The 72089-nt window shown below is 35.5% G+C and overlaps 1 pseudogene; it reads left to right on the top strand.

Moving 5' to 3' along the window:
* The first annotated feature begins 51165 nt into the window (after positions 1-51165).
* LOC127227265 (60S ribosomal protein L3-like) lies at positions 51166-52369 on the top strand (annotated as a pseudogene).
* The last annotated feature ends 19720 nt before the right edge of the window (positions 52370-72089 follow it).

Here is a 72089-nt window from a genome sequence, read left to right on the forward strand (position 1 = left end):
CTGGGTTCACTCACCAACACAAAAAAATAAAATAAACAAAACAAACAAAACAGAGATAACTATTTTGACACGATGTAGAAAAATAACAATTATGATTTGCAACTCATATCTCAGACAATTGTGATTAAACTAAGGATCAACACAATACTAGCTATGGAAATTTTTGTTCATCAATTTCTTGATTATTAAGTTTTCTTTAATTCACAAGAATGTAATCTACAACCTAAAGATAACTACTATCTTTGAAAACACAAGAGTGTGGAATATAAAACTGTTTGTTGTTGTTGTTGTTGTTTTATCTTATGATAAACATTGTTTTTCTTGAGTGGCACTTAAATTGAGAAGTTAATGAAAACCAACCATACTTTATGAGTCAGCATATACATGCTTACTGTAATTAAGAAACAAAGAACAAACCATGTGACAGTGAGGCATATTTTCAAGACCAGCACTTGGGGAGGTAGAAGCAGTCAGATCTCTGTGAGTTCTAGGCTAGCATGGTCTACAAAGTGAGTCCCAGGAAGTCAGAGATACACAGAGAAACCCTGTATCAAAAAAATCCAAAACTACTACAACAAAAGAGACAAAGGAAAATCTTAATCTATACAATCATGGGTAATATACATGGTTTGTCTTAATTTTCAATTTTAGAAGCATTTGAATGAAATTTACTCATGGCTAAGAAGAAAGTATGTTCAAAGTATTATTCATTTTCAGATTTTTGAACTAGATTTTTGGAGTCAATTTTATTTTGAATTTATAAACTGTTGTATGGGAATGAATTATATAGTATCAAAGACTTCATGGGTTGTATATGGAAGACAAAATTCAAGGGTTTTATACCTTTAAAATGTTAATTTATATTGAATTTCAAAGGAAATGATTAAATAATCCACATTGCCTGGTTATCACAGTTGTATTATGCTCTGGCCTCAGTTTGCTTTTGTAAAAGATGCAGTGAGTGCCTTCCTAGGGAGCCAAGAACTCTAAGATCTATGATACATATATTTTTAACATCAAATTTAATATTTTGACAATGTATGAACCACATGTGAGTACTTTCTCTACAGGTTTTCTGTTGGGCAGGTGCCATCTGTGGTTTCAAAGCCAAGTGTTCTGCTGGGGCAGAATAATCAAATCAGAGTTAATGGGGTGACCATCTAAGCAGGGCTCTTTGTCATTAAGGTCCACTCTTGTGATAGTAGCACATTATCCTGCTGATTGGATTTGTAGGAAGGCATCCACCTGTGGCCCGTGTTGGCAGAGAAGGTATTAACTGCAGAGGCAGCCCTGATGAAGGAGAAGCAGGAGGTAGCTGTCCTGGGCAGCAGAGCTTTGGCTGGAGAGCCACACTTGTAGGATGGCATAAGCAATACAAGTGTTGGGTGGCTTACATTATTTGGTTGATTTAGGTCCCAAAGTAAAGCAACCAAAAGCAAAGGATTAGGGTCTGTACCATTAGAAAGATGATTTTTCTCAAGCAAGGGAAAAAGCAAGTACATGGGGAGACACGGAGCCAGCTGATCAGACCAGATTTAAGCACATGGAGCCCTTTACCTCTATCTCAGGGATGAATTTGTGTTTGGATGAGAGCTATTGTAAGAATTTCCATGTCTGCTGGGGGCACTGAGGTTCTCACAGACTATGGTAAACACAATTTGGCTCACACGCTCTCATAATCAGGCTGACTTGCAGTGAAACAGAGAGTGCTCTATAGCTGTGCCAGGCCTCTAGCAGTACCAACTGTTAAATAATAAACAGGCCCTGTTTGTTGGCAGCCTCTTCCCCTCCTGCCAACATGGAGTGCCCATTTTCTGGGTTTACCTGGCCGCGTGTGTTCACACACTCAGAACAGTATGTGTGTTGTGAGAGGCAGTGATGGCGTGTACACATCAGTCTACATCTAATCTGCTTAGTTTATTATTCCCTAGGGACATCGGGTAAGCTAGCAAACATGCAGTGCTTGGGCAGCACAAACAATGGCCATGCTGTTGTTCTAGATAATATTACAGGCTTTGTAGAGTGCAGTGGCTAATTGTTTTTCTTATGTTTATTTTCCTTCCTCTGAATTGGCTTGGAGGAAGTATGGATTAGGGAGGACGAGGGTGACTCTGCCAATGAGATAGATGCTTTACTTCAGGAAGTCAGAAAGTATTGGGGGTGCTTACTTAATTTTATCGGCAAGATGTGTTTGGTTTCTGTGCACTGATATGAGTCCACAAGTACTTTCGGAAGGCCCACAAGGTACAAATAACTTCAGAGAAGATTCTCACACTTGGCTCAGTGGGTGTCACACAGTAACTAAAGCAGTGAGGTCAGAGTTCTCACTTGTATTCCATCACCAACTGCCTATGGTAAGACATGGTAATTAAGATCCAAGTTGAAAACAATATATTCACCCATTCTCATTCATTTTCAACCCAGACCCCTTTCTCTGTACGAAAAGGATTCCTACGAGTCCTCCATGTAGTCACTGCCATATTTTTTACCCCCAGGAAAAGTTCCCTTGATAATCTTAGTTTTATCATGTTGTTTTAGCTAAAGGAATTTCATATGTCTCACAGATGCAGTACTCAAAAATAGACTCTTTTAATTCCAACATACCCTCCCCAGCCCTCAGCAAAACCAAGATACTCGTCTCTAGGAAGTGGCTTTGGGTTGTTTGGCCTAAGTGGAACAAATTCAAGTCAGAGTAGCTAAGCTTTGTAGGGTCACTATTGAAGCATAAGACCCTCCCTCCCTCCTTCTCCTCCTCCCTTCCTCCCTCCCTCTTTCCCCCTCCCTCCCAACCTTGCTTCCTTCCTTCTGTCCTTCTTCCCATCTTTCCTTTATTTCTACCCTTCTTTATTCTTTCTAAGAAGTTAAGTGGAAGGCAAGGCCCCAACATTTTTATAATGGTATTATCACTATGAAAAATAGCCCTTGTTAGAGGTTTTTATTATAATTCATTTGTTTAAAATTTTCATTCACATTACTTTGTAATGATGGCTCCCATATGATGAAGCTATTCAATGATTGGGATAGCAAAACCATTTGCTTTCATGAAATGAAATTTCATTCTCAGATCACTAAATAGGGGTGGAACTGGGGTAATCACTCAGTCTTTTTGACTAGGATATTTTTAGATCAAGAGTAAATATTTGAATGAAGAGCTCTGGTAACAGCCCAGCCAGTGGTGGTTCAGAAAGTTGGGGTATGATGCTGAGCCCAGTCTTCTTTGGATTCATGCTACTGCTATGTGTACTGAAAGCTGATTCTATTTTCTTTTCATGAAAACCTCAAGGCCCTTTGCTCACTATCTTTTGAGAAAGACCTTGCTACATCAATGAAAAAAAAAGTATTATTTTTTAGAATTATTTCTTTTAATCTAATCAGTATATTCTTTGAGTGCTGGTACAGAACAGAAAGCGTCTTCTTGCATGCTGGGTAAGTGTTCTTCCCATGAGCTACACCTCTGCCCTCTACTCAGTATATTCTTGGACAAGGCGACTTGTATAGAATTAACCTCGAATGGTTCAGAAATTCTAGCACCAAATTCATGGGGGAAACTATTATTTATCTAAATGAGAGGCAGGGACTCAGATGCCTAGATCCCCTGACAGAGGAACTTATGACATTTGACGGCTTCTGGGAGTGGTGGTGGTGGGGGGAGTCAGGTTTCTTTAAGGCTGTGGCTTCTGGTTTGTTGATCTGTGCATGTACCCACAACCATTACTTATAGGGGCAGCATGAATTGGATGAGGTGGGTTATTATTTCACAGAAAGGAATCAAAGTTGGAAGGGTGTGAGAGGTGTAGGGTAGATCTGGGGGAGTAATCTGATCAAAATGCATTTAGATAAATTCTTAAACAATTTATAACAAACAGTGAATTTGTGTTCACTATTAGTTTCCTATTGCGTCTTCACCCTCCTGGTTATGAACTTCTCAAAAATTTGGCCCTAGCAAATGAGGCCCTGATTAAATTCCCTTCATATAAGCAATTTCTTTTTTTGTTTCTACTAAGCCTTATCCTAATCCACAAGTCTCTTTATGCCATCTAAACCCTCCCTGGAAGTAGTCTCTGGTGGGACACTTTTCCAGACTCATGTTCCCGAGTTTCAGTGTCTAACCTGTTGTTCAAAAAAAGGGGAGATATCTCGAGTTTTTAGGATCACCTCTCAATGAATAAATAAGATCTAGGGAAATTTTTTTTTTCTTCATTAAGGGTATGCATCCAACACTATTTGTTCTACCCTATGATATGTTTGATATAGCACACGTGTCACATGTGTGCTTCTGCAAGTGCCAATCTATAACTTGGTGACAGTGTTCTCAGGGGTTAGATGTTCAAATCCATAAAAATGAGACTGGTTGTGTCTTCTTCCTTTCACTCACTTAGCCATGTGCTCTTTTGCTCACTATTTATTTTCTTGAGCAACTACAAAAGCACCCATGCATCTAAAAATTATGAATTCTTTTTATACATTTTCACTAACCTTTATTTCATAGCGCAGAGGGTATGCAACTGCAGACTAATATGCTACATTCTCTTGTTGCTCAATGGGGGAAGAAACTTTCACAGCCCAATTTAGTCTTTTTTTTTTTTTTAAGAATATTTTTGGTATACTTAATAGAAAATACATACATGGTTACAATTGGCTTTGGATGTTGGGAAAACAGGATTGCTGGAACAGCACTTAAATAAAAGGAATAGTGCTGACCTACTTAGAGAAATTAATTATGAAAGAAAAATAATGGATTATAGTAGCAGATAATGGTTCTGGGGCTGCTGCTGGTTGAAATCCATCCTGAGGCTTATTTATAATTGGCACAATTAGAGTTTTCGAGAATTGAGCAGCCTTGATTTATTTACAAGGGTTCACGCAGGACTTGAGTCGGGGGAATGAAAGGGACAGAGGTAGATAGAGGATTTGCTGCTTCAAACTTCAGTTCTGCCGAATTTCAAATGCACATGGTAGGGCAGGAAATACTGTCTCCAGAGAAATAATGTCAGGTTCTTAGGCCAGCAGGATTTAAAAAAAAAAATGTGGGGCCTTGTATCAACCAGACTTCATATTGGATCTGGTAAAAAGCTGAATTTTACTTTGGTCTTAAGATCATTTTGTTTTTCAGGGTTCTGGTGACTAAGTTTCTATAATATGCATTTCAGTACTTGTGATTGTTCATTTATTTGTCAGAAACTTATTACTAACTGTGGGTTAGGTCTGTTTTATGTGCATGGAATCTGTAGTAAAAATATAAACTATATAGCTTGTTAGGAGATAATCAATGTATGATTCATGTGTAAGTCATAAAAAGAATGAATTAGAAAACTATATTTCATCAAAATTAAATCTTTTCACTGGGCAGTGATGGTACATGCATTTAATTCCAGCACTTCGGAGGCAGAGGCAGTCAGGTCTCTGTGAGTTCAAGGTCAGCCTGGTCTGCAGAATGAGTTCTAAGATAGCCAGGGCTGTTACACAGAGAAACTCTGTCTAGAAAAACAAAAACAAAAAAAAAAAAAAAAAAACAAAAAACAAAAAACAAAACAAAAAAAACCAAAAAACAAAAAAACCCGAAAATCTTTTTCTTATTTGAAATTATTATTAATACAATGAAAAAAAAGAAACATAAAGATATTTGCAAAAAATTGTTAGAGAATTTTTGATACTTGGTACATCAAGAAAACATACACTGTGTTCAATGAACAAAAGATTCAGATCACAAAAGGCATAAACACATTAAAAATATGGTTAACTTTCCAGCTAATAGAGAGGCAGCATGTCAAATTAAAGGTATGAGCTGCTACTCCAAACTTTCTAGATTGAAGTTAAGTATTTGTGGAAAATCAGTCAGAAGCTAAAATGGTATATCTATCATCTTTGAAAATTATGTCTTTCATTTCTTTAAAATTCAAACCAAAATATGTGTGTGATCTAGTGATTTCAATGTTATGCAAGAGCAAGGAAAGCAAATGTTTTTATTAGAATTATACACAGGTTTTCCTAACACTTTTGTTTATATTAGCCAAAAATTTAAACAACCTGTATTACCATTCAGAGATAGGACTAGACAGATTACAGAGTAAGAGATTACCAGAAAATAATGATTCGGAGTGAATTATTGAAAAATTAGATAGAACTAATAAGAAAAGCAAAGTAAACTCATTGTTGTCTGACCATATATACATATATATGTGTGTGTGTGTGTGTGTGTGTGTGTAAATGGAAGCTAATCTGTAATGAGTAGTGTTAAGTCCAAAGACTTAAGCACACTTTAAGAGTGATGAGTAACTCATTTCATAGTGGTAGTGGCTTCATGGGATAATCATTGTGTCCAAGCATCTAAAACTTTATACTTTAAAGTCATATGATTTAAACTTTGTCAGGTGTACCTCAACAAAAGTGTTTTGTGAAGAGAAGAAGAGGGGAAAATAGATGTAAATTCTATAGGAGGAATAAGTATGTAGCATATTCCAGTAGGACATTTAGGTTAGTTTGTTTGGAAACTGTCATAAGCATCCCCTTTAGAACTGAAATAACTTCACCGCCATATAGTTTCCCTGTAGCACTTTCTTATCTGGAGAAAATAGGTTCAATACCTCTCTACTCTTAAACATGAAACCTATACTACTATAATCCTATATATACTATATTTCTCCCTGTACATACAAAATCATAATTAAGTGTCAGAATGAATGAAAGTGGGAGTGTTGAATTACAGTACAAGTAAAATAGTTGAACTGTTTGCTGTCAAGATTCAGATGTCTGTGAAGGTAGCCTTCTAAGAATTCCCTTGTGTCTATCTACTTTGGAATGACCCATAGACCTCCAAGCTCATCAATGTGCCAAATGGAACTTTTTCTCAAATATGTTCTTCCTTTTAGGGTTGTCATTAAGTGTTCATATGGTGTTTACTTCTCAAAATCCCCTTAGGCCCCACATCCAAACATTCCCTACTTGTTGATCTTCTCCATAAGCATGTTTTTAACTTTTTCCTTCTAACCATATCAAAGCTATGACTATATTTCATAGAACCATCTAGTTTTACCTAAATTTTGCAATAGTCATTTTATACCCTTAATATTAATCTTCCAGCCTAGCTACTGTCTCTTGTAGAATGGCTCATGTCTTTCTCTCATAGCAGGCGTCCTCTGATTTTTTTTAAACATTCTTCATTGTCCTTTTTTTCCCTTTTGTGTTCACCTCACTGAAGTAAAACAATTTATTAAATCTGTATTATGACTAATTGTCTCTAGGATGCTTTCCCTGATTCTGTAACTAATTAAAATTTTCTTACATTATACTTCTATAAATGTAAGCTTTGTCTGTCTGTCTGTTTATGGTACAGGGTCTTATAAATCTCAGGGTGACTTCACACTTGCTTTGTAGTTGAAAATAACCTTGACAATCTTATGTTATTCCCTCTATCTTGTGCTGGAGTCTTCTTTTCATAAAATTCTCACCAGCACTTGTTACCTTCAGTCTTTTTTTTTTTTCAAAGCAAGCCTTTGTTTGTGTTCTTTTATCCAGAATTAAAAAAAAAAAAACAACAGAGAAAAGACAAAACAACAACAACAACAACAACAAAACCATTTAATAGTAACTTTTAGAGCTGGGGAAAAAAAGAGTGGTAAATTCTTCCTTTCTTTGTTCTTGTTTTGCATTTTTTTTAATTATCCATTTTTTTTTTTTTTTTAGAATAGCTATTCTTACTGGAGTGATCTCCTATCTCCTTATAAGTTTTAAAGTTGTACTTACTATTGTGGGTTATGTGTGTGTGATGCCAGTGTATGACTGTGGGCACACATGTATCACAGCATGCATGTGCAGGTCAGAGGACAACATTCAGAAGTTGGTTTTGCCTTTTCACCATGGAATGCTAGGATGGAACTGAGGTTGTCGGGTATGTGGCATGTGCTTTTACCCATTAACCCTCATTGTGGCTTTGATTTCCATTTCCACTCCCTGATAATTACTGACATAGAATATTTTTTCTCTATACCTCTTAAATACTTATCCTTTTTTGAGCAATGTAAATTCAGGTCTATTGCCTATTTAAAATTTTTGGTGTTACTTTCTAGTGTTTCTTATGGGGTATGGGTATTAACCCCCTCAGTAGATGTATATTTAGCAACTTATTTTTTTCCAATTCTTTGTTTTTTTCTCTCTATTGTTTCTTTTGCTGTAAAGAAGCTTTCAGCTTGATGTTACCATTTTTATTTGAATTTTCTTTGTTGTAATTTTCTTCTAGTGTGTCTTGTATCTTCCCAAGAAAATTCTGGCTAATTGCAATACCCAGAAGCATTTCCCTATGTTTGCTTCTCATAGTTTCTCCTAATAGTTAGCCTTACATTAAAGTCTGCTATTCAATTCAGTGAAATTTTATAATTGGTAAAAGTTTTGACTCTAATTTCATTGGTCCAAGTGTGTGAATAGTTTTCTCCGCACAGCTAATTTTCCAGCTAGAACATCTTTGCCAAAAATCAACTTATTTTGATGTATGGGTTTTTTCTTTAGTCCTCTATTCTATAACATATACTTATGCCAGTACAGTTCCATGAAGTTCTAGTTAGTGCAGCTTCATTATATATTTTAAATAAGATGGTGTTCTGTTTCCTGCTTTGTTCCCTTGGTAAAAAAATGCCATTAGCTATTGCAATTGCTGTGTGTGTGTGTGTGTGTATGTTTCCATGTAATTTTTAAGGAATTTTAAAGTTCTGTGGATTGTATAGTGAGTATTTTGGTAGGAATTACACTAAACCTCTTGATCATTTTTATAATATGGACATTGTAAAAATATTGATTCTGCCAATCCATGAACATAGTATATTGCATTGTATTTATGTGTCTTCTTTAATATCTTTCTTCAATGTTATGTAATTTTCATTTTTTATATTAATTTCTTTCATTATATTTCATATATTGCTTTTTATATAGATTGCTTTTATGACTCCGATTTCAGTAATTTGCCATTGATGTAGAACACTGAGTTTGATTCTTACATATTGATTTTTTCCTCCTGAAGTTTGCTATAATTTTATTATTCCGATACTTGGGAGGTTTTTGGTGGAGTCTTTTCCAATGTATGAAATCATGTCTTTTGCAAACAGTAACAACTTTAATTTCCATAGTTCCTTCAGTTCCTAACAAAATGAAAAACATCAGGTTTTAGAATTTGTTTTACCTTTGTTATATGTATTTTGAATAGCTCTTAATAGATTCTCAACTTTCTGTAATTATGGGAGATATTCTATAATCTAAAACACCTGAATTGCTTAATTCCTATATTATTCTTCTGGGGAAAATACTGCTATTTCATCCATTTCTGTTTACAATAGGAATGACTGAAGGTACCTTTGTTTTGGATCTCCGTGGAGATTAGTGTACTGTTTTTAATTTTATGATGGTGACTAGGATTAATTCTATTACATTTTGTCCCTATATGTAGCTACTTTATACCCAGGCCAGCAGCAGACATTCTCTAATAATACCCTGATCCATTATTTGTGTACCATAAACTATGTAGGATTCAGGAATAAGACAGGAAAAAATTATGCAAAATATGATTCAACTAACACCTAAGAAATTAATTTTAAAATGTCATTGATATTCAATTTGAACAAAAGGTTCAAACATTTGGTGAATAGCAATGGTGAAACATTTAGCCAATTCCCAAATAAGTCTGTTTCTTAGGACCTAATAAATACCTTTCTAAAATGTTTGCGGAACCTCAGTGTTTGTGTGTGTGTGTGTGTGTGTGTGTGTGTGTGTGTGTGTGTGTTGTTTTGTCTTCATGTATGAATATACACTACATGCATTCCTGGTATCTGGAGAAGTCAGAAGAGTATTTCGAATCCCCTGCAACTAGAGTAACATGTGTTTGTGAGCCATGATGTGGGAGCTGGGAACCAATTCAGACCATTTGTTTGAGCTGAAAGTTCACATCTGCCAATTTCTCCAGCCATAAGCAAAGGCCCTTTTTACAAATTAATGACAGTCACAGATTCTGATGGGTTTATGGTTTGAGTATTGAGAGTGTTACCACTCTATTCCCTGCACTAAATAGTCTAAGACTACTTGGAGAGATTCCTACCCTGTAGACATTCCTTTGGAATGTTGAATAGAAAACACAGGAAAGTAAACTTTTTCCAGAAATAGTGGAAAGTGGGTAGATAGACATCAACTGACAGATCCAAAGGATAGATTAAGGCTATTGCCATTATGGCCACCAGTAGAAATAGGTGCTACCCTGTCATCATTAGGACAGGAATAGTAATATCTTGTTAGGAATGCTAGTATTACTTTTAGAGTGGTTTCACTAAATTTGAGACTCATTTGCTTGTTTGGTTATAAATAGAGACCTCAGTAAGTTGGTTTAATGATACCCCTGTTTTTTTCATGATGCAGTCCCTAAACCTGCCATAGTCTATTGTGATATATCTCTTATGAATTTCCCAAATAACTACTCTTTGTTACCATTGAAACAGGCATCCTTCCATTGTCTGTATTGTTCTTTTGCAGATGTGTAATTTTTCACCTGATGTTAATATTTTAGCATTTTATGAGTAGTTTTCTGATTACCCTGAGTTAGGATCTTTCCAACCTTCTTTAAACTTTCAGAGAACCTAACTACAATTTTACTGTGGGACTTCCAATTACAAAGTCATGCAGTCCCTTTTTATTTAGACCTTTAAGGATTGCAGAGACTACAAATGCATCATTATACTCATTCAGAGCTGTCAAAATTTAATGATAATAGATAAACCTTTCTAGTTTGTTGTCAGTACACTGAATGAATCCAAAACTTTATTTATATTATTTATTTATATTAATATGTTCATATTAAGGTAGTATAATTAGGAAATAGGTGGGGTAATTTATAAGTTCCATTGGATCGGACATGTAAAATAGCATCAGCCTAAAAATGTTATTTACCTATTTTCTCTTTAAAAAAAAAAAAAGTCTCTTTTATATTTCTTAGTCCGCAATAAGAGGTATACTTTCCCCAGCGAGACTCTCTTAGGTAAAAATGAATTTTCCTTCATAAGTTGTTATCATTTGGAGACATCGTCTGGGTTAAGGATGGGAGGCTCTCCCCACTTCTCCTTTCTGCTGTAGGGTTCCATCTGGTGCAGACCCATGCAGGGTTGTGTTACATGCTCTCTCAGCTTCTGTGAGTGAGTTTACCTGAGCTTTGACCATGTTGATTTTTGTTGTTGTCTTGATGTCTCACATCCCCTCTGGCTCTTACACTCTTTCTGCTCGTCTTCTACAGGGTTTTCTGAGCCTTGGGGAAGGGATTTGATGCAGATACCTCTTTTAGGACTTAATGTTCTGAGGTCTTTCACTTCCTGATTATTGTCTGTCTTTGGAAACTGCTTTAAGGGTAGAATGTATTCCCATCAGTAGATGACCACAGAAAACAAACTCAGTAGCTCTTTCTAGGTTCCTTGTGTTTCAAATTTTTGTCAGTTTTTGTCTGGTTTTCTTTTTCTTTTTGTTTTTTGTCTACTTTGTGTGTGTGTGTGTGTGTGTGTGTGTGTGTGTGTGTGTGTGTGTGTGTGTGTGTGTGCGTACCCTACAGGTTTTCCATATGTATTCTGGCCTCTGTGTTTGTGTTTTTATAGTATTTCTAAATGTGAGAATGTGTGTTTCTTTGTGTCTCTATTTCTTGTGCCTTTTTTGTGGGAGAGGTGCTCTTTTTCTTCTGTTTGTTAGTTTTGACCTATTCTGATTTGTTTTTTGTTTTACTTTATTAAATTTTAATATTATCCTCAGAAGCCTGTTTATTTTCTTATGAGAGGTAGAGGGTGATTCCAGGAGGGAGGGGAGAAAGAGAGGAACTGGGAGGAGTAGATGGAGGGAAAACTAATCAGAATATATAGCATGAAAAAAATCTATTTTCAATAAAAGAAACAACAAAATAAGTAAAAAAATAAAATAAGTATAATTGTTAACATTTGTTTGCTGCCTATGTTTTTGAGGCCCTAGGGTAAAAGCTTTCTTGAGAGCTGTTTAATAGTTATTCCCATGGTTCTCTTACTTTATTCTGCTAGTGAGGAGATTGGGACTGTGATGTAGCTCTCTGCTTACACTCTGTGATCAAATTTGTTTATTTGTTATCTTTTTATTTTTATTGGCTTGCATGTCTTTTGTTTTAATGAGATTTTTATTGATTACATGGTGGGGGGGGGTCTTTTAAAAGACCCTAAGTTTTGACAGGTTACTACATAATATGAATAAGTAAAAATTATTTTCTATTAACTTATTTACTGAATGCTAGAAAATATCCTGTTCATAGATGAACAGTTGAGATAGATAGGTATCTTTTAAGGAGTTATATAATGGTCTCTATATTCTGTGTCTAGATCTTCATATATAATTATCTCCCTCTTGTTAATGACTGGCTGGTGTCTCACTTCTGACAATGAAAAAAAACAATAGAATGTCACTAAAAAGAAAACATTTTGAATATTACCTTCCCACTTTGCACCAATGAAATCCCATTTTAGTTTCAGACACCTTGGATCTTTAATAATGCCAAAGTGTGAATTAAAAAAAAAAAACATTTACTAACTTTACCAAAATGAAAAAAAAAAAAAGATAAGTTTTGAAATACCTGTGGGTTTTATCATGGTACCTCTCTTTTCTTGCCTGGATAAAATTACATGGAGAAAGACAATATCAATGTCCTGATCATGAGGCCATCCTGTAAAGAAGAGGTCCAGGCTGCCAACAAGTTAGTGAGTAAATGGCTTCCCCACATGATTAAAGATATCAGGTAATTCCTCATATTTGGCTGACAGTTTGATCATAATTTCATGAGAGATGTAATCTCAGAGGTACCCACTCATATACCCATATTCCTGACTCAAAGAAACTTGGAGCTAATGCCCCTCCATTTTTAAAATCTATGTTTGGGGATAAATTACTACACAGTAATAGAAAATTGACATAGAAATTCATCCAAGTGAAACTCCTCTTGTATTTTACACTCAAATATAAGCAACACACATGGACTTAAATGGACAAGATATAGATAAAGATGCCACTAGTACTTACTTCATAAAGGAAAATGAGTCAGGATAGAATAAATTGAATATACTTTGTATATGACTAGAGAACAAAAGACTTCTATGCAGAGGTCTAGTTGATCTTAGAAAGTGGGAGGAAAAAATAAGCCATGTGAAGACCTAGGAAATGTACATCCTTTACAGGGGCAATACTTAAGTCTAAATAAAGTTAGTAATAGTTTTTAACTTGTTTTAGGAACCAAAAAAAAAAAAAAAGAAAGAAAGAAAGAAAGAAAGAAAGAAAGAGAAAAAGAAAAGAAAAAGGAGGCAAGTGGCCAAAGACATTGTATCAGGAAATCTGACAAGTAATTTTTTATGATTTTGAACTTTAATATCATTCTTTTTTGTTTGTTTGTTTGTTTGTTTTTGGTTGGTTGGTTGGTTTTTCAAGACAGGGTTTGCTGTATTGCTTTGGAACCTGTTCTGGAACTGACTCTGAAGACCTGAAGACCAGGCGTACTCCAGAGATCTGCCTGCCTCTGCCTCCCCAGTGTTGGGATTAAAGGCATGTGCCACCAACATCCAGTTTAAATATCATTCTTATTTTTTTTATTATTGCAACATAAAGTTACTATTGTTTCATACAGTGGAACAACGTAATGCACCCTTTGTTTTAAGGTTACTCCAGCTTCTGCTTTGATACTAAATTACAGAGGTCCACAGTGTAGACAGGAAACTGTCAAGAAGGTAATTGTGATTTGAATTGGTGATGGCTGAGGTGAAGAGAGATGATTAGTTTGGGAATGTGGTTGGGAGTTGGGTTAATAGGGTTTTCGAGAATAATGCAAATGCTGTGAGTAGCTTAGAGGAACCCCTAGACTTTGTTCTGATTGACTAGGAGGATGGTGATGCTTTTCATGAGAGATAGAGGTAGTGAAGCTTGATAGGAAGAGTTGGTGGTGAGATTGTTGCTGTAGAATCCAGAATTTTGTTAGGTATTTGTCATTCTACAAAATGTAGAACTTACCATAAAATGCTCATTAACCTCTATTCTGTGTTTTAAACTAGTCTCTTTCTTTGACAAACCACCTGTGATATCCCATAATATGTAGTTTTTATGAGGTTGTTTTCTTTGTGTGTGTGTGTCTGTGTGTGTGTGTGTGTGTGTGTGGTAAAATTTTTTCAGAGGCTATTTGAATGCTGAAATAATATACACTGACTCTCTCAATGCACTTGAGTTAATCAGACATAATTTCTCTTATATAATGCTGTAAAATACTCTGAAGGGAAAAAAATCAAGGATTTTTTACATTACACTTTATTAAAGCATAAATATCAAATACAAGATAACCCTTGGTCTCCCCCTGATTCAGTATTTGTTATATCTCCTTATCGTACTTTTCCTCATTCATTAGTAGTTCATTCATTCATGCCACCTCACCCACCTTGACAGTTTGTGGCAACTTTGAAACAGGTCCTATAAGCATAATGGAAATTTTGGTTGTTACTATACTTCTGTGAAGTCTATACTAAGAATACCTGTGTAATTATGGTGCATTTCTTTGTTATAAGATATTATAAGATGAATAATCAAAGGATCCATATGAAATGCAATTAATATTGATAATGTTTGATAATGAGAGAAAACAGCTGGCAAACTCAATGCCTTAAAGGATGTAAACACCCTCAGGTGTTTGTGGACTGCCAAATATGAGTGATTCTGTAGACCACTATGTATTTAGATACCAAGATATGAGAAAGTACATAGCTGAGATTTGATCTGCTAAATTTTGATCCAATGCACTGCAACTGCTGTGTATTGTGAGATACTTGTATGAACTCATGTTTTATAAAATTAAATTGTATTGTGTAGTTCATTGTATTGTTCAGTCAGATTTTGATATCCTGATTTTAAATAATTCATGGGAAGAAATGATCACTTCATAATGCCACAAACTCACAGCAGGCAAAACTAATTTTACACAATATGAAAACAGATTTTATTTATTTAAAAGGAATATTAAAAAAACACAACAACAACTTTTTTGACACCAGCTGCTGGGAAATAAATAGAATACTTTATGACAAATATCTAAATCTATAAAAGCTGTTCCTGGGAGAACAAGTTGTAGATTGTAAAGATACATTTACATGCTCTGGTCAGTATTGGAAGCCATATTTTGAGTGAAACAAAGACTCACATTTTGTTTAATTTCTGTGGATTATAGTGCAGGGGAGTTTGTGTGTTTGTGGGGGGGGGGTTCAGTCTCTCCCTTTCCTATTAGTGCCAGAGAAGGGACCAGCTTAGTCAGTCTTTTATGTCAGCCAGGCTCCTGTTAGTACAAATAGTACTTAGAAGAAAATAGCAAAGTGTCCTGAGATATAAGTACCCTCTCCCTCTCTCTTTCCCTCTCAATAGATGGATGGGTGGGTGGGTGGAAACATTGTCCTAAGCAGACTTGGACTAGATCTGAGAGAGTGTTTGAGTTGACCACAGCCACCTTCCTTCCACTCTGACTTTAGAGAAGGATGAGAAAATAAAGTGAAACTATAGAGTGGCCCTTTTCTTTGAGAGAACTTACTAGACTGACATTTTTAGAAAAACATCACACATATTTATACCAGTAGTAAATAATCTATGCTTGTCATTTAATGCGACAGTAAGTCCAGATCAGATTTAATGATACTCTGTTTGCAGACAAATAATGGGACTCAAACCATGGCCACATTTGGGCTTATTCTAAGTAGCATGAGGATCCAGGGCACTAGGTAATGTGTAGCACTTCCAGAAGCAACAGCAAGAGAACAATGAGATAGACACAAGAGGGAAAAGAGAGGACCAAATCTAAAAAAATCTGATAGTTTACTAGTTGTGATGAAAACACACCATGCTAGCAATGTATATATTGTTTATTACATTTTATTTATAACAGAAAGATTATTAATTTAAAAATTCTTGCCAATAGTGGAGGATGTTAATCTGTGGCTAAGAGACTGACTCAACACTGAAGTTTATTATTATATGATTGCTGCTGAATTCTGGGTATCTTTATGGACTGTAATACAGGGCTGGCAATGTCATGGCAGAAGGGCTTACTTTGGGTTGCATGCTTCCTTCTTAACAGGTTGTAAGTTAGTTAAGAGTGAGAATTTCTTACAGATCATGAAAGGTTATAAATTCTGAAGGACCAAAATATGAAGCTATTATCTTTAACTTTTCAATATATAAAATACATTGGATGGAGAATGTTCAGTGGATACGAGCATTTGCTCTACAGGCATGCAGACATGAGTTCTAATGCCTAGCACTCACATACAAAGCAGGTGATGGATGCACATGTGTGTAACCCCAGCATTGGTGGGTAGGAACAAGCTGATATCTGGAGCTTACTGGCTAAGCAGCCTAGCCAAAACTGCATGCTTAATTACAGTTCAGTGTGAAATCCCGTCTCCATCTCCTGTGCCACACTGCTCATGTGTGTTCACCATGCATGTATATCCCATACACATACACTACCTACCCCAGCATATGTATGAACTGTAACGTTATCTTGAGATTTAAAGTCTTCAGTAGCTATTACCAAATTGGTAATGGGCGATGTATTCAGTGGCTTTCTTTCTTTCTTTTTTAAATTGGGTGATGAAATTCAGTGATGAACAGCTTCCTTCATCCTCCCTGTGTTGGTACATTTTTATGTATTCTTTATCAAGGTTGCTCTGAAAATAATTGAAAGAACATTAGGATTTCAATAATGAAGGCCTAAGTTTAAATACTGCTTACTAGGACTGGTGTCTTGTACAGTTCCTTTCAATTCAAATGTTAGAGTCATTCTGGTTTTAATCTGTGAGATGGGACTAACAATATACATCTGTGAGATTCATTTGACGTTCAGTGAACTATAGGAAATTTTTGGAAATGTTAAAATGTGATTAAAACAGTGATTTCATCCTAATGAATGCTTGATAAATTCTGTTTCTCAAAGGCAGCATCCTTGCTTTGAGGGATGACTGTGCATATCTAATGTAATATGTCTAAAGTGACTCCATTTCTGCTGTGCACTCACTGCAACACACCTAGAATTGTAATGTAAACATTAGCAAAACAAAGCTGCCACAGTGTCAGGAGACTTGTTATATTTTACTTGAGCAAATCAATATACATTTTATATATTCTTTATATTCCTATTTTTCTTGAATACAAAACATATGGCACTTTGGGATCTTAGTGAAAATGACATAATACCAGAAATCACATTTCTCTGATTTTTTTATGATTCTTGTTTTTTAGAATATACACTTCACAGTCTGTATAATAATAAAATCCTTCTCATTGAAAATAGATTTTTTTTTCCCAGACAGGGTTTCTCTGTGTAGCTTTGGAACCTGTCCTGGAACTAGCTCTATGGACCAGGCTGGCCTTGAGCTCACAGAGATCTACCTGTCTCTGCCTCCCAAGTGCTGGGATTAAAGGTGTACACCATCACCACCTGCCATTTCTTTCCTTATATAATATATTCTTACTACAGTTTCCCTTCCCTCTATTCCTCCCAGTTCTTCCCCATCTCCATTCCCCATCAAAACAAACATGCAATTTCTGTCTCCTAATGAAAAGAACAGGTTTCAAAGAGGTAACAACAAAACACGATAAAATAAAACATAAGAGGATAAAGCAAAAGCTATTATACTGAAGTTGGTGTGGCAACCCAACAGAAGGAAGAGTTCCAAGAGCAGGCATAAGAGTCAGAAACCTGTTTGCTCTCATAGTCAATAGCCCCATAAAATTATTAAGCTAATAGCTAAAATATATACATAGAGGAACTGCTGAATGAAGGGTATCTGACCTCCTAGTGACTAGGGCAGGTCCTGTGAAGTCAGAAGGTGGGAAACCAAGCCCATGTGTTGAGCCTAACATTGTCTTGTTAGGTCTTTTCTGCAGCCTGTCATGGCTGCTAAAGCAGGGGGCTGGGTGAGGGTCTGGTCTTTTCACCTATATTAAGATTTCTCTATTTAGATCTGTATCTCATTCATTCATTCATTCATTCATTATTTTTCTCTCAAATATTACATCCTGAGTGCAGTTATTATGCTTAGGTATGTTCCTTGTATCCCCAATCTCTCCAGAAATTTTATCATGAAGAGGTTTTGGGTCTTGTCAGAAGCTTTTTCTACCTCTAATGAGATGATCACATGGTGTATTTCTTTCAGTTTGTTTATATGGTGGGTTATAATTATTGTATCTTTGGTATGAAGTCTACTGGATCATGGTGGATGATCTTTTTATGTGTTCTTGGATTCACATTGCAAGTATTAAGTATTTTTCATCTTTGTTCATAAGGGGAATTGGTCTATAATTCTTTTTCTTTGTTAAGTCTATGCTATCTTGATATCAAGATATCTCTGGCCTCATGAATTGAATTGGGCAATGCTCCTTCTGTTTCTGTTGTGTGGAATAACTTGAGGAGTATTGATTTAAGTCTTATTTGAAAGTCTAGTCAAATTCTGCACTGATGCAGTCTGAGCATTGGCCCTTTTTTTGATTGAAAGATTTTTAATGACTGCTTCTATCTCATTAGAGGTTATGAGTCAATTTAAATTGTCTGATCTTTTTTTTTTAAAGATTTATTATTATGTATACAGAGTTTTGACTGCATGTATGCCTGCCAGAAGAGGGAACCAGATCTCATTGCAAATGGCTGTGAGCCACCATGTAGTTGCTGGGAATTGAACTCAGGACCTCTGGAAGAACAGTCACTGCTCTTAACCTCTGAGCCATCTCTCCAGCCCTGTTTATCATATCCTGATTTAACTTTGTTAAGTGATATCTATCAAGAACATTATCCATTTCTTTAGACATTCCAATTTGGTTTTTAAAGTATGTCTTTATGATTCTCCGGATTTTCTCAGTGCTTGTTGTTATACCCTCTCTCTCTCTCTCTCTCTCTCTCTCTCTCTCTCTCTCTCTCTCTCTCTCTGTGTGTGTGTGTGTGTGTGTCATTCTTTCTCTCTCTCTTAGTTTAGATTAAGGTTTGTCTATTTTGTTGATATTCTCAAATAACCAACTTATTTCATTGATTCTTTGTATTCTCTTTGTGTCTATTTTATTGATTTCAGTGCTCTGTTTTATTATTTCTTGTCATCTATTTCTCCTGTGCTTGCTTCTTTTTGTTCTAGAGCTTTCAGCTGTGCTGTTAAGTTGTTACTATGAGATCTCTCTAATTTTTTAAGTATAGGCACTTAGTGCTATGAACTTTCCTCTTAGCAGAGTTTTCATTGCATCTCATAAATTTGAGTTTGTTGTGTATTAATTTTCATTGAATTCTTGAAAGTCTTTGATTTCTTTATATCTTCCTTGACCCATTTTTCATGTGGTAGGGAGTAATTTTGTTTTCATGAGTTTGTAAGCTTTCTTTTCTGTTTTTCAGTTTCCATGATGCTCTAATAGAATGCAGGTAGTTATTTCTATTTCCTTGCATCTGTTGAGACTTGCTTTGTGTTTGAATATGTCATCAATTTTGGAGAAACTTTTGTGAGGTGCAGATAAGAAATATTCTTCTGTGTTTAGATGAAGTGTTCTGTAAGTATATGTTAGGTCCATTTGTTTATACCATCTGTTAAGTCCAGTATTTCTCTACTTAAGTTTGTGTGGATGACTTGACCATTGGTCTCAGTAGGATATTGAAGTTTCCTACTATCAATATGTGGGGGAGGGGGTCATGTGATTTAAGCTGTAGTGGTGTTTCTTTTTACAAGCTTTGGTGCCCTGACATTATGGGCATAGATGTTAAAAACTGAAATGTCTTCTTGGTGGATTTTTCCTTTGCGTATATATTGGTCTTCCCTTTATCTTTGGATTCGTTTTGGTTTCAAGTCTATTTTGTTAGAGATTAAAGTGGCTATACCTGTTTCCTTTTTAGGTATATTTTTCTTAGAATATTTTTTTTCCAGCTCTATAATATGAGCTAATGTCGATCCTTGATGTGGAGGTGTGTTTCTTGGATGCAGCACAAGGACAGATCCCATTCTTTCATCCATTCTGTTAACCTGTGTCTTTTTATTGGCGAATTGAGATCACTGATATTGTGAGACATCAATGACCAATTATTGTTGATTCCTGTCGTTTTGTTGTTAGTGGTAGTTGTGGGATGTGTGTGTTTTTTCTTTTGCTGGTGTGATATTATTTCCTGTGCTTTAATGGGTATAATTAACATCATTAGGTGGTTGGAGTTTTCCTTCTTGCAACTTCTGTAGAGCTGGTTTTGTAAATATTGTTTAAATTAGACTTTTTCATGTAATATCTTATTTTCTCCATCTATGGTGACTACGTTTTGCTGGTTATAGTAATCAGGGCTGGCATCTATGGTCTCTTAGAGACTGCAGCACACCTGTCCAGACCCTACTGGCTTTTAGAGTCTCCATTGAGAATTCAGGTATGATTCTTTTTTTATTATTTTATTTTATTTTATATAACAAAGTCCAATTAAATGAAAACAAACATTTATACACAATATTGGGGAATTTGGGCATTGTTCTTTCCAAACTACTTCCTGCTGGTAAGGGGTACTGTCATGGGGGATTCGAAGAAGATTCAGAAATCCTGGCTGTAGTCTGTAAGCCTGCTTTGTCCAGCTGTTTTGAATGTAGGATCACCTTGTACTCTGTTTCAGGTGGTCTGGCATGATCAAACCACATTAGTCAGGAAGGAATCCACAGCTTTTCATTTTCTGTGGAAACAAAAATAGAAATCCTTTTCCCCAGTAACTTGTCCTTCAACTTAAATTTTGGAGTCAAAGCATTTTTTTTAATTTAATTTATTATTTTACATGTCGATCCCAGTTCCCTTTCCTTCCCTCCCTCTCTCCATCTCTCCCTCCCTCCTTCCCTCCCTTTAACCCTCTCTGCCCTCTCACATGCACTCTAACCACCCTCCCCTCCCATCCCCCTACCCAAATTCCATATGTAGGGGAATGCCATCCAGTTGGGGTCATGTAGATCTGACAGGTCATGTGAAGTAGGGCTTCTCTCCTGTCTCTAGATTAAGGCAGTTATCCCTCCATGGGGGATATGTTTGCAAAGTCCTTTTGTGCACCAGGGATACATCCTGGCTCCACTGTCTGAGGTCTCTTAGACTGCTCAGTCCTTCTGGCTGAGACCCATATTCAGGGGGGCTTGAGTCAGTCCCATGCTGGCTTCCCAGCTATCAGTCTAGTGGCCTTTAGCTCCTCCTTGTTCAGGTAAGCTGTCTGTATGTGTTTCTGCTGCCTGGTCTTGTCCTCTCCATCTGCATCTGGGTTCTAGTTCGACTCAGTGTTTATGTATGGGGGTTTGATCCTGTTTTCAACAGGCATTAGTTGAGGGCTCCATGGAGAAGTTAGTTTTTGATCTCAGTCTCCAGGAAGGGCATTTATGATAGCCTTTCCATGGAAGCTCAAATTGTTAGTTGGGAGCAGTCTTGTAATTCTCTAGACCTTTCTTTGTGTTCAATTTTATCTTCAAACCAATATTGGCTCCTCTTTTATGTTCTCTGTCTCTGTCTCTCTCTCTTTCCTATCTTCTATTCCTAACCAGGCTCAATCTTCCTGGTCGCACATGTTTTCCTTGCCTCCCCCTCATTTTCTCCTACTTCTCTCTCCATTCGCTGCCCCCCCTTAACCTGAGTTCTGGGGGACTTGTCCCTTCCCAGTTCTGTGAGGGAATTTATATGAATCTCTTAGAATACACCTTGTATCCTAGTTCCTCTGGTGATGTGAATTATAGGTTGGTGATCCTTTGCTCTAGGTCTAAAATCCATATATGAGTGAGTACATACTGTGTTCCTCTTTTTGTGACTGGGTTACCTCATTCAGGATGGTTTCTTCAAGTGCCATCCACTTACCTGCGAATTTCAAGATACCATTATTTTTTTCTGCAGAGTAGTATTCCATTGTGTAGATGTGCCACATCTTCATTAACCATTCTTCAATTGAGGGGCATCTAGGTTGCTTCCAGGTTCTTGCTATTACAAATAGTGCTGCTATGAACATAGTTGAACAGATGTCTTTGTTGCATGGATGTGAATCCTTTGGGTATATGCCTAAGAGGGAGATTGCCGGGTCCTATGGTAAACCAATTCCCATTTTCCTGAGGAACCGCCATACTTATCTCCAAAATGGCTGTAGGAGTTTGTACTCCCACCAGCAGTAGAGGAGTGTTCCACTTACTCCACATCCTCTCCAACATAAGTCATCACTGGTGTTTCTAATTTTAGCCATTCTGGCAGGGGTAAGATGGTATCTCAAAGTTGTTTTGATTTGCATTTCCCTGATAGCTAAGGATGTGGAGCATTTTCTTAAGTGTCTTTCAGCCTTTTTGATTTCCTCGATTGAGAATTCTTTATTCAGTTCTGTACCCCATTTTTTAATAGGGTTATTTGGTGTTTTGTTGACTAGTTTCTTGAGTTCTTTGTATATTTTGGAGCTCAGCCCTTTGTCGGATATAGGATTGGTAAAAATCTTTTCGCAGTCTGTGGACTGCCGTTTGGTCTTGTCCACTGTGTCGTTTGCCTTACAGAAGTTTCTAAGTTTGAAGAGGTCCCATTTATTAATTGTTTCTTTCAGTGTCTGTGCCCCTGGAGTTATGTTCAAGAAGCGGTCTCCTATACCAATTTGTTCAAGGGTACCTCCTACTTTCTCTTCTAAGAGGTTCAATGTGGCTGGATTAATGTTGAGGTCTTTGATCCATTTGGACTTGAGTTTTGTGCATGGTGACAGACATGGGTCTATCTGCAGTCTTCTACACACCCTCATCCAATTGTGCCAACACCATTTGTTGAAGATGCTGTCCTCGCCCCATTGTATAATTTTAGCTGTTTTGTCGAAAATCAGGTGTTCATAGGTGCGTGGGTTAATATCAGGATTTTCAATTCGATTCCATTGGTCTACCTGTCTATTTTTATGCCAATACCAGGCTATTTTCAGAACTATAGCTCTGTAGTAGAGCTTAAAGTCAGGAATGGTGATGCCTCCTGAAGTTCTTTTATTGTATAGGGTTGTTTTGGCTATCCTGGGTCTTTTGTTTTTCCATATAAAGTTGATTATTATCCTTTCAAGGTCAGTGAAGAATTGTGGTGGGATTTTAATGGGGATTGCATTGAATCTGTAGATTGCTTTTGGTAAGATTGCCATTTATACTATGTTTATCCTACCTATCCAAGAGCATGGGAGATCTTTCCATTTTCTGGTATCTTCTTTAATTTCTTTCTTTAGAGTCACAAAGTTCTTATTATATAGGTCTTTTACTTGTTTGGTAAGAGTTACACCAAGATAATTTATGTTGCTTGTGGCTATTGTAAAGGGTGATGTTTCTCTTATTTCTTTCTCTGTCTCTTTGTCGTCTGAAAAAAGTAGGGCTACTGATGTTTTTGAGTTTATCTTGTATCCTGCTAGTTTGCTGAAGGTGTTTATCAGCTGTAGGAGTTCCCTGGTAGAGTTTATTGGGTCGCTTATGTAAACTATCATATCCTCTGCAAATAGAGACAGTTTGACTTCTTCCTTTCCAATTTGGATCCCCTTGATCTCCTTTTATTGTCTTATAGCATTAGTTAGAACTTCTAGTACGATATTGAAGAGATATGGAGAGAGAGGACAGCCTTGTCTTGTTCCTGATTTTAGAGGAATTGGCTTAAGTTTCTCTCCATTCAGTTTGATGTTGGCAGTTGGTTTGCTGTATATTGCTCTTATTATGTGTAGGTATGTTCCTGTTATCCCTGACCTCTCCAAGACCTTTATCATGAAAGGGTGTTGAATTTTGTTGAAGGCTTTTTCCGCATCTAGGGAGATAATCATATGGTTTTTCTTTTCCTGTTTGTCTATATGGTGGATCATGTTGATAGATTTTCATATGTTAAACCATCCCTGCATTCCAGGGATGAAGCCTACTTGGTCATGGTGGATGATTTCTCTGATGTATTCTTGAATTCGGTTTGCCAGTATTTTATTGAGTATTTTTGCATCGATGTTCATCATGGATATTGATCTATAGTTTTCTTTCTTAGTTGTGTCTTTGTGAGGTTTGGGTACCAAAGTTATTGTGGCCTCATAAAAAGAGTTTGGCAATGAACCTTCTGTTTCTATCTTCTGGAACAGTTTGAGGAGTAGTGGTATTAGTTCTTCCTTGAATATCTGGTAGAATTCTGCGCTGAATCCATCTGGCGTTGGAAGGCGTTCGATGACTGCTTCTATTTCGTTTTGGGTTATAGTTCTATTTAAGTTGTTTGTCTGTTCTTGATTTAATTTTGGTAAGTGATAGTTATCCAGAAATTTGTCCATTTCCTTTGAATTTTTCAATTTTTGTGGAATACAGATTTTCAAAGACCTGAAAATTGTGTGGATTTCCTCTGTGTCTTTTGTTATGTTCCCCATCAGGTATGATTCTAAGCATTGTAATTTAAGTAAAGCAGCACTCAAGAGAAAGACTCTGTGTGACAAGGTTCAAGCAGAGGGATTGTTTTTATTAAGGAAAAGGATCATAAAAAGAGGAAAGGGGAGAGGGAGTGTAGAAGACTGACCTCTGGGGACAGGAGCAGCAGGAGAGAGAGAAGAGGGAGAGAAAATAGAGGGGGGAATTGGTGGTGGACAGGGCTCTAAGTGGCAGCAGTTGAGGGCATATCCTGTCAGGACCCCAAAGGCAGGCCAGTACAGATGCCTGAGTACTAACACTAAAGGGTCTGTTTTTATGTTTTTATGTTGGTCTTTTTACCCTTGCAGCTTTTAATGTTCTCATTCTCTCTCTCTCTCTCTCTCTCTCTCTCTCTCTCTCTCTCTCTCTCTCCTTCCCTCTCTCTCCTTCCCTTTCTCTCTCCCTCCCTCTCTCTCTCTCTATTGTACTGTACATGTAGTGTTTTATTATGTCAAGGGGACTTTCCTGGTATACTTTATTTAGTATTCTGAATGCTTCTGTACCTTTATAGGTATTTTCTTCTTTAAGTTAGGAAAATTTTCTTCTATGATTTTGTTGAAAACATTTTCTGGGCTTTTAGGCTGGGTTTCTTCTCCTTTCTTATGCCTGTTATTCTTAGATTTGGTCTTTTCATAGTGTCCCAGATTTCCTGGATGTTTTCTGTCAGGGGTTTTTTAGATTTAACATTTTCTTTGACCAATGAAACTATTACCTTCTATCATATCTTGAATGTCTGAGATTCTCTTTTCTGTCTCTTTCTCTCTCTCTCTCCCCCCCCTCTCTCTCTCTCTCTCTCTCTCTCTATATATATATATATATATATATATATATATATATATATATATATGATATTTGCCTCTGTAGTTCCTGTTTGAATTTCCTACAGTTTTCATTTCCAGAATTGCCTCAGTTGGGCATTTCTTTATTGATTCTATTCCCATTTCAGGGAATAGTTTCATTTATTTCTTTATACTATTTGTGTTTTTCTGTATTTCTTTAAGGGATTTATTCATTTCCTCTTTAAGAACCTCTATCATATTCATAAAGACTATTTTAAATTTTTATTTTTCTTGTGCTTCAACTATGTTAGAATATTCAGGGCCTGCTGTGGTAGGCTAACTGTAGTGGAGACATATTGCCCTGGCTGTTATTGTGTTTTAAAGCAGGAATCTTGGTATCTTATCTGGGTTTGGGATGACTATAGGTCTATATGATGATTTCTGATTCTCCGTTTGGTGTATGTTTCAGTGCTTGGTTGTCTGTCCTCTGGCCTCCTCATACATTATCACACACATATGCATCCTCACAGATAGAAACACACACACACACACACACACACACACACATTCACATCAAACACTTAATTTTTTTGAATGTTGTCTTTGCATATACAGAATTTTAGAAATGATACCCATATAGCCCATAGGCTATAATGATGTCATTTTGTCATTGAATATTGTCCAGTGATTGGTTAGAAGATGTATGTCAAAGAATCCTAATTAGTTAGTTTTGAATGGTTTTATAGTCTGTTGCAAATTTACTTTTTAGAAAAACATTGCCACATATTTAGTAATAATAGTCATGGTATTGATATTAGTCACATGACTGTTAGACTTTGTGATAAATATTAAGTCACATGGGAAACACTGGCACATTCAGCCATAATAAAATTAGCTAAAATATATACATGCATACACTCCAAAATATGAAATGAATTTAAAGTAAGGTGAATTTCATAAGAAAAACAGCCCAAACTAGGTACATTTTTTAAATCATTGAGATGTATTTTAAATACACAAATGTTGCATATATGTATTAAAATATATATGTATCAAAATATATGTGCATTTTGCATATATGTATTTGGATAATATCTACCCCCCACCCTCTAATTTCTACCCCCCTCTTGTAATCACACAGCATGGTCCCTTCCATACTTTGTTTTCCTTATTAATGCTTGTCTTTAATAGCCAACTGAATCTGATTATTACTACATGTGTGGGGATCTTCTGCTAATACATGAGCATCCTACCATTAGCCATTCCTCCCAAGAAAATGACTCTACCTTCCCTAACAGCTGTCCATTTCCAATATGTCCTCATCAAGGGGTGAGAACTTGTGAGTTCCTCTCATCCATGCTGGAATTTTGACTGGCTTGATCTTGTGCAGCTACAATAGTTGCTGTATGCTCATGAGTATAATGACTATGTCATTTCATAGCATTGAAAGTATTCTCTCACAACCCCATCTTCTACATTCTTTCTGCCTCCTCGCTAATGTTCCCTCAACCTGGGGGTGGGTGACAGTTAGGTGGCATACATGTCCAATTTGGGATAAGCACTTACAGTCATTTATTAGCACTATTTATAAGTCCCTGCATAAACTGCTGTTCAATGCAAAATAGTGTTTCTCTGATCAAACTTGAAAGCAACACGAATCTATGAACATAACCATAAATATTAAGAAAGGAGTTTGAGAAAATAACCATTCAGCAAAACAACAATATCTTATCCATCAAACTCAGACCTATAACTTCCCCAGCATAAATTTTCCTAGGTTTACAAACTAGGAATAAATTCCCTGCTATGGAATTTATCAGAAGGTAGATAGTTATTCTCATAACAAATATACCAGTAACCACACCTTGCCTGACAGATGAGTATTACAGAATTCAGGGTAGAGTATTAAGTAAGACCTATATCTCTGCTATCAGTATGCACAGTATTTTCTAGGACTATGAACATTAGCCAATAAGGACAAAGTTTATCAGTTATAGATTGCTTTCTGTATGCAGCCAGGGGGTATATGGTACCTTCAGAAATAGAGCAATGACAGTATACTATAATGTTTGTAGGGAGTTCTGGGGAAAACTTCTTGATCAGTACTTGTATTAAGTTTAGCATAGGGACTTAATTAGGCCAGATATAACAGAGGGATGGATTCTGTGCATCAGGTGGAACTTTGGGTTACTATCAGAGAAATAATGATAAATTTCCCTTCATGCAATCACAATGGCTTTTGTTTTTCAGGAGACCCATCTGTAGACTCTCAGAGGCTTATTCTCTTTAATGGAAGTAATGCAGTTAATCTGTGTGAAACCTCAATAGATTTGATATTAAATTTCACATAAAAAGTTGGTAATTAATGGCAGTCTTCACACATAATTAGCAATGAACTTTGAACAGGGCCTGCCTACGGAGAGTAGGATCATAGGAGTCTAGGATTCTAGAATCATTTCATTCTGGCAGGAGGGGCATTCTAGGCCCCTTGCTTTGTTCAACAGATAAGAGAAGATAAAGTTAGTAGCCAGGGATCTTTCTGCCAGGGGCTGTAGAAAAGCCAGGACTAGAAACAAGTGTCTGTTTCCGGTATAAAATGCCTGTCACTATGGAGTTTGCTTCCTTTGTCCTAAAGTTAGAGTCGCTCTCACAGTGACTTGGGTCATTATTTCTTAACTTTCTTAACTAAGTGTTCTGCCACTCTGGTAACATCAATGACAACATTCTTAATAGCACTTTCCCTAATTACTCATTATAGTCTGACTTTTAGATTTTAAGGCCTTTATGAACCCGATACCATGTTTATATCAGACTTGGCCAATAGAACTAAAGCACAGTGAGGCTGAGTAAATCTGGGAAGGAAACAGAATCAGTAAATGGTAAAACCTGTTTTCAAACCCAGGCATAAGGGTTCTAGATCTCATACCCTGTGTTATGCAGCTCTATAAGCACTTAGTTTTATAACCACTTGGAAATGACATGGATAAATTCTCTGGGCTAAAACAAACAAACAAAACAAAAACCAGAAAAGGTGAAATGGTCAAGAATGGAAGGAAAGCCCATTATTTAAAAAACAAAGTTGGGATAACTGGATGTCTACATAGAAGAGAAGCAGCCATGGGAGAGAGGATAACTATGGTGAAATGAAACATTGCGTGTTCTCAGCGACTGAGCAAGGTTAGATATGAAGGGTGTAATTAAAATGAAGGGTGTAATTAAATGGACACAGTCATGGCTGAGTACTACAGCACAGTATATCAGAGTAGACAACTTTGGGAATGCTGCGCCTAGCAGTGTGTCAGGCTGCTTGAGTGACACTAATGCTAGGGACAGGATTGATCCTCTGAGGTAGACCATTGAAACACAACTGTTTTCAGGTAGGCTGGAGTAAAAGAGCATCATTAAATTTATTCTGAAGTCATATTCTAAAGCATTTAAGGACCAGAGCTCCAGATAGTTCTGACTTAGAATCTTCGCACAGCTCTTTATTAGCATCATGCATTTAGTTAAGTTACCTGATGATCCTTCTCTGAGTTCCAGTTTCTTCATCTGTAATTAGTCTAATTGTACTAATCTCCTAGATTCATAGTGATGAGAAGTAAATAATGTCAGTCTGTAAAATGCTTAGCACTGTGCCAGGCACATTATAATATTAAACATTTAGGAATGAAAAGTTCATTAATTTTCAAATATGGACTATCATGCTAATTACTCTCTTATATAGAAAAGAAAGTGTGGCCTAGAAGGTAATAAGTAGGACTTTATACCTATCAATCTCTCACTGCTTTTGGATAAGGGACCTTGAACTTTGAATTGTGAATAGTGCTTACAAAGGAAGCTTTGTAAATCAACTTATTTAAAATGCAGTAGAGCAACTTATGATTTAAAAGCATCCTGTGGTGAATCCTTTTATAATGCGAATAATCACCTCCTAATTTATCTGTTCTGTAAGTTCAGATTTTGGTTTAGTGTGTCTTCTTAAAGCAAAGAGTACACCTTCACTCTTGTTCCTACAAGGTAAGCAGTACACTCATGCTGGGAAGACTTTCAGAGAAATACAGGGTGCCTCTTGGATTCAAGATGGCATAGGGCAGTATCTGCAGAAGCTTGCAAGGCCCCTGTTGTCAGGAAGAACATTAATTGTACTTTGTGAGGCATGCATTTTTAATGAGCACGCATCCTCATGTAGGTCAGTAGACCTAGACTGCCATGAGAGTCACTGAGGCCTAGGAGTGTTGCTTGGATTGAAGAGCTGGTTACTGAAAAACAAATTGCCTCGTGCCTTTTTCTGAAATTGCACTGGAACTTAACATGAAATTATGACATGCCACACAAATCCCTATGAAAAGCCAAGCAGTGTGGGAAGCTGTGCAGTAGAAAGAGCTGTGTGGGCTAAGAACTGACTGCTACATAGTAACTGCATGGGGTACAGATAGTGTGTCACTCCTCCTGTGTGTTTGTTCCTAATTGTATGCTAATCACATTGGATTTACATCTCATATGTAACTTCTGACTAAAAAAAAAAATTACTAATCTCATAAAATAAGGTGAACTGATTTGTTTCTTTCAGTCCAATGAAAAGATTAAAAGAAAAAAAAAAGTCATAGAAAGAGCACTTACAAATAGTTAAGAGGTTTTCATATCCCAATCAACAATGCTTGTCAGTCTGCCTCAGCTTGAGCCCTTTTTTGCAGATGTGAAGATTTATAAAGCATTTTATTTAACTATGATATAGAGATGAATATCAAAGTGGGCAAACTCAAGCCAAATGAGTCTTTTCTACCATTAGCCAGCAAACATTGACCTGTGTTTGGAGAAACTTGGGTGTATTTGAGATAAAAATGACCTTTCCCACAAATTAATTATATCTAGGACTAAAATAATTACATCTTTTCATTGATTCTTTTTATTTCCACAGTATCCATGGGAATTTTGCCAATTCTTCATAGAGCGATTTAAGCTCATTCATACCTAACTTGGATGAAATACACTTTAAATATATGCCTGCAGCTCTGTCCTCTGCATGATGAATGGGACAACATCATGTATCAAATTCAACACTCTAAACTATATAGTTTTTCTCAAAGCTGGGTCCTTAAAAATGCAAATGACTACTTTGTAAGAGCTTGGAGACCCTTCAGACTTTCTGAACTTTTCATACTTGTGCCAGTCTACTCAGGATGTTGAGTGTAATTCACAAATGACAGATGTATCTGGTATCTAATTCACAAATGACAGATGTATCTGGTATCAAATTGAGAATTTGAAACATTTAATACAGATTCAGGAGTTGTAAAGGACAACTATATGAGCCTTGAATTTTTTATTTATCAAAAAAATTCAAGCAGATTTTAAGAAGAACTTAATTCAGCTAAGGGGCAATGAAATTATAAGTTTAGCCAAAATGGAGGTTCTGGCAACACTTAGTATTCCAAATCATCTTCAGACTTCAGACTTAAGGTGCCAAACCTAAAGATGCTAAAGCCATCATACCTGACAATTTGTGTGACAGGTTACCATGGTGCCATAGTGAACAAATGCAGAACAGAAAAACCTTTATATTACAAAGATAAAGAAAGAGTTTTCTCACATATTTATTTTAGCTCTCCAAAAGAAAACTGCTCTTGGGTATGCCATTTCTAAATTTAATGTACAAAGACAAATAACATAGTAAACAACCATTTCTATTTTCTTAATATATGTTTAGAAACTAGTCTATAAAAGCAGCTATCATTAGAGATTGAGGATAATAGAAATATTAAAATTCAAAAAACACAAACCACATTTATAGAGAAATTTAGTGTAAGAAGTATATTTTAAAATGCATTATGACATCATATCAAAACATGATATAAAGAAAGAAACGTCAATAAATACTGCATATATATTAGATCATATTGGAGTGTCAACCTGGAGAACCCCCAAGATCTCATGGCTCTTTCCTTTCTGAAATCTATGTATACAACCGCAGAACAAGAAGATTACAAAAGAAAATTTTCAAAATTATTTACATCTTTATTAAAGTAGAAGGTATAGATTCCATAATGGAGTCCAAGTTATGCTAAGGCAGAGTATATTTTCTAAAAAAAAAAAAAAATACTTGGTTTTATTTGTGGAGAGTGGAGAACTCGTAAAAGCCCAAGAGCACCCTCTAGTGAAACTTCTGTATTAGGCCCAAGGGGGCTTTCCCTTGACCTCCACTGTCCCTACCAATGACCTTTGATTTTTCCATATGTAAACGTTGGATTCCTGTTATCTGGCCTTAGTGATGTGCAGATCACAGAGAAAGAAGGTAGTGTGCTTGAAAAGTAGTGGTAAAAAATTTTTAACTACTATGATCTGGTATTCTTCGTTCTCATGGTTTTGTTTTCACTCATAAAATACCATTCTATGACCAACAACTCTCATACTAGCTAAAATAGTTTTCAAAACTAATTAAGGAAATATAAGCGTAGAAGTCTGTAACTCATTTGTACTTTTGTAGTCTTTATAGTATAGTCAGGAACATTTTTATTTTTCCAATATCAGGAATATGGCCAAGGATATTAAGGTGATTTCTGGGGTTTGACAGGGTAGATAAATTAACTTAAGATTTGACCAGTGTACATTGTATGCATATATTCAATAATTAATTTAATTTTATTAATATATACAATTGATGCACATTGATAAACAATTTAAATTAAGTACTTCTAAAATGTAGAAAAATAAATAAATATTTTATATATGTGCTTCTGTATTTTAGTAATACAAGTCTAAAGAGACTGTATTAACTGTAAATTAGTTTAGGTTGTGAGTGTAACATCCCCATAAATTATAGCTGTTACATAACAACTGCAGCAAAGTTAATCACAACTTGATTTTATAAACAAGTTGACATAAAGTGCTGGAATTGGAAGGGAACTCAGAGATCTAAATCTCTCCACTTCAGACAGAGGAAAAGCCCTGGTGTACCTAAATGTTAAGCAACTTGGCAAGATGGTACAAGTGGATAATGACAGCATTAGGGCTCAACAGAGACTCTTTGTGCTCATTCTAGTGTTCCATGTGCTACAATAGCCCCATTATTAAATGTTTGTGATGTGGTTGCCTAAGTTCATTCCCACTGATTTTGGACAATTCTCCATGCTTAGAGTGAAAATATGAATTTTACGAATCCTTCTCTAATTCTGTCTTCACTCTCTCATATAATGGAGTAAGTTGCTTTCTGAGTTACTTCCAGGCAGAAGATCAGTTCATGGTTATTTATTGAGCCCTGTTTATTCTTGAAACACTGTGGCACACTGTTAATATTGTGACTGACCCTTTAATCAGATTAATATTCAAGCATTACTAGTAAGCATTCCTGTGAGTCTCTGCTCCACCATCCTGTGTTTTCTGATGGTTTGCCTCTTGGTGTTTACAGAAGTATTATATAAACAAATAAAAGTAATGTGGAATATTGTTGACATTCATTCAATTCAGTGTCTGTATTGAATAGTAGCATCTAAATTTTAAAGAAATCAAGGTATCCTGGGATTATCTAACAGAGATTAGAGTAGTAACTCCATTAAAGAAGATTTTTATGTGTTATCCGATTTCATAAAAATAACTTTTTCCTGGAAAATAACTGAATTTTCTGTGCACTTATACTTGAGAATTACTGTGTAAGACTGGTATTTTGGCAAGACATAGTCCATATCAGTTCAGCAGAAGTATATGATTCATTCATGTCTCAATTCAATACCACATTCTTAATCTTGGCTTTAGTTTTAGTCTTAATACCTGTATCTTCCATCACTGTTAATGTTTTGGAGATGAGATGGCTATGGCAAATTAAGCATATTAAGGCACAATGTCTTAATTTCAATTACAATTTAAAAAGTAGCTAATTTAGTGAATTTTATTTCCTTTTTTTCATGCTATATTACTCCTCAAACACATTTGGGTTCTTTTTGTTTGTTTTAAGAATCATAAAGGCAGCAAATTTTGGAGCTAGAGATGATCGTTTTTATCAAGGAGACTGACCTCTCCATTTTTTAGATGAGTAAATCAATACTCCACAAGCGAAGGAAACTGGAGTGTTTGATTTACAAATTGACTTTCAGAAATAGGCACATGTTTCTTTTCCTAAACATAGTTGACTCAGGGGAACAACTGTTCAGTTTTACAGGTACTCTGACCCAAAAGATTGATCAACACTGTGTTATCCATGCATGCACTGTACACACTATATTACAATTGCCCACTTAGCAGCACAGTGGACCATGTCTGCCTAGCCAGCTTTCTAATTCTTGTCAATTTGCTATGATGTTAAAGACCACATTGAAACACATAAGTGAATACTGTTAAGTCTATTTCATCTTTAACTGCAAGTCTAAACAGTCTCAATAATGAGGCAGCATGGTCTCTGCATGGTCTACTAAATATTTTTAGGAAGTGGAAACCCCTTCTGGAGTTCTGAGAGAAACATCACTTCTAAAATGCTTTTAAAAGTACTCCAGCATAAACATTACAGTGGAACATTTCATTAGCTTTTTGAGAACAATAAAGAAATGTGGAGCATAATAGGCTAATATGTTTAAATGGCCTTGGTAGAACCCTACTTAACTCAGTGGGATTTTCTACAGCATGCAGAGGTGGAAAACCATTCCCTACATACGTATTGTGTAGACTGCCTCCTTCCACGTTGCATGCAGTGTATATCAAAAAGAAGTGACTTTCCACCTGTAATTCTAAAATGAAGAAAATCTCAAAATACAAGTTTTGGAAGCATCAATATTTAGATGGGGATGGTCATTAACCAACAGTGCTAGTCTTTGGCATTCTGGATTATTGCAAACTAGAGAAAGGAATAAATTGAATATTAGCATTTCCCAGCCTCTTACAGCTTATATTGCCATCAGGGAATTAAGATCCTAAAATATCTAACGAAAAGACATGATGTAAGCCAAATCTTATTGGTTACAAATTACAAAGTCTAATTCAACTAATGAAAAATTATTTTGCTACTTATGCTACAAATCTTTCCTGCCAAATATTTGAGTGAAGTAAAATGATGATTTAATAAAAAAACAAAGTGGTAATTTTTAAAAAGATTTTATTAGGATTCAAGTAACTATGCTGAGTATACTGCTGGACTTGCAGTGTGATCTTCTGCCAATACGTTTAGCTCTTGGGGCTTCTATTTTCTCTGATATAAATTGGAACTCATTAATCCTAGGGACACTGTGATCCTTGTAATTTGCTTAAGCTTTTAGGGAAAAATGTAAATTAAGTGTACAATTACAATGTTTTAAGCAAGTTCAAATAGACTAAATAGATAACAAATTAAAAGTATTAAGTATTTTCCTTTATGCAAATAAATTGTCATCAAAATTCATTGGAAAGTGTGAATTCATGTTCATGAGACATTGAATTAATGATACAAAGAAAAAGCCTTTTGAGTGACAGACAGCTCGAGTGGCTGAAGTAGCATATTTAAGCCATTATGTTTGTTTGTTTCACTTACTGTCAAACCCTGTCTTCAAAATACTATCAACTAGTTATATTGATAGATGGAATCTGTCTTTCAATTCCAGGATGTGTTTTCTATCAAATTTTCTCTTCATTGGTTTTTGGAGCCTATATGCAAAATAACATACAAACACAAATGTAAAACCCAGCTGTAATTGTTGCTTAGCAGTTGGGAACATCATAAATTCCTTAAGATGTATATTTGTACTGTATCATCAGAGCCATTCAGTAAGACTGTGAAAACCTAAACAAAACTTATTGAAAACAATGTATATGCTTCTTCCTCACCTAAAGGATCGTTTCCTAGCTACACTATTTGCTACAGTGGAATCTCACAAAAATGCTCCTGGCTTTCCAAGTTAGTCCAACAAAGAATCAAGTGGGTTTATTTTAAAATTTACCCTTAAATATGTTTGCTAGTTTTGAAATTCTGATTTTGTGCTTTGCTTGTGTAATTCAGAAACAGCTTTAGTTTAAAAACAAAAATTGGCAAAAATACTAGTGCATTATGTGTTCTAATCACGTATGGTGTTTTGAAAAAGACTCAAAATTGACAAAAGTGTTTCATTGTAATTACAGTTCAAATGCATGGATTTTCTTTCTCCTAAATTGTATTAAATAAAATAAAAACAACAGACTTCTTAAATGAGTACTATATGAATATTAAATTTTGTACTTGTGCTATAATATAAAGTACAACAATGTACAGGTGATGTACATTTTCAAGGTATGTTCTTACAACTCTGATTTGAGGAAATTTTATGCTTTTTAGTTTACAATTCAAAACTATAGTGTGATTTAGTATCAGTTTTTAAAGTTTGTGGAGTTCTCAGAAAATTTTATCCAGTGACATGGTTAATCCTCAAACTCTAGTATCAATGGGCCAAATTTTCTCTCTCATAGAATTCTTTGGTTTTTTCCTATGAGAGCTCTTTTCCCCCCTTGATAATATATAAACATAGAAAGAGAAGTTTCTTTGGTTCATATTATACTCATGAGACAATGATGATGCCGAAGTCCTTTTCATAATCAGGACCTTTGTAGAGATTGTCCAGGTATTCTTAGCCAAAATCTCCATCTCATTGTACACTACTCCAGGGCAACATGTGGTGTGCCAGCTGGATGCCCTCCCTACATGCCTCAGGTGGCCACATTTCAATGGTGCCTATAGAGAACAGGCCAAATTCTCATTCTCCGTGTTAATCAGTGAGCGAATTCCCATAGAAAATGCATATTTCAGGCAGACTCTAAGAGATCAGCCAGGTGATTAGGCCAGGACATTTTAAGTTCAGTTTTTATGTAGAATTTCTATGGCATTATCTTAGTTGACTGAAGAATGCTAGAAAATTTAGAGATACTTGGAATATCTTTTTATTCCATTGTAATTTCTTTAAAGTGAATTCCATAGTATTTTCCTTAGACAGAGTAAGATCTCATGATGATTTATAAACTCAAAGACAACTGATAAACCGAGGAAATCAATCTAATGGAAACATTTTCCCATAATCTTGAAAGGATCTGAATTATATGTACTGAATCTCATTGGAATACTCTTTTTATTTAAATTCCAGTCAGTTCTCCAAACATTTAGTAAGTGTGTACTGAGTGTAAAATGCTATAGTAGATACTTTCAATAACTCAATCTATAATCTTACAGTATTGAAAATATTTTCACATTTATTGTTTATTGTTTATGATGAGGATCTACCCTTTAATTATTTGTTACATAAATTACCTACAGTTTCAGATGTTATACTTTGGATTTGGGTAGGGAATTTGTTTTGTGTTTCTTTATTTTAAGTGTGCCTGGAGACAATTGTAGAAAGACATTTATTTTTCCTTGAAGGAAAAATAAAGGCTTATAATTTTGTCATATTAAATTGACTGGGGTTGGAACTAGTGCATTTCTTAGATTTTTCTCTTGTTTCACTTGACAAGAGGCTCAGTTATGAATGAATTTTAATTCCCTAATTGAAACTCTTCTTAAGTTCAGATAAATGTAATTATTTTATTACTTTTAAGGAAATATGGATTTGATCCACTTTGTATATTTTTCCTAATACAAAAAAATGTGATTTATTTAGAAAGTATTCATTCCTGATGCTTGCCATTAATTAAATATTACTGCTGTATCTGAATACTATAAATGTTATGCAGTTCTGGAAAATAGTTGTAGATGCTGTTACATTACACTCAGCATATATGATGTCTTCTACTATTGTTGCATCTAATTCACAATAACATTTTTCACTTCTGTGTTGTTGTTATGTTTTTAATAATTTCTATCATCTTCCTCTCAGGCCTACATTGGAGAACTTGAAAACAACCTAAGTTTTACATTGATCCATCTATTTTATTTCACTTATACAAAGTGTTGAAGTAGAATTTATCCATACTGTATAATCAGATTTTGTAGAAATTAAAAAAAAATCTTCACTAGGCATTGAACATTTTTCATAAACTCAAAATTTAAGAACTTGGTTGGGATTAATTTTTATAGTATCAATTTGCAAAAAGATGTTCTCCAGGAACCCATCAGTTATATCATTTGGGGCGTTTGGCCCAGGGGGCAGTCATGTTGACCCCATCTGCAAAGGTTGGCTAAACTCAAATCTTGGACTATGTAAATCCCATTCATCAAGGTCCACATAAAGTAAAGTAGGTGGGGAGCAGGGGGACAGATGGTAGGGTCGACAGCAAAAAAGTTGTTGTTGACATTGATATAGACCCTTCTTCTTGCCAGAGTGACTCCATGGACTTCTTTTGGCATGAAAGCCTAAGCCAAAGCTATCATCTTAATGGAAGGTGAGCTGCAGGCACACTGGAGAGATCTAGACACAGTAGGTACCTAGGATTGGCTTAGATTCTGTCTATCAGCTTGAGTGTCATACATATTTGATTGATGTGCAGTGGGGCCTCAAAGTGCTGCTTTGATGTTGAGGATTGTGTCATAAGGTTCTTGATATGGTGCACATGTCTGGATGGAATTGGACATTGACTATCTTTGCCTATGCCAAGCAACACCAGACTTGAGTGCATTATTCTGTGGATGAGTAGCAGATGGTGAGTGCAGACGTTTGGAGGGGGTGTGCCTTCAAACACAATATGGAGCCAAAAAACTTAGAAGGTTATTGCATGTCTTGACTTTGGCAGCTATTTTTAAGGATTCACAAAAATTTCACTTATTATCCATTGTTACTTTGAGAACACTAGACACATTGGTGTTATAGGCAAAAGACGTATACAAAACAAAATATATTCTCTGTGTTGGTCAAGTTAGTTGGAGAGAGCTCTTGGCATTAGCTAAATGGGCCAAGTAAATATTTTGGATTGTATATTCTCAAATTATTTACCAATGCCAATGATCTTACTTCAATGTAAACAAAGGAAGGGCATCAGAGTACTAAAAAGTCCACATACTATATTGTGGTCCAATGTGTCACTTATGAGTGATTTTATTTTCATTGATGTTCAATTTGGGCAGAGTACTACATTCTTCAGAATAAGAAAATCTAAGAAAATAAGGTCAATAAAAGCATCTTACACACACACACACACACACACACACACACACACACACACGAAGGATCACAGAGGAAAGGTCCTTATCATAATTACAAATTAACAGACATACAGGATAAATGATTTTTCCAAACATTTGCTGTTTTGCCATGAGTGAATTCTGAACACATGTAAGTCAATTTTCATATCATAGTTTTTTTCTAAAATATAAGCTGTAAAGGTAACATATGCTTATTAAAAAGTTGGAATCAAACACATTATAAAGCAACTAAATATTAAATGTGTTGTCACCATCAATAAGGTATGATTCTATGATTTTCCATAAATCCTTCCAACATCATGCACAGATCTATAAAGTATATGTGTTTGCAGGTGAGTTTTTAAATAAAAATTGGATCACATGGTATGTATTGTGCTTTCTTACCATCAGTAATTAGTTGATATTTACAAAATGCCTTCAAATTATTTTAGTTGTGTACCAAAAATTTTCAGTCAACTCCTCCATATTTGGCATCAGAGTGATTTTGACCATGATTTCGTCTACTCTGCCTTCAAGTGAGTTTCTTTGGTTACAGAGCATATACTCAACGTTCTGTGGATAACATTCTCCAAGTTGGATGTGAAAAGAGTTTGCTAGATAACTTTCTCACCTGTTTTGAATAATATCATGACTATCGTCAACTTGGCAAGCAAAAACAGGAATTTTTTTGTTTTGTTTCCTAACAATTTAATTAACCCTGAATTACCTTGCTTTTCATATACTTACTTGCCATTGTTTCCTTCTTCTAATGAAGTATTTGCTCGTGTTCTTTACTCCTGTCATCTTGATGATTTTTAAGATTCTTTAAACGTTTTTAATTTTGTCTAACATTATGCAAAAATGTTTTCCTAGTTTTCTTATGCCACATTGTTGTCTTTGCTACTGTTGATGTGAGAAAAACTAAGCATTTGTGTGGGTAATTCTGTTTTATAGTGTCCTTTGTTGCTATATTGCCCAAAAGCTTGAAATTGGGTAACTAATCTAGAGCTATTATAATAGCTCTAGTTTATTTTTATTCCTTTAAAAGCAATTTTACCATGTGAGTTAAATATCTTCCTTAGTTTTGTCTGCATGAATATTTTTCTTACCCAGTACCATCACCACCACTCATACTCCTGTCATAGCATCATTGCATATAGATAACAGCAGCATTAAATTTTCTTGAGAGTCTTTCTTTGGTCCTTTCACTGTTTCTGCATTGACTCTCTTACCCCTTCACAGTTTATATGTTTATTAGGTCAAAGTCTTCATTTTTCTAATTTTCTTCTCTCCCCTGCCCTCCTTTCCCTTCATACTTCTCTGTATTGTTTATTTTTGTGTGTGTGGTATCATATGGTCTCCACTTAAACTTGACATGTCAGTAATGATGGCAATCAAACCCACTGTCTCCGTTGTGCTAGCATTACAAGAAAGCACACACAACCCTATAACTGTTTTTTTCTATTCAAAGATGGTTTTGATATTTTTACCTACATGTTATTCACACTTTCCTCCCTTCACCGAGTTCATAAAATTCTCCAGTAAAATTTTATTAAACCTATAAATTAGTATTAGTGTCTTTACAATATTTAGCATTAATATTCAGACGTATAAAATATTTTCCATTATGAATTGTTTCATTCACAAGTCAGTCTTGTCATCTTATTCATATGCATCCCCAAATTTCTCAGTATAGATGTATCATATTCTTGTTGTGATATGGGATTGTTTGAATTCTATTTTCCAAAATTTTGGTAGAAAATACATGACTTTTCTTTTTAATATTTAAAATAAGTTCTTTTAGTTAGCTGTTAATAGTTCCTTTGAAGTTACTTTGAATTTTCAAGACAATTAGATTATTAGCTAACAATAATAGTTTAGTCCTTTCTCCTTTAACTCTGTTTAATGTCCCATTTTGTTATCTAGAATTTCTCAATCATTTGAGTGATCATTGTGATAGGAAGCATACTTCTTCTTGGTTATATGTATAGTAATGTCTTTATCATTCTCCACAATTAAGATTAAGATAAATATAGTTTGTTATATTGATAAAGTAAATTAGAATTAGAATTCTATTTTGAGTATTAGAAATATTATCACGTTTATATGCCACATAATGATAAATATTGTGAAACACTAATCTAAATACATGGATTTTTTTCTTAAATTGTATTTTTAATTAAAATTAATTCATCACACATTTATTCAACATTTTTACTTTCTACTAGAAAATTTTCACTAGGCATTGTAATTTAAGTACATTGGCCTTTCCCTTAAAATATTATGTGGTAATTTGGAAAATAAAAGTTAAGAAATAACTTAAAGTAATTAATTTCTCATTATTAAATAACTCCTACGTTATTAGAAAACAATTTACATTTGGAATTTATTAAGAAAATTTCTAAATAAGAACATTTATAAAATTTGTTAATACCCCACTAAATTTGTAAGATCAATAACATAGCGTCTCGTGAAGCCAATCACTATCTCATATAAAATGACTGAAATGACATATGCCTTTTGAATAAATCACTTTTACAAAACTGTAATTGGTTTTTTATTGACCCCAGAGACTTTTGAATCACCTATGAAATATCAGGAGTTATTCAGACATGTTTGATACTTAATAATTTTATGGCTTTAATTTACATTATAAAATGTATCCTACTTTTCCCATCTTGTGATATAATTTATCATATTTTTATAATTTGTTATATTTTTAAACTCTTATTTTGCTTATTTAGACAGATTATAAATATTTTATATTTCTAAGTTACTCTCCTGGTTAGATTTTTCTTTATAATTTAAACAAATAAAACTACAAATATTTGTGATGCCAATTATTTATACAACATTATATTAGTTAGTATGAATACAGAAAAACTTAACTAACCTACTTACAAAGAATTTGCTTGTTGCTCAGCAGGTGTGAATAAGGAAAAACATAAAAGGATAGCAATGAAAGATGTATACATAGCATGAACTACTTACTATATCTCATCTTTTTTATCTTTTAGAAAAAGTATGAAATCATGCAAATTATCTGTTGCATATTTACCTTGCTTTGAAATAACCATTTTTTCACATAATCATTTTTACGATTATTGCTTGTAATTTTACAATGTGTTTCCAATATTTTATTTTTTATTTTTGCTTTAGGACTCTACACTGGCTAGACAAGTGTATGAACAATAACCCACACAGTATTAGTAGTGATAATTCCTTACAAAATGACAGTACCTTTGAGTTCAACTGGAGTGTGTATTTCTAATTTATATAATGTCTCTTATTCTTTCAAAACTCTGTATTCTTATTTTTTGTTAACACTGTCTCACGTGCCTAATTAAACCAAATGTAATTGTTTTCTAAACAAAAGTTTATGCTGCATAGCAATAAGATTAATATAGACCAAAATCCTTACTTTCTGAATCTCTTCTTTCCTTAAAGAGCTTCCCCATTGTTGTAGAATACTTTACCAAAGAACTGACTGACAAGGTAGGAGTCATTATGCTGACGCAAAGTTTGTGTGTCTACTAAAAGGGGTGCTAGCAGGAAATGTGGATGTATTAAAGGAGAATCTCTTCATTCTTCAGACTTACATGACTCTTTTTTTATTCTATGGAAGCATCATTTTAAACTTTTACATTCATTATATATTCTCAAAATGTTACCATGTTTTATAAAATTTTATCCCTTCTCAGTTTTAAGTGCTGGCGTCAGATGATATTTGTCACAAACCATAATACTTGTCCCTGTGGAACTGTTATTCTGTTTAATACATAAGTAAAACTATTGATTAAACAATATAGCCTCCAAACTTCAAGGCCTTTCCCAGCCACAAATTCCCCTAACCTCACTAGAGTCTCCTATGTGGTATCATTTGTTTGAGGTCTTGTTAAAATGTAAATAAATTATGCACAGCACACTTCCTCTATTTACCCAACTTACTATATATTGAAGCAACTGTCTTTATGGGGCACAGATTGATATATTGGTGTGTTCCTGTACTAAACCAAAGAAGGTGTTTTATGAATATTTAACAGAACCTATTTCATTACAGTTTTTAAAAGTATTTTATGAATTGTAGATAATCTGAGCCATGGGATATGATGGAATTCTACATAATAGAGTTCATAGAAAGAAGATACCTCCTCCACCAGAATTGGATTAGACTCCTGAGAAATATGCATTGGGACATTTATAGCACTTTAACTTTATAAGCATATCTCACATTTAATTGTGCATATTACTATTATGTAAATATAGCAAGAATGAAAATACAGAAATGAGGATGCTTCCTAAAACAATTTGTCTTTACTGTACTGCACATTTTCCCTCTGACGTTTTAGTTTCAAACATTCCATTTTGTTTCTTTTAAGAAGTAATTGCTAACTTCCATATTATTTCAGAGAAAATTTGTAATATCTGCATAATGGTACATTTCTCTATATACAAAATTAGAATTCCCCACAGGAAAAGATTAGATCAAACGAAATCTGTGCAATAACAAGTTATAATAAGTTATTAAAAGTTGATAATATCAGGTCTATGTAATATAATGTTACTTGATTAATTATTATATTAACTTTGCTCAAGAAATAATTATTCTAGAAATTGTTCATTTGTTTGAGCACATACAAATAGTGAGTCTAAGAGGCAATTCAGTGATGTGCAATAAGTCAAACTTGGCAAATTAGTACTATAATTTATGTCGCTGAGAGCTGAAAGATTTTTAGTGTGCTTACCACATAATCCTGAAGGATCACCCATGTAAAAAGCTAGATAGGGCCATGTCTACTTGAGAGTCAAAATCTAGTCAGGCCAATCAGCAAGTTCAAAGTTTGGTAAAAAATAAAATGGACTGAATGATAGCTGGGAAACCTACATCGAACCAAACTAGGCCCTCCGATTGTGGGTGAAAGTTCTGTGGCTTGGGTAGTCTGTGGGGACACTGGAAGAGGGACCAGAATTTATCTCTAGTTCATGAACTGACTGTTTGAAGCTAAGCAGGGACACCTTGCTTAGCCTCCATAAAAGGGGAAGGGACTTGGTCTTGCTCCAACTTGATGTGCCAGACTTTGATGACTCCTCATGGGAGGCCTTACCATTACTGAGGAGTGGATGGGACTGGGGGTGGGGGGATTCAGGGTAGTGGTCAGAAGGGGAGGGGGAAACTTTAGTTGGTATGTAAAATGAAAAAAAACAACTTTAAATAAAAATAATTTCAAGATAGATAAGTAAAGTGGAGAATGATTAAGGATTACACCCAATATTAACCCCTAGACCCATGTGTACACATATACAAACACATACACAAAAATTGTATCTCATTGAAATGGTATCTTAAATTACAATAGTGGTGACTATAGTTGTGCAATCTGATTATTGATGTATTGATGCTTATAATTATTTTTATACATTTCTATATTTTACTCTTTGTGATTATTATTTATAATCATTAATTTTTTTTCTTTGACAGTTGTATACATTCATATAGTCACCCATAACCCACTGACTTACCTCTCTTTCAACACTATCAAACTGCCCCCTTGCCAGTCCCTTTCTTACATTCAAGTCTTTTGATTTTATGTTAAGTTAAAACAGTGCTGTCTGTGTGGTCATGGGTGTTGAACTATCCATCAGAGCCTTCTGAACTTACCTGAAGTACAACAGTGAAGTCAATAACTGCTCTGTCCATCATTAGTAAATAGTTCAACAGGATCAGGTGGGGTCCAGTGAATCTCCTTATCTCTGATGGATTGATGACCAGACTGGACCCACGAAAGACAGCTAAAACTGCTTTCAGATCATGATCGCTATGGCTCTGTCATTTTCAGAAGATAGCATTTCCTGTCGTTTTCCCTATCTTCTTGCTCTTAAGTTCTTTCTCGGCCTCTGGTTCTGTAATGTCTGAGAGTAAATCTTTTTTTTTTTTTTTTTTTTTTGCATATAGAGTATTTTTTATTTAATTTTATATAACAAAGTCCAATTAAATGAAAACAAACATTTATACACAATATTTGGGAATTTGGGCGTCTTTCTTTCCAAACTACTTCCTGCTGGTAAGGGGCGCTGTCTTGGGGGATTCGAAGAAGATTCAGATATCCTAGCTGTAGTCTGTAGGGCTGTTTTGTCCAGCTGTTTGGAATGTAGGATCAGCTTGTACTCTGTTTCAGGCGGTCTGGTGTGATCAAACCACATTAGTCTGGAAGGAATCCACATCTTTTCATTTTCTGTGGAAACAAAAATAGAAATACTTTTCCCCAGTAACTTGTTCTTCAACTTAAATTTTGGAGTCAAAGCGTTTTTTTTTTTTTTTTTTTTTTTATTATTATTATTTTACATGTCGATCCCAGTTCCCTCTCCCTCCCTCCCTCCCTCCCCCCAAGCCCTCCCTCCCTCCTTCCCTCCCTTTTGCCCTCTCTACCCTCTCCCATGCACTCTAAACACCCTCCCCTCCCAACCCCCCACCACAATACAATATGTAGGGGAATGCCATCCAGTTGGGGTCATGTAGATCTGACAGGTCCTGTGAAGTAGGGACTAGGGCTTCTCTCCTATCTCTAGAATAAGGCAGTTATCCCTCCATGGGGGATATGTTTGCAAAGTCCTTTTGTGCACCAGGGATACATCCTGGCTCCACTGTCTGAGGTCTCTTAGACTGCTCAGACCTTCTGGCTGAGACCCATATTCAGGGGAGTCCGAGTCAGACCCCTGTTGGCTTCCCAGCTATCAGTCTAGTGGCCCTTAGCTCCTCCTTGTTCAGGTATAAATGCCCTGTTTAGTGTTTGACACTTAGTGATCACTTATTGAACACATGAGTCTCTGCATTCCTCACAGTTCATTGAAAAGCAAAACTTCTCTGGTGAGTCTTGGTGTACCATTTGTCTATGCATATAAACATGAATATTTAGAAAGCATTAAAAACACCATGACTCTTTAGCTAAGTTTCTATCTGGGCCCAAGATCTCTGCTACGGAGTTTTTAGTGGGTATACTGTAATAGTATGAATGCCTTCCTATAGATAGGCTTCAAATCCGATCACAGAGTGATTGGTTATCACCATAATAGTCAATATTGTGCCAGAGAACATACTTTGCTGGGCAAAATTTATTCATATTGTTTGCAGGATTTATTGTTGGCTAGGACCTTGTTGACTTCCCTCCTGTAGCATTGTACCTTTTGTAACTATGAAAGCAAGCCAGAAGGGAGGAAGCTTCCGGCGTGATTTTATAGCTTGATTTCTCTATATCGTTTAACAAAGGGGTGTCATTAGCAATAGACTCCTATCATTCAGTTCTGGTGCATAAACAAAAGGAATGGTAAGAGCTTGTATTTTTTGGATAACAAGATATAAGTTCAGTGAAAGACTTTTGTCTCAAAAACAGTGAGGTAAAGGTCAAATGGGGGGCAGATCCCAAATGTTGATCTATAGCCTTCATTCTTGTACATGGACAAGCACACATAGACACACATGTGCACACACATACACCACATATATACAAACAAAAAAGAATTTTGGTTATAATATTATGTGCATTGGGAAGCATTGGACTCAGACCTTATATGTTGTAGCTATGCACTATAAATACGTAGGCTGAAGGAGAGATATTTACAGGAACTTCAGTGTATAAAAGGAACAACTATTCAATATTGTGAATATTGTGGTAAATCACTCTCATGAGAAACAAGATATATTTTGTATGAATATTTCTTCTCAGCATAAGTGGATGATATCTGATTATGTATAATTTAGTATTTTCAGTGTTAAAAGATTCAACTCAGACAGATATTCCTCTCTGGATTTTCTTGGAGTGTCTGTAGGTACAAAACTCAGTTAGAATGGCTGCAATTATTTTAGGAAGTTTTCCATATATTCTTAAGTTATAACTTTGGCTGCCATTAGATGAGAATGAATCTAAAATGTAGCTACTCTTTGTTAATATTAGAAATAGCTATAATTTGGGGGTTCATTTGAATCTTCCAATAGAAATTGCAAATCCTAACAAAATACACAGCAGAAGAAATATCCACCTATTTTACCTAAGAGTCTAGCCACCAAAGTTCCAATTTAGAGGACCCAAAGTCCATTTAAGTATTTATCTCCCTAGCCTCCCTAGTCTATAGATAATCAGGAGGTAGATGTTCTTAATTTTCATTATAGTAGTTTAGATATTTACTAAGTGATAACTGTATCACACAAGATAATAAATTTTCATCATATTACATGTTTCAGCTTACTTAAACTTTGAGGAGTATATATATGGTATTTTAGTGTCTTATTATGAATTATATTTCTTATTTTTTAAATGGAAATGGCAATCCTTATGGGTGCAGGTTCTTTAAAAAAAAAAGCAACTAGCATAGCTGTGATATCTTCATGAGTCAAGGCTTGGTAAGGATTTATCTGACATTTTGTAAGTGTGAAGCATTAGTTTTGGCCCAGAAAAAAAAATCAGATTTCAGAGCTAAAATTCCATACATTTTGTATTTCTCCTATATATACTTTGTTGTTTTCCTATCCTTCTTGGTTTCTTTGAAGGGCAAGTTTTGAAAATTTCAAGAAACACATGCTACATGTTTATTTTATCTTATGTGATATCAGTGTTTTTGTAATCTACTCATAAACATAAATGCTCTATGTAAGTCTATTCTCAAGGGAATTTTATTGTGGGTTTTTAATTAATTAAAGAGTCACATTTATAGTAAATATTATTCTGCCCTTCTCTATTGAACTTCATAATTTATCAGTTTTTTAATTCCTATGGAGGTTATCCCCTTATTATATTCCTGAAAAATATATGTGTTAAGTGAGCACAAGGGATCAAGAGACATAGTAATGTGTTCATACATACAGACCTTAATCAAGTAAGTATTTAGACCTACTTAGAAATCCCAGAGCTATGAATTTGTATGATATTAAATCTAGATTGCATGTTCTCCAATATTGGTTAGACTATTTTTGCTCAATATAGCTCTAAATTCCTCAGCATCACTTGAGCCACTATAATTCTAGCTCTTGTCACTGTTTGGATTCTCTCAAATATGTGTGTGTGTTTATTTTGTCTTTTGACTTAGGTTATTAATTTATTTTCCTCTTTTATTGAAATAGTTTCTTTCCTCATACAATATATCTAGATTATAATTTCCCTCACTACTTCTCTCAGTTCCTCCCCACTTCTTCTCTCTTCCAGACCCACTCCCTGTCTGTCTCTCATTAAAAAGAAAGAAAGAAAAAAAAGGAACAGGCTAGTAATAGATAACAACAAAACATTACAAACTAAATTATAAGATAAATTAAAAAATCGTATTAAAGTTGGACAAGACAACCCAACAGAAGCAAAAGAGTCAAAAACAGAGGCACAAGAATTAGAGACTCACTTGTTTACCCACTCAGGAGTCCCGTATAAATACTAACCCGAAAGCTATAATATATACACAGAGTACCTAATGTAGACCCTTGTGTGCCCTCTGTGTTTGCTGCTTCAGTGTCTGTGAGCTTAGCATAGTTGATTTAGGAAAACTTGTTCTTCCAGTATCCTCTGTCCCCTCTGACTCTTACATAGTTTCTGCCTCTTCTTTTGTAGGCTTCCTTAAGCTCTGAAGGGATGGTTTTGATAGGCACATTCCATATAGGGCTATATGTTCCAAGGTGTCTTTCTGCATAAACTTGGCTGTGGGTCTCTGTATTTATTTCCATCTGCTACAGGAAGAAGCTTCTCTGATGGTAGCTGAATAAGCAATTGATCGATGAGTATAGCTGAATATCATTAGGAATCATTTTATCACTACTTATTATTCATTTAATTATGGCCAGTAGGATTTGGTTTTCCCTAGGTCTTGTCTATCTAGTCTCTAGTTCTTGGTTACCCAAGCAGTGTTGCATGTGGATTCTATCTCATGCAGTGGGCCTTATGTCAAATCAGACATTGGTTGGTTACACTACAAGCTTTGTGCCACTTTTGCCCTAGCATATTTTACAGGCAGGACAGGATTATATATTAAACAGTTTGTGACTGGTGTGGTGTTTATATTTCTCATTTTGTAGCCTTGAACTTGTTGGCATAGGATAAGACTTTTGGAACAGAAAACCAATAATGAAGGCACTAAGGTCAACAATTAATAAATTGGACCTCATGAATCTGAAAAGCTTCTATAAGACAAAGGACACTGTCATTTGGCCAAAGCAGTAGACTACAGAATGGGAACAGATTTTTACTAATTCCACATCCCATAAAGGGCCAAAATATATAAAGAATGCAAGAGCCAGGCATAGTGGTACATACCTTTCTTCCCAGTACTCAGCAGATAGAGGCAAGTGGATCTCTGTGAGTTCGAGGCTAGTCTGGTCTAGTGAGTTCTAGGACAGGTAGGGCTGTTACACAGAGAAACTCTGTCTCAAAAAACCAAGGAGGATGAGGAAGGAAAAGGAGGAGGAAGAAGAAGAGGAAGAGGAAGATCTCAAGAACTTGGTACAAACCCCAATAATCCAGTTTTAAAATGTGGTACCAAATCTAAACAGAGAATTCTCAGTAGTGGAAACTCAAAAGGCTGAGAAACACTTAGATATCAGGGAAATGCAAACCAATAGTACTTTGAGATTCCATTTTATCCCTGTGCACATGACTAAGATCAATAACACAAGTAGCAGCTCATTCTGGGGGTGGGGGAGGGGACGTGGAATAAGGGCAACACCCCTCCATTGTATGTATACAGCCTGTATGGAAATCAATATGGTGCTTCTTCAGAAGTTGGGAATCGAGGTACCTCAAGATACAGCTATACCACTCTTGTGTATATGCCCAAAGGAACCCTTACTGTACAACAAGGACACTTGTTCAGTCATGTTTATTGCTGCTCTGTTCAGAATATCCAGAAATTGGAAACCACCTAGATGAAGAATGAATAAAGAAACTGTGGAGCTTTTATGTAATGGAGTATTACTCAACTGTTTTTAAAAAATGACATTATAGACAGATGGACAGACTAGAAAAAATCATTCTGAGTGATAAACCCAGACCCATAAGATTAGTAGGATATGTATTTGTTGTGGATACTAGCCATTATGTAAATGATAACCAAGCTATACTCTGTAAACCTAGAGAGGCTGGATATAAAGGAAAGAACTAGGGTGGGGGGTACATTGATCTTTTTGAGGAGGGAGAAATAGAATAGAATTTAGGAGTGGACTGAGGGTCAGGGGGACTGGCCCAAGAAGATCATATAGGGATACATAGGAGAAATGAGTGGAGTTAGAAAGGGAATGCAGGGAGAGAGCTAGAAATGAGGGGCATTTGAGTGTTGGTATGGAAACTTAGTGCCAAGGAAACCTCCTGAAATATGAATGATATCCTGATCAAGTCTTTGGAGAAATGAGTCCCAAATGACCATTTCTTGTCACCATATGAAGCTTCCAGTATTGGAACTGGGTTATATCCAGGTGAATTGTTGGCCAAAGGGGCCCAATGGAAATCACCAAACAACCCAGGGTACTGCCAAGACAGTAGGCTGCTTTCCAAAAACTGAGAGTAAGTTCCCTTTGGTGAAGACTATACCCACACAACTAATTGAACATAGATAGGTCTATCTGGTACCTAAATAGAACCTTCACCCCTACATTCTAGTGTCTTTGGTATAAAAAGGTACTCTCAGCTAAATTTTTAAAAAGCAAATCTTGATCTTTCATAAGAGGTTTGACAACTTTGTCATTTTATATTCTACCTACATTCCAGTCTTCAGACACATCCTGTTTTTTTCAGAATTGACAGGCATTTAGAGTGCCTCTTCCCATGTATTTTTTAACTCTTTAAAGATGTCCAGGCTATGGATGATTTCTTATACATGTGTCACTATCTTAGAATTTTTATTCATGCCAGTATAACTTACACACGCATACATACCTACATCATTCATACCTGCAGCTGAACCTAAGTTACTGAAATGCAAGGAAAAGAATTAGACAATGCCCAGTTATTGAAGAATGCCAAATTTGTTCATGTTTTCTATAAAAGTCATAATATATATCATCTAAATTATAGGAAGGAAGGAAGGAGAAAAATATGTTCCCCAACCTCCAAAATATGGTAAATAACAGTAATCTATGTATTTGGAAAGCTCATATACTCCACATAGGAGAAACACAATAGTTTTGAATGAGTTTTTAAATGTTTTAAAAGAAAAGGGAAAAACAATCTAACAGAGAGAAATCTTTCAAGAAGAAGATTGAGTATTACAGTAGAGTCACTCATTAATACTTGAATTCTTAATAGATACAAAGCCAGAACTCAAAGAAGTTTAAAACAAAAGAAAATGTAATTAATAATTTTATATCTAGCAAAACTATCTTTAAACAGCAAGATAAAATATTACTCAGATAAAGACAAATTATTGATATGAACTTAGAAGTACTTACTAAAGAAAGAATTTAAGCTAAGAGGAATTGAGAACAAACTGTGATTAAAATGTATTCATTGTTTGAATATAAGTCATTTGTTAAAGATATAGTTCCCCTGGAAGAAACTTTGGTGATTTAACAGAACCTAGTAGTAGGGCTTTATGTCTGTGAGGTTGCTGTCTTGAATGGGCTTGTGGTATATTGTTGATTTTCAGTTTCATTGTTTCCTGGCCTATGGGTTAAATGATTTGCTTTAACATAGTTCTATGGCTGTAATGTGCTGCCTACTCTAGGGCCTCCAATCAATAGGATCATTTAGTGGAAATCGCAAAATGTGATAGAAAATAATCTTTATTGTTTTATAAGTTAATTAACTCAGATGCTTCATTCTAGTGACAGAAAGATAAATAGCATGTATAGGAAAATATATAGCACAAATAAATAATCATACCAGGTTAAAATCATAAAGATAAGAAATAAGTAAAATATAAAATGAGAAGTTCACTATTGGCAGCATCTGATGGCATGGTATCTCTCCAGTAATTCTCTGTTCCCAGGCATGGGTCATCTTGCCTCAGAAACACAGTAGTCTGCATGGTTCAAAAGTGAGGACCTTTCCCAGGGATAATGCTTCCAAACCTTTCCACTTCCCAGCCCTTCTAGTCTAAAAAGCTGGCATGGGCCATAGCATCTAGGAAGTTGACAGGTCTGGATCCAAGGTGGTGAAAAAGAAGTCATGGATGCTATAACCATTGTTCAGACACCACCCATGGTTGTTGTAGATATTCTGGGATATGTGGCAACCCCACAAGACCTCTACACCTTCATGGTAGTCTTTTCTGGACACATCAGTGCTGAACAAAACAGTGATGAGTGTAAAAGACAATTTCTCAAGAACAGGCACAAGTCTAAGAAGGCCATTACCACATACTGCAAGAATTGACAGAACAACATAAACAAGAAAACCAATGGAGGACTTCAACAGCACCAAGTCCTGAGAAGTCATTCAAATAAAGGCCCACACTCAGATGTATCTGTTTCCTCTGTGCAAGGAAGGAGCTGCCTTGACGCAGACCCAAGTGGATAAAGTCACTGTTGCTGAGATGCTAGACTGGGCCCAGAGAGGATACAGCAGCAGGTTCCTATGAACCAGATGTTTGAAGAGAATGAGATAATTGATGTAATCAGAATGACCAAAGGAAACAGCTATAAAGAGATCACCAGTTGCTGGCATACAAAGAAGCTACCCTGTTAGGCCCTTCCAGGGTTGTAAAGGTTGGTAGTATAGGAGCCTGGCACCCTATCTGTGTGGTCTTCTCTGTGGCTTGAGCTGGGCAAAAAAGCTACCATACATAATTAGCAAGATCTGCAAGATTTGTCAGGGCTAGGTCATCAAGGATGGCAAGATGATCAAGAGCAATGCTTCTGCTATGACTTGTTTTACAAGAGTACCAACTCACTTGCTGGCTTTGTCAAGTATGTTGAGATGATGAGTGACTTTGTAATGGTGAAGGGCAAAGGCAGTATGGTAGAAATCAAGAAGGGAGTGGTCACCCTCCATAAATCCTTGCTGATTCAGACCAAATGATGAGCTCTTGAGAAGATTGTCATGAAAACCATTGACACCATCTCCAAGTTTGGCCAAGGTCATTTCTTGACCATGTAAGAGAAGTAATCATTCATGGGACCCTTCAAGGAAGCCCAGATTGCCAAAGAGGAAGGTGCTTAATGTGCCAGAAGCACCTTGTGTAGCTGATTGGGGTCAATAACATTTTCCTCCAAGTGGCAAAACAAACAAACAAAAAACAAAAACAAACAGACAGACAAACAAACAAACAAACAAAAACCAATTTATTTGAAATGAGCCAGCCTGGCCTGGAAACACTCATGTTAACAAGGCTAACCTAGGAAGAAATTGATAAGGCCAAGGGGGGAAGAGAAAGGGGAGGAAGGGAGTAAAGGTAAAAGAGACAGACAGACCCTAAATACAGATGGTTTTCTTGATAAAGTCTACAAAAACCTAAATAAAAATATCAGTCTTTCACACAATTTTTCAGAATATATTGAGGAAAAAGAGAAAACTTTTTAAAATGAGGATGTAGATGATACCTTGCAGTAAACAGACAAAAATATCATGACAAAAGGAAAAACAAAATCAATAATTATACTGAAAATAGGCAGCAAGATCTTCAGCAAACTATTCAACTAACAGCAATGTGACTGAAAATCCAATAACCAATTAATGTAAAACATCATATTAATAGAATATAAATTACCATCCTTTTTTGTTCTCTGAAAGCTGGATCTCTGTTCATTTTCCTTTTGTTTGTTTGTGTTTTGTTTTTATTTCCCAACCAGTTTCCCCTCTCTCCTCTCCTCCCAGTTCCTTTCAAGTGTCTCTGCTGTAGCCACTCCTCTTCCTCCATTCATTTTTAGATATGGATGGAACTCCCATGGATATCAGCCAGCCATGATTTATCAAGTTGCAGTGAGACTAGGTACCTCCTAGTAAGGCTGAATGAGGCAATCCAGTAGGAGGATGGATCCCAAAAGCAGGCAAGAGTCAAGAGGCAGTGCCTACTTTCAGTGCTAAAAGTCCCATATGAAAACCAAATTACAAAATGTAAAATATTTCATCTTACATTAAAATGAAATTTAAAAGAATAAATAAATTTAAAAGACAAAAAATAAAAACAAAGATTCTATTTCTGTGATTCTGAGCTTGGATATGACATACTGAATTTTTTAAAAAAATTCACAGGTGATGCTAATTCTGTTGGCTATTGGGCACAAGTTTAGTCCATAATCATAGAGACCCATCCTTACAATTTCCTTCGATATAAAAGAATTATTGAATGAATCGATCACAAATATTACAGACATGATTATTTGAAAAATTGCAACATACATTCTGAGGGCCTAAGTCAGAATTGACCATCTTAATAGGTACATAAAGACATTGGAAAAAAGTCTCTGTGACAGAAATCTCAACAATCTAGTAACAGGAGAGACATGACTACAGAACCTCATGAAAGCATCTCTGAAAAGTCTATAATATGAATGTAATGGTGAAATCTCACTAATATGATTGAGAAAGAAGCAAGGTCTTCAGGTCTGACCTATTGCATTTAACAATATAATAAACCTATGTCAGAATGATAAGACAGGGAAGGGAAAGAGAAAATGGAGATGGGGAAGAAAAAGAAATCCTAAGGGGCAGAAATCAGTTAAAAACTGAAATATAGAAAGGCTTTTATTTGTAGATAATATAATCTCGCATATAGAGAATTAAGTAATGCACATAAACAACTTATGAACAACTAGGAGTTTGGCAAATTAACTAGGTGTATGTTCACTCAAATTCCATTTGCAATAATATCAAAAATAATGTTTTTTTTTTCAGAAACTGGCAAACTTATTCTAACAGTTGATAAATGATACATTAGTTAAATTGCTTATTAAGAAGAAAACAAAATTAGATTATATACACTATATGATCTTAAAGTTTACTATTCAAAGTGTAGTAAGGGAGAGACTGATACCGGAAAGTAGAACACGGGGATCACATAGAGAGTCTAGAAAATTAAACCTTGGTTTTGGTTGGTAGGCTTTTTTCAAAGGTACCAAGATTATTTGGCAATACTAGGTATGGTGCAAAGACTACATGATTGCATATGTATTTTAAGTACACAAATTAGCTCAAAATGCCTCATGTACCTAAATTCAAAAGCTAGAATTATAAAACATCAAGAAGATGTTATAGAATAAAATCTTCATGACTTTGTGTTAGGCAAAAACAAACAAACAAATAAATAAATAAATAAATAAATAAATAAATAAATAAATAAATTTTTCAAATGCATAAATCCCAGTAATGATTAGACTGGGAATATATGCCTGCTGTTGCATTAGTGACACAAATAATATGAAAGTAGTCAATCACTATCTTATTGGATTTAGTACTCACTCTGCAAAATATTATTCCTAGTCTTCTTAACTAAGCCAAAATCTTGTGACTGGTTGAGTCATAGATTTTAAGGGAGGTCTAATACTATTATTTTTCTAAATGCGCATAGTATTAAACTGTCCTTTAAGTTCCTATTTTTGTTCCCATAGATTAGTGCATCCCCCAACCCTCATGTTAAAAAAGTTTCTTTTTGCAGTAGATTGTGACTATTGTAGGTCAAAGTAACACAATCAGTATCATACCTTTTTGTCCCAAGATTCAAGGATTTTTTTTTTTTTAAGTAATGGAGGGCAGAAAGATTGTGACAAGTAGAATTAAGTAGTGGACAGGATTGGACAATTGCACACATAGACTCACAGAGATTATGACTGCATGGACAACCTGTATATGATGTAGCCAGACAAAATCCCAGTCCAGAATTTCCATCCCTATATGGGAGCCTCTTTGCAGTTAATGGCTGATGAAGAAGATTGAGTAAGTTTTATTCTAAGATTCTGCCCCTGAAAGACTATCCATGGTCCAGTAGTGTAGACTCTTGCATATACAAGCACCATTAATTATACTGAGTGGGTTTTCAGACAAAGAAAGTGGAGGACATGAAGTTGGAGGAACTAGGAGAAAAAATTGGAAGAGAGGGAATAGAGTGGATTTGATAAATACACATGATATGCATTATGAAATTCTTAATAAAAATGTGCCTACAAAAAAGAATGAATCAATATCTTGAACTTCAACAAAATTAAGAACCTTGGATTTTGTGATAGAAGTGAAATGGTAGGGCTACACACAATATATTAGATACAAGATTTTGAACAAATTTAAAAATTTATCATGATTGTTGTTACTTGTAAATCATAAATTATCTTCATAAAGAAGTATACTATAGTATGATAAAATTCAATTTAAACTATGAATATTCTGAATAATTATTTCACTGAAAAATGGGAATTACAGTAAATATGGGAATAGATGCCCAACATGATTAACTTAAATCATAAGGTACAGCTTCATACTTCTATAGTAGTTATAATTCTGTTTTTTAAAAAGGCAGGAATAAGTATTCATGAAGATATAGAGAAATGGAACCATCCCACACAGCTGGTATGAATGCAAAATTGATTAATCCATTTAAAAATGTAGGAAATTTCTAACAATTAAACCAAGCCTTAGAACCCATCAATTCCACTTTTGAGTGCTTCCCAAAGAGAAATAAAATATATGTCCACATGGATACTTTTATAGTTTGAATGTGTATGGCAATATTATTCATAATAACCAAAAGATGGGAGCTGCCTTAATGTGCATCAGCTGATAAATGGACTTCAATATTTTGATGTACTATACCAATTCCATTAATCAGATAAATATATGAAGGCAATTTGTATTGTGACAAATAATTTTTCAAGCAGAATTTGTTTATGGTTATGTTACTCTGAATTTACTCTAAATCATTGATAGAAAAGATAAATACATTGTTATGGGCAGTTTTTTATTGTTTCCTTGACACAATGTAGGGTCACTGGGAAGTTAGTCTAAATGAGGAATTCCCTAGATTAGGTTGGCCTGTGGGCATTCCCATGAGGGTTTTCAGAATTGGGTCCATAGAGTTTGGAAGACTTACTATGAATTTGGGTTGTACCATTTTCTGGGCTAGGCCCCAGAGTGAATGTATTGGAGGAAGGAAACGTGGTGTTGGCATGCATGTGTGGGTTCCTTGTTCTTGTCTGGGGATGTGCTGTCACTAGCTATTTCAAGTTCTTTCTCCTCTTTACTTCCCTGTGATAGTGGACTGTATCCTGGAATTGGAAGCCAAATAAAACCCATCTCTCTTGTTGTTGTTTTGTTTTGTTTTGTTATTTCAGCTTCTTCTGTCACAGCAACAGGACATGTAACTCAGGCATACTTTCTATAAATTATGCTACCAGATAGTTCTAAAAGTATGCTTATTAAAATTATAAGATAGCTACAATACAGCCCAATACAATAATACATCTTTTTTGTATGCATCTCTGAAACTCATAATTTCAGTCTATGAGAAAATATTAGCCAGTAATATAACATAAAGTATTCTATCTTGTTCAAAACTGTGAATGGATGGCCAGGCGGTGGTGGCACACACCTTTAATCCCAGTACTCGGGAGGCAGAAGCAGGCTGATTGCTGTGAGTTTGAGGCCAGCCTGATCTACAGAATGATTAAAACCCTGTCTCAAAAAAGCAAAACAAACAAACAAACAAACGAACAAGACAAAACAAAAAAACTGTGAATGTAATGGAGAACACATAAATTACCACAGACCAAAGAAACTAAGGACACAATGCAGAGCCTTGCAATTTAACATTCTGAATGGGATTCTTAGCACAGAAAAATAATACTAGTGGAAGAATTGGTAACATATGTTATTGACATTGACAGAACACTTGCTAACATTAACAGTTGTTTTATTTCAGGTGTGAAAAAAGCCAGCTATGTTTATGAAAAGTTATAGTTTAGCATTGCATACTAAAGTCTCTATAGGTGAGTTCTGTGTTATCTGGCATTGCCTTATAAATTATCTGGTGGAAGAAAAACTGGTAAGGAGAATAGGTGGAAAATGATTGTGTTGGGAATGCATGGAATTCACTGTGCATTTTACCCTTCCATATGTTTGAAATTTTCCATAATAATTTTTCAGAAGGAAAATTCAATTGAAAAACAAATTTCACTTATTAGCATTCTTTGTTGACTTTTGAGTCAATATCTTGTGTCTTTTAAGAATCAAATATGTACATGTCAAAATGAATAAGCCATATAACAACAGTAAATGTGCAAAAATAGCCTGAGCTGATAAAAGCATGGCTGAGTACTTGGGAGAATACTAAGGGGGGGGGTGCTTGAGTTCACAGTCTTCCTGAAATGCAGTGCTGCTACTGCTTTCCTTGAAGCTCTGGCCCAGTGACATGCCTATACCTCAATTCCTGCCTATGTGAGGGTTTTAAAGTGAGATAGAATGTGGTCAGAAGCCACCTTTGTTCCACTAGGATCTACAGCATTTCACCACTCTTATCATTTTTGTTGTTTGATTGAGGAGTTTGTGGCCTTGTGACTTGCAGCACAGGTCATTGTAAAATACTACATGCTCTGCTTCTCTAGGATCCATACCGAATCTAGTGCAAAGTACAGAGCTCTGCACAGACAGAATCATCCTCCAGGATTTGAGATTTACACTGATGTCACTGTATCACTGGATATTACTATAGTCTGTAAATTCTTATAGTTTTATTCTTAGTAGACCATCTACCACTGATGTTGACTTTACTACTGCCTAAGTTTAATTTTTTAAAGATTTTAGAAACTGATATGTTAAGAGAAATATATTCTTTGTGATAATACATGCTTCATAGATATGTATTAAAGGTGGAATCAGTGTACATTTGTGAATATCAAAGTTGGAAACAGTACAGCAGACAGGGGCATGAGAAGGTTCTGTCCTGATTTTCTTGCCCTCAATTTCACTTTGCTCTCAGAGTTATTTCACTTTCCTTAGTAACCTGCCTTCAAGCAATTTCTACCTAATATTGAGCAGTAGACAGCTCTGTGACAGAGTTAATGGTTTGTTCATGTGGCAATGAAGAGGAGCAGTATTCATATCGAAGACAACTGGTCCCACTTCCAGGTCCATCTTTGGGCCAAGATACGTAGTCGCCAACAGTGAGTTGGCGACTGTATTTTTTTAGTGCTGGCGCAAAGCAAGATCCATCTGTTTTGCCCAGCCGTTTGCCTGAGTGCCACAGAATGGTCCTGTTATTAGTCTTATTTGTGGTCCTATTTGAGGTTAGGAATAATGTAAATAAACTTCAGCCCTCCTTTTGATGAATGCAGCACAGGAATTAAAAGTGGTGGTGTTGGTAGTTTAAGTGAGGCTATGTCTATTTTCCCAATTGCTCTGTTTTCTTTGGATGGAGAAACAGACATTTAAGAATGAGTTTGTCATCTGGAAGGATAGTTGTGACCAAGTTTCCCTCAACAGGATACAAGATGTTATTTTTGAGCTTCATTACCCTCACCAGAGAGAGGGAGAGAGACAGAGACAGACAGAGGGAGAGGCAAGCAGAAATGGAGAAGAAAGCTAGTCACAGAGGACATAGAGGGAGGGTGTGTATGACTTAATGCTGACTGTTCACAATGAACTTTATGATTTTGAATAGTTCTGTTTACTCCAATTCCGCTGGTTTGAGGTGAAGGAAATCTGACTGAACTGAACTGCTGGTTGTCAGTTAAATACTTTATATGGTGTAATCAGTCTGATTTCTCTCACCTTTTCTTGTTTGAGCCAGACAGTGCGTGAGTCCATTTCACTGACCACATTTTGTTGGTGAGAACAATACTAGTTGCGATTCAGATTTATCTAGAAATGGGCACTTTTTTGTGTTTCTGAATCATTTATCAGGGGTTATTGTTATTCCATATAATTTTTGAGCACAGTTATTTTTGTCAGTGTCTTTCATGAATGTTTGGTTGCCTTATAAGGATATATGTGCTCTCCCCTCCTCTCATTCAGTTGTCCCTGGTGACGCCTCCATAATTTCTGTCTTTACACTGGTGCATTTTTAGTCTAATTCAGGCATTTGAGAAGCAGAGGGAAAGTTTAGGAAGTCAGTAATTTTTTTTCAAAATTCTAATCCCATTCATGGGTAGATTTAGTATGAAGTATGAGCAAGTTTGCATATAAAATGTATGTGCATCAAATAGACACATTGCCTAAATTATTATTCCATGTATTTCAAAGGAAAACGGGATTTGCAAGTGAGAACCAAATGCATTTTTCTCATAATAGGTTCAATTTTAGGGGTGATTTATTATTATGATCTCATATGTGGAAATATTAAAATATTACTTTGCATTATGTGAGGGTCAGACATAACCCCACCACAATCAGTGCAACAAATACATATATTAAAAATACTGTTGTAAAGGAAAATAAGGAAGATAATTATAATAGCTCTATTTTGCCTTTAAAAGTATCTTGTGTTATTTATCTGACTGTGTTATTTATTTGAAGCTAAAATAGGAGTGACTTAATGTAATATGTTATGATTCTTTTATTACTATTATTTGTAGAGGATGGTGTTTGAAGAAAAGATTGAAAAAGGCACAGTGGGATGTCTTAAGCCCAAAGTTGTGGAATATAGAGATCTGAATGCCTGGACTCTTAATTTGTAGATTAAAGATACATAACTTTTTTTTTAACTAGAGAGTTAAACCAGGATACCTCACTCAAATCCATATGATCTTGCCGTGTTATACTAATGATGGTAGGGGACAGGATGTATAGTATGATGTGAAGTAAGGCAACCCAGAATATCATGCAATGGCCATTTTGCATTTGTATTGCTAACTATGTCTGTTTACCTCTAGTTACTGCCCCCACTCCAGCTACAGGTCAATCATTTGAAACCAGAGATTAGTATTTTTCCTTTTATTGTAGTCATAGTTTTCCTTCAACGTGAATATTCAGATCCAGAGATATTTTTTTCCAATTTCTGTGAGCTTAGTATTTTCTATACTCTTTTGATTGTGAAAGTCTTCTCTAAGATGTTTTTTTTTAAATTACTTAGACTATAACTGAATTCACTATAGAAGTTTCTAGCCATACCACTATGAAGTGCTTAGCATGGAAGGAGATTTTATTTTTTTCAGAATTACTGTTGTTTCCTCTTTAGATCCCTTTATTTTCATTAAGAAACTACTCTGGGAAACGGGTTTTTTTTTCCCCTTTTCTTTCTTTTTACCCCTTAACAGGGATAAAAAAGCTCCGCTTGACTGGTAATGCATTGCTTTGGATGGGGAAACATTATGAAAGTTTAATTTTTAATTAAATTTGAAATACCAATTATAACTGAAAGAGATTTTAACCTGTTTCTTTTCAGACTGCCTGAAGTTACATTTTGAGACTGAAATCACTGCACCTTAAAAACAAAGGATTGAGCCGCACTGTGTTCCTGTAAGTAGAATCTTCCTGAACCTTCCTCTGTGTTTCTGTGACTAACCCACAAAGGGACAAAACCTATCATAGTAACCAGACATGAGGGAAAATCTGAATATCCCTGAAGAAATATATCCTTAAATGATTTCCTTTTTAAAAAGTTATTGATCTCAATATTTCAGGGTGTCTTTTATTCACTCGAAATTATGAACCTTTCTTTTGGCAGGTTTGAATTTCATTAGGAGGGTGTCGCCCACTGTGCATCAGCATAGTGACATACACCCTCTGTGGAGAGATTTGTGCATTTTTATACTAGACTCTTAAGAGGAAAAATAATTCTTTTGAATCAAAGTAGATTTTGTTTTCTTTAGTGATGTCACTAGCAATTTTTAGCCTTTGTGTCAATGGAAATGAAAAGTTCATGATGACATCACAAGATTCTATAGCCTTGAAGATTTTGGGCAAACCTAAGTAAAAATGCATAATTCCCTTGTGTGCGTGTGTTCCCCATTCTGCTACGAAGCAGTCAAAATAGCACATCTTATGTCTTCCCGTGAGCTACAAGGCTGTCTCTCAGAGCCCCATTGTTCCATAAATGCATGTCAGAGTCTACCACAGTCTGCTCTACCCTTATTTAGCTGCTGTTTTGTCAATGTACTTGGAAGAACAATTAACATTTGGGATTTCAATGTCTGAATAACAGGCAGTGAATAGAACTGGAGCAAATAAAGGATTCAGATGCCCAGGGTAAGAAAACAGAAGCTTATAGTTGGTGGAAGAGAGAAAGAAAATCATTTTAATGCTTCATTCGGAGTTGGGAAATACAGTAAGGAAAGATCTTTTTTCCATATTGTAGATCAAGATACAGATTTTAGTGATGAAAACCCAGGGTTATGATACCTTGGTAAGTTTACAGTCTAAGATTTTCTGTCAGAGTCTAAAAGTACGATCTTTTCTGTCAGAGTGTTAGTTGTGGGTCTCCTTACTACACCCTGGCTTTCTTGGTGCAGGTCCCCAAGCAGAGAGAAGACCACTTCTTCCCTGTCACTCTGCTTCATTACCAGCTGTCACTAGTGACTGGAGACAGGCCTGAGGGTTACATGTCTGCATCTTTTGACTGAGTTCTGCTAAGCTCCTTTTTTGTTTGTTTTATTTTTGAGAGAAATGACACTGAGGGTGCATTGGCAACTTGGGTTTGTTGACAACCTAGACTGAATAAATAAGTAACGGTTGCTAATTTTGTCAAGATTTTAACCGTTTAAGCCTACAGACACCAAGGTCTCTTAAAATAAGGACTTGTTCCTTTTTTAGTCCCTCATACTTAATTACAGTAATGGATAACCACAAAAAAGCTATTGTTTGCAGTATAATTATGAAAGTGTTTTAAAAATCAGAAATTTGAGATTATTTTCTGTAAAGAGGTATTGGGTAGAGGTTTTGGCAGTTAGGAAATGATTATAAATAATTTGCCACAGGCCATGCTTCTGTTCATACCACACAGGGCATTAGCCTCTTGTTCTTTCATCACCTTGCTAATTTCCACTTCTTTTCCTGACCTGAAAGACAAGAATCCATTCATATATATTCTCTTGGTGTGTGAAATCGTCTTCAGCAGTTTTCTATATAAGTTCTGTGTTAATTTTCAAGCAGTAGAATTGAGTTCGGTCCACCTGGATGGAACGTAGCCACTTCTATCTCTCTCATTGGTTATACAGTATACTAAAGGAAGTGAAGCAAGTAATGTCAGAGAAAAGCTCTAGATATGCTTATTAACAAAGGCCTATCCTCATACTTCTTTCTCTTCTTCATAATACTTCACATTTGTTATATGCATCCTGTTAAGATGTTGCCAGGGTCATTAATACCTTTGTCGTGTAACTAAGAAGTTTTAAATCTGTTTGGTAATCTCCTAAAAATGGAATATCCTGAATTTATTCTTCAACTATGTTTGATGTTAAGAATATAGAAATGAGTTCTGAAGTCTGAGCTAAATTTATAAACTCTTAAAGATTAGTACACAGATAATGAAAAAATTGCCAATTTTCTCCATGAAAACTGTATATTCAAGAGGAATATGGGTGAGGGAGATCTAATTTTAATAATCACTAAAGCATTATTTCTGAGTTTGAGGAGAGTCTGAACCTCTGAAGTGTAGACCTGATAGTTTAGGTCACATTTATTATATGCATAAAAAGACCTTCTGAGATTAGGTCAAATTCATTTCTTTGTAGTTAATAATTTTAAAACTATTGGTTAGTCCTTTTTTTATTTTTGTGTCTCTACATACATAAATAATATATACCAACAATATGTTTTACTCCTAGGCTATAGTTTTTACTGATTAACCTTATCTTTTAGTATGGTATGATATATCTTACACAATTACCAGAGGACTAGCAGTAACAAAAGCCTTGAACATTATTACTTTCTACAACAGTGCTTATTTCTAGATGGAAGAACAAGTCAGATTGTTTTAGATTCATGTTGTGTTAGTATCCTAGAAAGTCACTAAGCTACAATAGAGATACCTTTTTTGTTTTCAAAATGTTATATATTATTCTTTTCAATTAAAATATAAATAGACAAAATGTTAACAGTAACCATAGAAAATTAGGTTATGCTCTAAAGAAGGAAAACGTATCTGTCATAACTTAGTTAAAAGACATTGCCATTGGAAAAACACTACAGCATCAAAGAACCTTAGGGATTTTCTTTTAAGAAAATTCAGGCCTAGAATTCTTATCCAAGTTACACCATTAACTATACAGCCATCTAATTAAAGAGTTAATAGCTTAAGTGGGAAAAATGCGCATATAAACCATAATTTTCAGCCATAGTAACACATCCAAACCACCTAATAGATGATCAGAGTCCCTTCCATAATCTCTTCACAATCTTGGATGAAAGGGGACTGTCATACAGGAGACAAGCTTGTGCAGAAGTCTCACTTCATAGATACATGAACAATATAGAAGACTGATATTATTTTTACTTCATGTACCAGATACCTTTTAAGAGTTGTCTGTCATCATTGCTACACACACTCTGCAACTACTCTGAAAAGAAGAATCTTTCCCATGATATAAAGAAGAAACTCAGCTCCAGAGAATTAAGATACACCAACAACACTAAACTAGTATATGAGTTTGTATCACTACAAGATGTAACAAATTCAAACACTGGGCATTTCTTACTTGATATTTTTATCTTTTGTGCTTTGGTATCACCTCAGCAAACATGGTCACACAAGTTATTATTTCTTTAATGATCTAAATGCCTTTAAAAACTGAAAAAAAAGTTAAGAAAGTAAAATGTTGCTTCTATAAAGTGTGTCCTTTCTACATAAAACTGTTCTGTCACAGCATCACAGCATGGTGTCGAGGCAAATTAGCTCCAGAAACCCATGTATCATAGTAAAAGCATGAGCCAGCACTCACCCACTTTATTTGTTTGTTTGTTTGTTTGCTTGTGAGATAGGGTCTCATGTAGTCCCACGATGTCCTCTAACTTTTTATGTAGACTGACACTGAACTCCTCATCCCCTATTACAATGTACCAAATCCTATGATTACCATCATGCTGACTTACCATCAGATCCAACACTATGACTACTTTTCTGGATGTTATTTACTTCTCTATGGTCTACATAGTATGGCTACTTAGTATATAAAATAACAATTGTAGTACATTTGTTCATGTACTTCCCGAGAAGAAGGAGTATTGAGAGATTGTCTTCAAAACTGAACTATGTTACCATGTTTGCAAACAAACACAATATGTTTTATGTTTTCTGCACTGAGAAGTGAGGAGCTGGGAAGGCTGACTGGTACATCTCTGCATTTTCTTAATGTATTCTGTGTCTGTGTTCAACACCTTAATCATATCACAAAAGATAGTGCCACTAACCTGGATCCCGTGTAAACATATCTTTGATAAGAGAATAAGAAGTCAAATAACTGCTAATAAACTGATAAAGAGGAATAATTCAAATGTGCTGATATTAAATTTTGGTTTATTAGATTTTCTTTCTCTAGATTGGCTTTATAGATGATTATAAGTTATATATTAACAAATATACATTGTATAGTAGAAGTAGAGTTAAACATGATGAAAATGTGAAGGAGAAAACCATGAAACATAATTGTTGTTTCCTAATGACTGCTGAGGGTGTCATGGAGAACTGAGGGAGTTGAGGTAGGAAAACAATAAGCTTGAAGTCAAAATGGTGGGCTATATAGTGAGATCCTGCTAAAGAGGGAGAGAGAGAGAGAGAGAGAGAGAGAGAGAGAGAGAGAGAGAGAGAGAAGAGAAAGAGAGATCGGGGAGGGAGGAGGGAGGAAGGAAGTAGATGAAAACATTTTTAAAAACAGAACTGGGGTGTCGCGTCTACCTCGGCCAGCAAGGAAACACGACCACGACTCTTCTTCAAGCAGTTTATTCAGGAACCTTGTACATCAGCTTTTCTTCTGCTTCTGCTTCTCCCAACCCCAGTAAGCCCTTAAATGTGTGCTCATTGCCCAATCAGCTCATGCCACCTGACGCTCCTGGATAGGCCACAGAAGGAGGAAGCACACCAGATCCATCTAGCACTTCCAAATAAGGCTTGTTTACAGCTAAGCTTGGACTACCTAGCATCCAGCCAGGCGCCATCTTGGGGCTGTGGCTTCCCACACTGGCCACCATGAGCTCAAGTGGGAGCTCATGGACCCCAATCTGATAGCTGGGAAGCCAGCATAGGATTGACCCAGAACCCCTGAACATGAGTATCAGGAGGACTGGGCCTCGGGTAGTGGATCAGTATGTATCCCTGGTATACGAATGGACTTTGGAAGCCCATTCCACATAGAGGGATACTCCCTCAGCATAGACACATGGGGGAGGGCCTAGGCCCTGCTCTAAATGATAAGACAGACTTTGAAGATCCCCCCATGAAAAGACTCACCTTCCCTGTGGAGCAGAAAGGGGATGGAATGTGGGTTGGAAGGGGGAACAGGGGAGGGGGTGAGGGAATTGAGATTGACATGTGAAACAAGTTTGCTTCAAATTTAATTTTAAAAAATCATAAAAAAAATAGGACTTCTAGAGGAACACACACACAGAGCACTGGCACCATGTCTCACTGTAACCATGATCCTGAATTTCCTTTCATGTATCACTTTAGCAGCAAAGCTTATAAACACTCTTGTGTCTTTGGAGCCCATTTTGATTTCTTGATATGAGCAACTATCCTAAACCCACTGACCCTGGGCAATATTAACAGATCACGGAATGACGTGCAGCCTCAGATGTAGCGCCTTCTGTGGTACTCAGGGTCCCAGAGGTGCTTCTCTCCTTACAGTCTGAGTGGGAGCTCTTTGATTGTGTTTCTATGTGAGTCCCTAACTATTCTTTCCCTCCTCTCATGGTGCCTCAGTTAAAAATCACTGTTTCTGCTTTGTAAAAGTGATCATTGTTATTTGTCTCAACCTCTATTTCAGGATGCTACTATCAGTCTTACATCAGAAAGTATAGCAATTTCAAATTACAAATAAATAAATAAATAAACCCTTATTTAAAATTCTAGGTTTCCTTTGGAAGAGAAAGAATCTTTCCAACAACTTTATATTTTGCTAAAAATTTAATTGTGGTTCAGTGTTTTGTTCTCAAAGGAATTTTAAGTGAAAAAAAAAAAAAGCTTTGGTAAGAGGAAGGAAAGCAGGTTATCTCTGCTATTCAAGACTGAAGAGATGCAATTAGGAAGGAACTTTCTGACCCTTTGAAACAGCAAATTTCCAAGAAATTAGGCACATGTATTTTCATAAGGAATAACGCTCTACATTTCAGTTCAGGTTGTCCCACACTGGCTTTAAATGTGTCCCTGTGTCCCACAAGGCAGTCTGAAAGCACCATCCTGAATCGGCTGGGAGAGACTAAGGAGGACATACTGAATCTTGATTCTACCCTGGGAACATGAAACCACTAAAAAAGACTGAAGCTGACCTTTTGCTTAAGTGGATTCTCAAGACTATAAACTCTTTCCCCATAATTGCTCCAAAGGCATTCAAGAAAATAAATCGGCAGGTATTAGTATTAGTCAGAGGTATCAGTACCAGTATTAGAAGATCCAGATGTTTAGCAAGGTCTTCTACTTTGTGGCAAACATACTAATTTAACCATATAAATTTTATGTAACTGTGTCTGTGGTTTTTCTAAGATGTTCTCAAGTAATTTAAATACTGTAGGATTTAATTATCTGATCAGTAATCAGTGTTTGGATAACATCATTGCTAACTCAGCTCTGTGGAATTTTTGGTTTTTTAATTCTTATAGATTTGGGCTGATAAGAACTTCCTTCAGAAGTATAGGGGCCTAAGTAGATCCTGGAAGCCTAGTAATTAGACTCATCTAACATAGAAAGACTTGTCAGTAGAATTTCATACACTGGGCTTTGGAGGAAATGGGAAAATATTTGGCATGGCATGTAAAGATGTTGCATTGAGTAACAACTGATACTAGCAACTACATACAATGACAACATGATGCAGTTTACATCATCACTGCCCAGTAACTACTGGGGAGGCAGCAATTGTGATTGAAAGAAAACTGTGAGCAGACTATCTGGACACTTGAGTCTGTCTTGCCCAGCAGTATTGTCTTAAGAGTGTTTTCCTTATCTGTAGAGGGCACTTTCCATCATCTTATACACATATGGTAGGAAGAAGTCAAATGACATAGTTGAAATATTTAGAGTTCCATAGAATGAGGATGGTTCCTAAACATTATAGATACAAGTAGAAGTAGAGACCACTTAGGATTTTCAGGAGTAAGTGCTTTTCTGATCATTTAGTGGTTTGAAATTCTTTTGTGTTTAGGCAGCCATATATAGAAATGCTCTGTTGCTGCTAAGGGTTGTTCACACATTGGAAACAATGGCTGAGTTGAAGTGAGATATTACTTCTTTTAAACATTACTTTTAAAGGATGCTACAATAAATCATCTAAACAGTTTCTCTCATATTTAAAAAAATCACAACTGTTTATTTTCTTGTTAGGTGGTGATTTTCTTGAGGGGAAGGAGTAAAGATCATGTACTAATTTTTTTTCTCAGTTACTGATTGGACATTGGTTAAGTCTTCAATATTAGACATTCTGTGTAAAAATTTGGGTGTCAAAGTATGTTTAGACAGTAATGATTTCATTAATTTAACTATACATTTAGTATTATTAAAAATTATACAGACATTAGAAAAAAGAATGAATTCTATGTGTAGAGCTGTTGATTTTCAAGGATGATCACAGTTTATGAAATGAAAAGAACAAATATTTTCAGCAATGAATGTTTTATTAAATGTGTAGACTTTCTTTAGGGCAGCCAACCAGCTACTAAATCATGACAAAGTTACTTATTAGTTATGAATGCTCGGCCTTCACTTAGGCTCATTTCTTGCTAGCTCTTAGAACTTATTTTAACCTATTTCTCTTCATCTATGTTTTGCCTCAGGACTTTTAAACCTTTCTTTCATTCTATGTGTCCCACTCTGCATCTGGCTAGTCAGCCCAGGCATTTCCCTCTCTTTCTCCTTCATTCTCTCCTATCTTGTCCCCTCATTGTCTCTCTTCTACTATTGATTATGTCTGTCCACAAACCCATAAGCCCCACGTATCTTTCTACTATGGAGCTAATAGCCATTCAGCTTTTTATTAAAACTATTAGGTGCCTTAGGTTGCAAGGTGAAACAGCAACACATCTTTATAAGACTAAATAAAAATGCAGCATAAACAAAAGCAACATTTACACAATCAATCAAATGCAGTGTAAACAAATGTAACACACCTTTACATAGTTAAAGTAATGTTCCACAATATAAACAAATGTAACACATCTTTGCCTCGTTAAAGAAATATTCCACAACAAATGTGTTTTATGTGTGTATATTCCCTTGAAAAAATGGTACAAACACTTCCCATTATGTACTCTTCTTTGGTGGTCACAGGATTCTCAACAAACAAAGGTCTTGAAGAAAAATCATTAAGCTTTACTTTAATATTTATTGTGTAACTAGTTATAATGGAAATCTATTACTAAAGATATTTTAAAATAAACATATATTTTATATTACTGACCCTTTATCTTTTAAAAAGAGGACAGAGAAAAATAAGCAACATTCTGAGGTCTTAATTTCACTTGTGTTGCTTCAATTTTAATACAAAGTAAAATAATTCTGCAAATAGCCAAGTTTGTTTCACTTAGCAAGTACTTCCTGAACTCCAGAGAGGTGTAGCTTTCTTGTGAACAAGTATTAAAGGTATGTGTGGGAACACCTGAGTTTTTCTTGATTCATACACATCCTTGGAACCACAAAAACTATTAGTTGACTAATCGAATGTAATAAAACTAATTTACTTCTTTGGTATGATTTATCTGACTAAATGACTTATTCAGTGTGCATGACAATTCAAACATTGTTAGTCCTTTTTCTTGTACACAGATAATCTCTCCATTACAGCCACTCCAATGTCTCTTTCTCCTGATCTCTACAGAAGCTCTCAATGGCCTTCTGAAGTCTAGGCTAGTCCACATCTCTGACTAGTCTTTTTCTGTTGTCTTTGCTGCAAATTCTGCTGAATAATATGGCATCCTTTATGTCTCTCATCATTAAGAAAATACAAAAATATCTAAAATATGAGACTTTAGATTACAATCCTAACAGAAAATTATCAAGTTGCTGTGTAACCGATGGAGGGGTACTTGAAGTGTTAGGTTCCAAATAACAATCCAAGTTCCCCTATTTAAACAGACTTTAAGGAAAATGTCACATTATTTAAGTCAGAATCAGGCAAGAAGGAACTATATAATTTGAGGAACTGTGTTTCAGAGTGGCCACATTCTACATCCTTTCTTCAACAAACTTACCCTTATGGGTAGAGGACAGATGCATATTAATTTAAGGCAGAGAAGTTAGATCATAACACTCACATCTGGTGATTAAAAACATTAACTTCATTTCCATGTTACTGCCAGGTATGTTTGGTTTTTAAGAAAAAGGAAAAAAGTAGAAAGGAAGAGGGATGAAAGAAACAGAAGGAAGCAGAAGGAGAAAGAGAGATAAAGCATTCTTCTTTCCATATAAGAAGAGGTCAGAGGCCAGGAAAAGGTGGCTCTATGGGTATGCAGGCAAGCAGAATAGTTTCTTTGCACCTCACTCATCTGGTTCCAGTGGCATCCTACTGTGCGTGGATCTGCTTGATTCTAGGCAGCTAGTTACACTTCCTTTAAACAGAGATGGAGCTGGCTCAGAGATGACCATTGGCAGTTGTGGGAAGGTCTAGACAATGGGACAAGAGTGTTAACTAAAAAATCAGTATATGCCTAATCCTGCCAGCTTGTCCAAAGCTATAGTTCTCTGTTTGCAGTACTCCTTCAGTTGAAAGGACTTAGTCAAGGAAGTAGATGTGTCATGCTTATGTTATGTGATTCCTTTCTGTAGACAGTATCTTGGTAAGAGGGACTGTAGCTAGAAATATGTCAGACAAGTTATTTGGAAAAAAATCTTATGACTGAAAAATTTTAATGAGATAAAGTAGAACCTGCTTATTCTAAAGTGAGAAGATACAAGTCAAACCATACATAAAATATTAATGGCATTTATTTCTTTGCAGTTTTCATTTTTATGATCCATTGTAGTTAGTTCATGTTTTCAACAGTATCTAGGTCTGCACATGCCTTGAGTATGATAAATACTAAAAAAACTGGGAGGTGTCAGTGCTAAAAGCCATGTAGAATTGGTACCAAAAGATGAAACAACCCAGATACCCATATATGAACAGATGGGTAAAGGAGGGAGGTCCCATGCATATTCTGGAATATTTTTTCAAACTTTACACGTTAACACGTGTAAAATTTTGTAGATGCTTACAACAAGGCTTTTAAATAAAGTAAATCTGTTTGCCTCACTCAGATACTCTTCTTGAATTGATCATGTGTAGTAGAGTCCAGCTGTATGATAGTCCCCTGTAGGAAGCAAACTCTTCCTTTAAATTCAGTTATTTCAATTTTAGTGTGCATCTCCATATAACAAAATGATCCCTAAGTGATAGTTACCTTTTCCCTCAGAAGCTAACATGGTTTTATCACTGTAGACAGTATTTATAGCTATCATTATGTATATAGTCATATGACATATATACCAACACACTTAGCTCATGATCAAATAGAACAAAAAAATTAATAAACATAGAAATCACTGTTACTAAAGTGTTAGTTAGGTCCAAAGTGAGACTAACATAAAAATTCATCTTTAAGCTATTTTAAATGAAGTTTTCTTAGTATATGCCTTAAGTTTGGCTAATACAGTTGATAGCCAGAATACTGAACAACCCAAGAGTACATCTGTGAACAAACAGATAAACAGAAGTGGTACAAACTAAGGCACCATTGAGTCTTAAACAGAATTAATTCTTCCATATACTACACTATGAGTAAAATGCAAAAACAACATGCTAAGTAAGTGCACAGCATGGGAACCAGACACGCCAAGGTCAAATCCTAGATGATTCCATGTACACGAGAAACGACATGTTCACATGGTTACAGAGATTTAGTTCAGGAAAGTTAAAAAAAATGGGCATGGATGGTTGATATGGTTGCATGACAACGTGAATATACTTACTGCCACTGTACCACACATCTAAAAACAGTTATGATAGAAAGTTTTATGTTGTTACATTTCTTCTCCGTGAAGGAAATGCATTGGAAATTTTTTGAGAAGTTTTAGTGAAACTGGAGTGTAATTTCATAGTTTCAAAGCACACCTGAGCTGAGTACCCTGAAGAACCATTAGAAGAGTTTGGAATATAATATTGTTATTAGTGTGAAGGACGGTCTCTGCTTTGTTGTTGAGACCTGATGTATTTAGGAAATACAAACACTGGTCTTCCCCTCATTTCACAAGCAGTAATGACTATAATAAACTGCAAAAGATTATCATTTAAAGAAGCAAGGACTTCTTTCAAAAATGTCCACTCTAGTTACCTGATGGTAAATACATGGAGGTTTCCTCTTCAGCCTTTTACATCTTACTGTTTATCATGTTGCTGGAGAAAGCCACGTTCATTCTTGCTGAAGCTCATATTTCTCCAGAAATTCAGTATGCTGTCAGTTGACCCTTTTTTTTCCCAAAGATGGATTTTTCTATGCACTTCAGAAATCACTTAGTAATCATTTAAAATATCATTAGTTAGAATTCAGCATGTGTATATTCACACAGTAATCACCATGACTGCCAGGACATAAAACATCTCCATTTACCTCATCTTCATTCTTGCTCCAACCAATGACCCCAGACACCTACAGGTCTCTTCTTAACCCTATGGTTTTGTCAGTAAGAGAATTGTTATGTCGGTGAAATCTAGCCTGGAACCTTCTAAAGGAGACTTAATATACTGTGATTTTGACTGCTGAGCAACATATCGCTGTAAGGACTGACCCCACAATATTTAGCCAAGAATTTAGACCTGTTATAAATTTTTATGTATATTTT

The sequence above is a fragment of the Phodopus roborovskii genome, unplaced genomic scaffold (genome assembly GCF_943737965.1).
Source record: "Phodopus roborovskii unplaced genomic scaffold, PHOROB, whole genome shotgun sequence".
NCBI classification, from domain to species: Eukaryota; Metazoa; Chordata; class Mammalia; order Rodentia; family Cricetidae; genus Phodopus; species Phodopus roborovskii.